The sequence below is a fragment of the Manis pentadactyla genome, chromosome 12 (assembly GCF_030020395.1).
Source record: "Manis pentadactyla isolate mManPen7 chromosome 12, mManPen7.hap1, whole genome shotgun sequence".
Classification (NCBI taxonomy): domain Eukaryota; kingdom Metazoa; phylum Chordata; class Mammalia; order Pholidota; family Manidae; genus Manis; species Manis pentadactyla.
This window is the reverse complement of record NC_080030.1, coordinates 110,072,823-110,123,491: the sequence shown is the minus strand read 5'-3', so window position 1 is coordinate 110,123,491 and position 50,669 is coordinate 110,072,823. Positions and strand designations below refer to the sequence as shown.

Genomic DNA, 50,669 nt, shown 5'->3' with positions numbered 1-50,669 from the left:
CCATTTTTATCCCCTCCCCTTTCTCTGGAGAATGGAGGGGTGAGACTGAAAATCTCAAGCTTCTAAACATGGCTTGGGCTTTCTGCCTGTCAGACACCCAGAAGAACCCACCCAGAACCACCTACTTAGAACAAAAGATGCCTCTATTACTCAGGAAATCCCCAGAGCTTTAGGAGCCCAGTGTCAGGATTGAGGCACAGACCAACATATATTTTTTCTACTGTACTTCCATGTTCATGGTAGCACATCCCAGGGAGAGAGTTGGCAAGTTGTGTTTCCACTATCCCAGTTGAAGGAGGATTTAAAACAGAAACTAAATTGAGTTATACAAAAAATACAATGTATAACGTGTGACCACAAGATGTACAGACTGAGATTCCAACTACAAGGCCAATTTAGCTATAGTGACAAGTATCAGCTTCCACGGCTCTTTGAGTGTCTGACAGGCTGTATCTCTAACTGTCTGTTTGCAGCTCTGGGTGGGGAGTGAAGGCCCCTCCCCCAGGGTGATGGAAAGAGCCTTGTGCTCAGAGGAGAAGCCTGTCTTTTTTTAAATTACACATTAAATAATGTGAACATTAATAAAATACTAAGAATAGACTTAAGGTGCAAATGTTGTATACTGAAAATTATAAAACATTGATAATTTAAAAACTAAGAAAGATTTAATACATGTAAAGTCTACTCATGTTGATGGAAAGACTTAAATACTGTTAAGGTGGCAGTGACACAAATGCAACCTACAGAGTCAACGTGATTTCTTTGAAAATTCACAGGCTTTAATGTACCAGCTGATCCTGACACGTGGAATTTCAAGGGAACCCAAAGAGCCCTTGAAAACAATCTTGACAAAGAAAATCGAAGCTGAAGGCTCATGGCCCCCAATATCTAATCTTAGTACAAAGTAACAGTAAATAAAACACTGTGACACTGGCATAAATATACACAGCTGGCCCACGGACAGCAGGGGTGTGAACTGCCCAGGTCCACTTGAGGGGATTTTTTTCCACAAATATATAGAAAAAATGTTTAAAGGCTTAAGACGATTTGAAACATTTGCTTTTTTCTAGCTTACCTTACTGTTAGAATACAGCACAAAACATGTATAATGTACAAAATATGTGTTAATTGACTGTTTATATTATTGGTAACTCAGTCAAAATAGGCAATCAGATTTAGGATAATACTTAAGTTTGGGGGAGTGAGATATTTTATGTGGATTCTGACTCTGTGGGATGTCAGCTACACAAACCCCCGTGTTGTTCAAAGGTCAACTGTATGTATAGATCAACAAAACTGAATGGAAAGCCCAGAAGTGACCCCAACCATCTACAGTCAATTGCTTTCTAACAAGGGTGGACAACATTAAATTAGGAAAAGAATGGTCTTTTCAGCAAACAGTGCTGGGCAAATGGCTGTCCATGTATGGAGGGATGAAACTGAACCCTTAACTCATGTCACATACAAAAATTAACTCAAAACAAAGGGCTTACATAATAGGTAAAAGTATAGACTCTAGAAGAAAACATGAGGATAAACATTCATGACCTTGGATTTAGCCATGGCTTCTCAGATCTGACACCAAAGGACAAGCAACAGAAGAAAGCATAAATTAGAGTTCCCCAAAATTAAAAACTTTTCTGCATCAAAAGTCACCAACCAGAAAGTGAAAAACAGCCACAGAATGGAAGAAAATATCTGCACATTGCACATCTGACAAGAGCCTGTAACCCAGAAAACACCACAAACTTGTACAAGGCAACAAGACAACACCCAAATGTTTAGAGCGGATGAAAAATTCCAAGGAAGACATACAAACGTTCAACAAGCACATGAACACAGCATTACTTGCTATGGAAATGCAAATTAAACCACAGTGACCACCCCCTGCAAGCACACAGCAGTGGCCATACTCAGGAATATTCAAAATCACATGTTGCCAAGAATGTAGAATTGGAGCCCCTAACCCTTACTTGTGGAAATATAAAACATGCAGCTTGTTTACAACAGCTTGGTATTTCCTCATAATATATAATACAATTACCTAATTGTGGGTAAACACCCACTCCTAGATAAATACCCCAAAGAAATGAAAAAACTGTTCAAACAGAAACTGGCCCATGAGTTCTTGGCAGCACTGCTCACCACAGCAAAAAGGTGGAAACAACTCAAATGCCCTTCAAGGGGTGAATGGATGAACAAAACAGGGTTGATCCATAAACTGCATTATTCTGCCAAATATAGAAATAAAGAAAAATGGTCCAAGGCTGCTTTGAAAACGGTGTGTGGGTACCATTTGCAACAACATGGATGGAGCTGGAGGACATTATGCTCAGTGAAATAAGTCAGTCAGAGAAAGACAAATGCCAAATGATTTCCCTCATTTATGGAGTATAACAATGAAGCAAAACTGAAGGGACAAAATAGCAGCAGACTCGAAGACTCCAAGAATGAACTAGTGGTTACCAAAGGGGAGTGGTGTGGGAGGGTGGGTGGGGAGGGAGGGAGAATGGAATTGAGGTGTATTATGTCTAGTACACATGGTGTGGGGTGGGGGTCATGGGGAGAACAACATAGCACAGAGAAGGCACATAGTGGATCTGTGGCGTCTTACTACACTGATGGACAGTGACTGCATTGGGGTATGGGTGGGGACTTGATAATATGGGTAAATGTAGTAACCACATTGGTTTTTCATGCCTTCATAAGAGTGTATATCAATCATGCCTTAATAAAAATTAATTAATTAATTAATTAAAACAGTGGAGGGGGGGCATCCCCAGAAACTCAAGCACAGAATTAACATATGATTAGCAATTCCATTTCTGGGCATTTGCTCAAATGACATGAAAGCAGGAACTTAGATATTTGCACACCCATGTTCACAGCTGCATGACTCACAACAGCCGAAAGGTGGAGACGACCTGGGTGTCCAGAGACACATGAAAAAACTATGGTCTCTATATAGCAAAGTAAACAAGGAGTCCTAGAACATGCTACACAGATGGACCCTAAAACCATTATGCTCAGTGAAATGCACCCCTCAAAGAAGAACAAATATTATGTGATCCCACTTATGTGAGGTCCTGGAAAGCCCAACTGAGGTAAAGTCTTGGGAACATTTCCAGGAAAAGGAAACTGCCTCAGGATAGAAAGACGTGTGCACACAGCTGGGGCACATGGTGACAGCTGCGGTGGGTCTGTGCATTGGATTATCATGTGGAGACCCTAAGACTTCCCTCATTTGGGGTCAGGTGGTGGTTCCCTGGGAATGTGTCCCTGTTTAGGGTAGGCGCTCCAGCATTTTGTGTGAAGTGGCAACTGTGGTAAAGTGAGGCGCTGGGGAATTCAGTATAAGGAGAATTTGTACTGACACTGCAAGTTTTCTGTATGCTTGAAATTGCTGGAAATTAATTTACTTTGCAAAACAACCATGAGAAAAGCATCACACCGCATCAACAGGGGCCAAGCCCTCCCCATCCAGTTCACCCGAAGGGGGCGCTACTCACCTTACAGGTGTCCAGGAGTCATTAGAGGATCCCCTGTAGCCACTGGGCCTTAGGCATTGGGATGACCTGCTGTACAAACAGTGGGATTTTAGAATTCCAGTTTCCCACACCACTCCACCAAAGACCTTATTAGAACTAAAAATGAATTCAATAAACTTCTAAGATACGAAACCAACATAAAAAAATCGGTTGCTTGTATTCACTAATAACCAACCATCAGAGAGATTAAGAAAGCAATGCCCTTTAAAACTGCATCATAAAGTATAAAGTGTTGTGGGTAAAATTGCAGTATTTCCAGAATCTCTTGCCTGGCCTCAGTGCATCTCATCAGTAGGTGGTTTCCAAGGGGTGGAGAGTAGTCCATCTCTATATCAACAGGTAATTACAAGGGTGAGAGAGGGCATATCTGGACTGGAGAAGTTGGGTGGGGCCCCTTCTTCTGCAGCCAGGTTGTGAGAGACACTGGCGAGCAGTAGTGTATGGCTGCTAGTAAGTAATAAACTGGTTTCTCCCACTTTATTTCTCCCTTTGACTGATTTCGGTTCAAAGGTACTTTGCCCCAGAAATTTCCCCTGGAGTTACAAGTACCTAAGAAGAAACTTAACCAAGGACGCGGGAGGCCTGAGCTCTGAAAACTGTGGACGCTGTGGACGTGGACGGGAAGAGTTAGATTAAGACAAGTCTCCTCTGCCCACAGCAACGTGCAGAATCCGTGCCACCCCCACCGAAATTCCATCGCACTTCTCACAGAAGCAGACACCTTACAGGCTGGATGGAACCCCACAGGACCCCATCCCCACAACCATCCTTGGAAAGCAGAGCTGGGGCGTCGCGCCCAGACTTCCCACTACACTGCGGTGCTGCAGCAACTGAGACCCCGCGTGGCGCCGAGGCAGACGCGGGTGTGGAAACAGGCACCGGACACCCTCAGCCCCCCCAAAACCCGCTCTGCCTGAGGAGCCGACCACGAAGCCCTGGTCCCAGGCCGTGGGTAGGGGCCGCCCTTGGGGAGCCAGGCTGGGTCAGCGCCTCAATGCGCCTCAGGGGTCTCCCAGGCGGCCCCCTCCCCGGGGGCCCTTCCCAGGAAACCGCCAGGTGTGCTCGGTGCACAGCAAGAGCTGCGGCCCCCGTAAACAGGCCGCCTCAGCAGCCAAGTTCCCTGACCCCACTGCCGTCTCAGAGCCTCCTTAGGAAGGACGCCTGGAGCCGGAGGGTGTCCCGCAGGTGCGGCCAATCCACCCGCCGCACGGGGCCCGGGGCGCGTGGCGCGGAGACACAGGCTCCTGGGGACGCGCTGGGCGCCGCGCACCCGCCTCAGCCCCGCCGTGCCCCGGCCCGAACTCACCCGCGCCTCGAACTCGCCCCGAGCACCGCCCACCAAGCCTGCAGCCCGAAATCACCCGCGCCCGCCATGCCCCCAAACTCCGCGAAGAACCCGTTCCCCGCTGCAGGCCTTTCCTCCCCCGGCCCCTGTAGGGGAGCGCTTGGCAGGCAATGCACGAGAAGCCTCTCCTCACCTTTCTGTCCCGCGGCTCCGGAGGAAACCAAGCTGTCACTGCGGACGCGGCCGGCGGGGTCCCGGGGCCGCAGCGGAGCCCAAGGAATCCCGGCTCCCATTAGGAGAGCGGCAGTCCCGGGGCCTGATAGGAGCAGAGGCGCCACCTCGTGGTTAAACGGATGAACCACAAATCTTTGTTAATTCAAACTCCCAATGGGCAGGACTGTTCCGTGTCTTCTCCAATTCGTTGGAGACCGTACGGACTGAAATGAAGGTAGACACAGGCTTTACAGCTTACACCAAAACTCACTCAGAATTGTCCATAGACAAATTTTAGATGTAAAATTATAAACATTTTAGTTAAAAGCTAGAAAACCTACACAATCTTGCTGATGACTTTTAACAGTCAACAACAAAAGTTTATCCACAAAAGAAAAATAACTAATCACGTGGGCTTTATATAAATAGAATTGTCTACTCTAAAAGACCTTGTTCGGAGAACCCAAAGACAAGACAGAAACTGGGAGAAAATATTTACAAAATATGCATTTGATAAAGGATTTGTACTCAAGATATACAGAAATCCATAAAACAAAAAAGAACCATTAAAAAACATTTTACCATTAGAAAAAGATTCTCACCTTAGGATCCCAGAGGTTCACCTCCCATATTTAAACAACTGATTTGCAACACTATCCCAGCATAACCATCATGCAATTTTATGCAGCAGCACAATGACTAAAAACTTAGAGATGTCAGAATGTTCTCCGGTAGATGAATGGATACGCAAATTGTGGTACGCCCACGGGAAGGGGGGCAGACTATGCCTCTTTGGAATAGGATTATGTTCAGCTGATTAACTATTTTTAAAAGCAGAGGATAATTCTCTGGAAATTGAAAAGCTGCCCTGTTCTGAGGGGCATTTGCTTTTATGCAGGAAATCCACATGTGTAAGGGTGCCTCCCTCTGTACTAGGAATGGAAGGATGACCAAATCTCTAGAAACTTTTATCAGTGGAATTTGGCCTCGGTTCAAATTTGCATGACAACCATGCACTTGTGTTTATCCTATTTTGCCTTATAACCTCCCAGTAACCTAGCTTCCCTCCTTCCCTAACACCTTTCTGGTTTTTAGCTGAAGATAGCTTTTAAGGTGGTAACTTGGGTCATTTTGGGGAGCTACTTAGTGTTCCTGGGTATCTCCCATGCACACGGGAAGTATACATGTCATTACATTTCTGTCTGCTTTTCTCCTGTTGAGCATTCTTTATTGTGGGCAGGAGGAGCAGCTGTCTCAAGCAGGAACCAAGAAGGGCAGGGGGGATATTCTGCCTCCATTACACAAGGAATGGAAACTATTCAGCAACAGAAAGGAACTGCCAACCCGTGCAGAGACGTGGGTGAATCTGTGTGCATAATGCTAAGTGACAGGAGCCAACGTGAAGAGGCCACACACTGTGGGACCCCGTGTACATGACGCTCTGGACAAGGCACAGCTACGGAGGCGGTAAACGGGTCATGGTGGGGAGTCTGGAGGATCCCATGGGACCCTCCAGTGAGGGACACTGGCCACTATGTGTTTGTCTAAACCCATAGATCCTTAGAGCCCAACAATTAAATCATAATCTATTCAAATTAAGTCAGTCAGGATGTGAGAGTGTCCAAGAGTGGAATACAAAATTTAACAAAGAATCTAACTATTAGAAATGTCTGGGGGAAAGCTCACTGTTGGTGGTGAGACCTAAGGAAACTGGGAAATGAACAGAATCTGTTGACTAAAGGGAAAATGTACTGTACACAGATAGGAGACTGTGTTTTATCAGCTATTTCGATGCAGGTCCTTGCTGACAAGCCTGAAAACACTACATCAGTAATCTGGGATGAACAGTGGATTATGTAAGTGACACATAGTTGGAGCCAGGTTTCTCCCTGTTGGAGGCGGAAGTTGCAGGTAAGCAAGGGGAGAAGGTTACAAGATCTATGTGATCATGGATCAAGTTGGAGACCTGCAGCTTGGTGTGGATGTGGGAAGCTCCACACACAAATCTTTATAGCTAGGTGTGTGAACATTGTGAAAGACGGGCACTACTGGAGCCGTGTCAGAACGGAGGTGGAGCGGCAGCTGGCGAGAAGCCGCCTCACCCACCTTTGTCTGAACTGGGCCAAAACGTTTGGAATGCGCAAAACAGCCATTGTCTGAGTGGCCAGCAGGAGGACAGGTATCTGATGACAAGTGTGATGGATGTGGACTTCCACAAGATAGACTCAGTGTCCAGTATGTAACACAGAGTAGATCGGCTTGTTAAGACACCCATAGAAAGTTCTTTTCTCTTTTTAGTTCATCTAATTGCTCGCCTTCCTTTTTCTCATAGAACCCCTTGTTTTCACCCTACAACTGGGAACACGATTTGGGTACCTACCTGAATCTGCGCTCTCCAAACTGAAATTATGTGATCCCAACTAAACTCTAGGTTGCCTCTCTGCAGGTGTTTCGTTTCAGATTGGCAACACAGACTGTGACACACACACACACATTCCCCTGCGTGGTCCACTGAGCACATGCAGCTCCCACAGATACCCTAACCCGTACCCTGACCAGTTCCTGTTCCCTGACCCGCACCCTAACCCTACCACCCCTCCCAAACCCGCACCCTAACCCTGACCCCTAGAATTCCCTCCCCGCCGCCCTGGTAACGGTAGCTCCGCCGCCGCCCACAGTCCAGGAGCCCGGCGAAGAGCACGGGGCTGAGGGTGAGGGAGCCGCAGGAGGAAGGCAGGAGTTGTCCTGAGTCCAGGCGGTGTGGGCGGGGAGGCGGCACAGCGACAGGACGGGAAACCGCCCGCCAACTACAGGAGGGATCCCAGAAATGGGGGACAGGGAGCGAGCCGAGCCCCTCCCAGGGTGCCAGCAGGTAACGGAGCCCCGCGCGGCGCGGGGACGGGCCGGAAGGGAGCCCCCGGGGGGAGGCTGCAGGGCAGAAGGGACAGACACGCAGACAGCAACGGGCGGCTGACCCAGCTACGAGCTTCTGCGCCTCAGCACAGAGGCAGGACGCGCCAGGAGCAGAGCGAACCGTGTGCCTGTGAACACAGGAATCTACGAAGAGCCACCGGCAGACCTGCGCGGGGAGAGACGGACAGAGGCGGGGAATCACGGACAGAGGCGGAAATCGACGGAGACGGAGATTGGCGAGGAGAGGCGGGGGATGACGAAGACTGACGGAAAGAGACGGAGAGTGGCGAAAATAGACGGGGAATGACGGACAGGGGCGGAAATTGACGGAGAGAGACGGAGATTGACGGGGAGAGCCGGGGAATGACGAAGACTGACGGAAAGAGACGGAGAATGGCGGAGAGAGACGGGAAGTAACGGAAAAAGACGGAGAAGGGCTGGCGGCTCACTAGAGACCTGACGTGCAGGTTCGCGCCCGTCCATTCACAGGCCCGCAAGCGCATCTCGACCCCACAGGCGTGGCTCCAGGGACCTGATGCCTTCCCAGCCTGGGTGGGTTGGGGCCCCATGTCCTCGCCCCTCAAACTTCGCTCCCGATCCTGACATTAGGGTACCGTCATTCTCCAGAGCGAGCAAGGAGCAATTTCTGCTTATGGTGCTGACATTCAACCGTCTACCCTGCTGACCGTGTCTAGTGGCTCTGTTCGGCGGCATAAGCACTTTCGGCGTTTGGCACCCACCGCCAGCCCCTCACTCTCCATCCCCCAAACCCGACTCTGCAAGATGATGCCCCGCCCGGCCACGCCAAACCCTCCGTGTTCTGCAAGGCAGCCCCAGGTGCGCAGTCCCTGCAGCGGCTGCACGAACGGTGTGCACACGCTCTGCAGTGAGGACCAAGCAGAAAAGGAGCAGGCGGAGGTGGCCGGTGCCCCAGCCCGTGCCCCCAGCTCCAGGCCTAGATCGGCCTTTCCTTTCAGCTATGCACGGTTCCCGCTTCTCCAGGTGTCCATGGCCCCTCCAGCACATTCACGCCTTGCTTAAGCTACTCGAGAGCCATCTTTGCAGCTACACCACAATACCGGAGGGTGCGCCCCAGTGTGCTCTTCCCGGTACTCCAGGGAATGGCAACAAAGTGCTCGGAGCCTGGGTGCTCTAGTCCCAGCCTTGCTGCAGTCTGGCCTCCACCCATCACACACGGGCAAATATAGGGGGAGGATAATGGGGGGACTCAATGAGATGATCCTCTATAGGCCCAGGAACACCCGGGGGTCCCACAGGGAGCACAGAGGCACCCACACTTCTCCCTGCAAGCCCTTAGAAAGCCCCATCTTGCCAATGCCCCCAGTTCACGCTTTAGTGAGGCACTGATTTCCTACGTTTGTGATACTTTGCTACACCAACTCCTGGATGCTAATGAAAGCTATCTCTGTCACTCCTGTTGGGGAGGAATTTGGTTTGCAGATGCAGTGAAGTCAAGAGTACGAGGTGAGGAAGGAATTCATTAAAACCTGAGTATCATGGAATGACAGCTGCCTTGCAGCAGCAGAGAGTAAGGAAGAACGGAGACATAAAGGGGAGCTCATTGAACTGCTGCTCAGCATATGGAACATCCCCTAACTCCTGAAGCCTGTGCCACCTGACATCCAGTGTCTGCTTGGATCTGCACGAACCCAAAAATTCATGACTTTGTTTTGAAAGTGTCCTGGAAAACTGGATTTCCAGAGCAATGAATATTGGAGTCCATAGTAGTGTGTACCTCAGAGGCCCCAAGACTGCACATGCATCCTGGTGATCCCGTTGTGGGGGAGTCTTGCAGCTGCTGGCCAGAGCCTGTTTCCATTTTTCTGCTGGTGTCTACACTGCACTTCCCAGCCCATCCCCACCAGCAGGGTGGGCACCATGTCTCTAGGTTTCTTATGAGGAAGTGGGTGGGCTTGATGAGGGCCTCTGCCAGCTCAGGTCTTAGGATGAAGGATGCAGTTCCCACATGGTCACGCTGGCAGCCCTATACCCCCTGCTGGCCGGAACCCTCCAGCCTGGAGGAAGAAGGAAAAACAAGATGGACACAGCGGGACTCTGAGACCCACCTGCCCCAGGCGCTTGTGTGGAGGGAGTGGTCCTTGACCTCTCAGCCCCTCATGTGCTGGCACGCTCTGTTGCAGTAGCTGCCTTTGGCCCTAAAACGAAAGGTGCTTTGCAAGCCTGTCTCCAACTGTAACAGAAAATAAGGCTTGATTTAACCCACAGTTCTGAAACCAGAGATGACTGAATCACACTGAAAAGATGACTCTCAGCTCATCATTCAGATAATGTTGCTTAAAAGCAGTGGCTTATAGTTCATAATGCATGAGCAAAACCAAAAGTTTCTGTGATGACTGCCCTTGTACTGTTCACTATGTAACTTATTCATTATGTAAGAATTTGTTCTCCATGTAAGAACTTGTTTGTTATGCCTCAGAAGATTGGAGACTGACGAAAATTAGGCTTGGGGTGGATTAATGATTGTGCATTGAGCATTGACTCCCCTATACAGAATTTTATTGTTGTTAACAACCATTTGATTAATAAATATGAGAGATGCCCTCACAAAAAAAAAAAAGAGAAAAAAAAAAAAAAAGTACAGACTTCCAATGGTAAAATAAATAAGTAACCGGGATGTAATGTATAGCATAAGGAATATAGTCAAGATATTGTAACAGCTTGGTAGGGTGATAGCTGGAACCTAGAATTGTCATGTACATAAATGTTTTATCACTGTGTTGTACACCTGAAACTAATGTAATGTAATACTGTGCGTCAACTACCCTTCAATAAAAAATAATCTACAAAAAAAAAAAAAAAAAGCAGTGGCACCTTTAGGAGGACCACAGGGAGTCCAGCTCCCCAATTCCTGCCTTCTGCTCTGAGAAGTTTCCTTGACAACCTTAACAGGCCTGCTCCCTTTCCTTGACAACCATCTTCCTCAATTGTCTAAGCTTTCCGGCTTCAAACACTCCTGCTTCAGCCTTGCTGAGCCTAAAGTGACAGTGCTGTCATTTTGTCCAGCGACTGATTCTTCTACATCTGTAATTGGTGCCATAATGCTATTAATGGCAAGATTCCAGAAGATGCTTTCTGAGGTAACTACTCTGGACTCAGTGCTGGGTCCCTTTTGCTGAGAGAAAGGGTGGCCTAAGTGCTTTCATGAGCCTCAAGGTAGAAAGTCACTTTTTGACTGAGCCCAGCCTTGATCCCTCCCATCAAAGGCGCTGCCAGGGTCCTCATTCTGCCCCCACCCCCATCCCACACAGTTGCTGGCAGTGCCAGTCAATATAGGGCCCTGGTCATCTCCTAAAATAAAGGGTGATTTTCTGGGCCCAAAAATGATATTCCCCCAGAACATGTGAATGGGACCTTATTTGGGAAAAGGGTGTTTGCAGATGGGATTAACTGCAAAATCTGATATGAGGTCATCCTGGATGAGGGTGGCCAGTAATCTAGTGACTGGTACCCTTATAGGAGTCAGAAGAGGAGAGAGCCAGACACAGAGGAGAAGCCATGTGGACACAGAGGCAGAGACGAGAGGGATGTGGCCACAGTCACAGGGCCACCTGGAGTCCCCCAGAAGCTGGAAGAAGCCAGAAGGAGCCTCCCCTGGAGCCTGAGGAGGGAGCATGGCCCTGCCCACACCTCGAGTTTGGACGTGTGGTCTCCAGAACCGAAAGAAGATAAATCCCTGCTGTTAGAAGCCATCTGGTTTACATAATATGTTATTGCAGACATGAAAACATAGCCAGGGAAACAGCATGCCCTCCTCTGTGCTCTGAAGCAGCATAAAGGTAACATAAAATGCTGAGACTTGGGGACTGTGAATGGACAATGCATAAGATCTGTCGGTACCCTATTGTTGCCCTTCTAAAAGGCTATCATTATGTCAAAATAAACATCAACAAAAATTCTCAGCAAACATTGTATGTTCATGCTTGATAAGGCATTCTTACCTAACTAATGGTGTCGATTCCTTTGGGATGAATGTGATGAACTTGGTGCAGTCATCCCTGTCTTTATCTCAGGTGATCAAAAGGACATTTAAGCAAAAGTTAACAACAGCAACACTAGACAAAGGAGGTCACAGCGTACTGAGAAGCTCTGCACAGTGGAAAGAAGCCACTCAGTGGAAAGGAGACCCGCAGGAGATGCGGGGATCCCAGGCAGCCTACCTGTAATGTGGACAAAGGACCAGAAGAGACATTTCTCCAATGAGAAGCACAGTTGGCCAACAGACGTATGAAAAGGTGCTGACACCTGTCATCATGACAGAAAAGCAAACCAAAACCACAGTGACATGCCATCTTCCTCCCAGAAGGACAAGCACTACCAAAAACCAAAAGACAAATGTAGGTGGAGAAACTGGAGGCCGTGTGCACTGCTGGCAGGAATGTAAAATGGTGCAGCTGCTGTGGAAGACAGTACGGCGATTCCTCAAAACACTGAACATACAATTACCATCATCACCCAGCAATGAGACTTCTGGGTACATGTCCGAAAGAACTGGAAGCGGTATCTCAGAGACATCTGCACAGCCATGTTCACTGCAGCATTATTCACAGTGGTGGCCAAGCGCTGGAAGCAACACAAGTGTCTGCTGGCAAATGGGCAAAGGAAACATGGTCCAAACACACAGTGGAACACTGTTCAGCCTTAAAGAAAGAAATCCCATCACATGTCACAACATGAGGACATGATGCTGAGTTTAACAAGCCGGACACAGAGGGACAAGTCCTGTATGATTCCATTCATAGGGGATACCTGCCATCATCAAAATCACGGAAACAAAAGCAGGGGCCAGTTGCCAGGGTCTGGGGAGGGGAGTGGGGAGCCGTTCCATAGGGACAGAGTTCGGCTCTACTAGATGACAATGTTCTGGAGATCAGTTCCCCAACAGTGGGATACAGTCAGTGGTCCTAAAATGTGCTTAAATACTGTTGGGAGGGTACATTTTGTGTTCTATACTTTTTACTACAATTAAAAATACTCTTTCTTTATGGCCAAGTTCACACTGTACTTTTTCTTCCTAGTAAATGTGCAAACAAACCTTACTGTAACGTGGCTTTACTGTCTGGGGCAGAAGCTCTAAGGCTTTCAGAGGAAAGGGCTGTGGATTTTGCTAAACGCCAGCACCTGGAGTGCGGAGAGCAGGACACGTGGAAGGTGTACCCGGAGAGAGTGTCTTTGCCAGGAGCCCACTGTCATGTGTGATCCAGCCCCAAATCAAGGCAAATGCAGGAGCGGGGCTTGGCTGAGTTGGAGGGGACCCGACCTGGAAGAGATGCTAAAAACCCCGAAATGAACCAGCTGCTTGACATGGGTGACCCCACGGCTCTGCACACCAGCGGGCCCCCACCAGGCTCTGATGAGCCTGCAATGGCCCCAACTTGCACAGAGGTGTACCAAGGGCCCAGAGCTCTTCCCACTGTTCACCGCACCAGAGCTGCTCCCCAAATCAAGGCCTCAGACCTGGGACAGAGGGACAACACAGGGATGTGGGGCTGCAGATGGGGACTGGAGTGGGAGACATGCCTCCCCAACCCCAGGTCAGGCAACCAGGGGGATTAAAACCTGACCAAAAGACAAAGCCGCACTCCCCAAATGAGCTGCTGAGGCACATGAGCCCCCCATGAAAACACGGCCCGTGAGCACAGGGCTCCAGGAGCAGAGGGGCCCCCATGAGAACAGAGGCCCATGGGCAGGACCCCCATGAGCACAGGACCACCATGGGCACAGGGGGAACGGAGGATGAAGGGAGGGAAGGGGGAGGGGAGGGCAGAGAGAGGGGAGGGAAAGGGGACTGGGTGGGGTGAAGGTGGGAGCTGATGGGCCTAAGTGGAGGGGGCAGAGAAGCAGGTGGCGGTTGGGCAGGAGTGGTTGACCTCGGCCGACCCCAGAACTCCTGCAGCCACAGTGAGACAAGGCCCCAGAGAGGTGTGGAGACCTCAACCCACTGGCAACCCCGAAGACCTGTCTGGTCTGGGGGGCTCAGCAGGCATTGGGGGCATAGTGACAGGGCTAGTTGCCCCATGGACATCCCAGGGAGCAGACTGGGAGGGGGCGGGAAACAGCCAGCCTGGCTCCTGGTGCCCTGGGTTGGTGCGCTCCTGCCCCGAGAACCACGCCCACCCACTGTGGGGCCACCACCAGGGCAGGTCCAGGGCCGCTCAGCACTAGGAGGGCCGGACACCTGAGGAAAGGCCTGGCCACAAGGGGTCCATCCTGCTCGGAGACATTCCTCCTAAAACATTCCTTGTATTTTCACGATTTAAAGCAATTTTGTAGTTTCTCCTTTTCACAGAAAACGAAGATTCTGAATGTGGTTTAATCATGAATAATTCATAAAATTAAATACATTCACTAAGAAATAAACTTACAAAATAAAAAAAGGAAAAGTAGATATTTATTGAGAGGGAAAGGAGAACCATCTCCCACATTAGAGCTCTGGTGTTGAATACTCAGTGTGATTTGATATATTTTAATTGCTGTTACTCTGTAACACCCTTACCTTTGAAAATTCTTTGGGTGTGCTTCCCTGTTCTACCTAAATTAGCTGATAAATCACACAAACCAATAACCAAGGGCCTTGGTTGTTGTAGGAGTGAAGCCTTTAAAAATGGTATCATTCTTCTGATATTGTTTTCGTGTGTGATACTTTTACTAAGATAAAAAGCCATTATGCGTGTGCCTTGCACACTTATGTAAAATATAGTTGACATTGCTGGTCTTATTCGCCCTTATTGAAAAGGAAAAAAGAGATTATTGTAGCTTCGGCTCACTTTGAGAGTATCTGTCCACTTTTTCTCAAAATACGTCCTCATACTGTGGCCAGCTCTGCCTGTATCAGAATCATCTTGATTAAATGCTTCACAGTTGTCAAAAACAAGCCTGATATCGACAGCAAAGGTTTCCAGGTTTGGATACCTGAAAGAAAACACATGATTTAGAGGTTCTTTTGTAGGGTGGCTTTGTTTTGTAAACAAATGAAATGATAATAAAAGGTAAAATAAAAAGTAAAACTGAAAAGGTAAGAGAAAAAAAGATAATTGCATTTAAGCAGAAATAAAACACCTTATCTCCTCTTACAAATGGAACATTTTAAAACTTCCATGTGTTCTGGACTATAAAGGATATAGACAGGTTAAATGGAAAAAACAGATTTCTCAGAAGATCAAGATATATTTCAACTAACTAGCATTTCTCCCCCCATCCAATTTCCGGTTTGACTTGAATCACAATTCCAGCCCAGAACTCATTCCACTTGACTAGTTTAACTTTTCTGACCAATTGTAGCACTTGTAGTACCCTATGAACCACATTCAAAACAACTAGTTTCATTAGAAATAATGTCAATGCCTCCTATGCACGATACACATTACAGCTGCCCTGGACCCTTCACGTACATCCCAGGACATGCCACTCTGTGTTAAATCTTCCCCATTTCCTCTTTCTCTTCTCTTTTCAACCGTGCTCTTTTCTCAAGCAATGGATTATGATGATCCCAACAACAAAACAGCACGTGTTATCCCTTCACAGAGAAACACTATGAGGATCTGCCCTTCCATTGGAAGCACTGTGGCGTCTGTGCTTTTTTGGTGCGATAAACCTGATTCTCTTTCTCTGTAAGAGCACAGAGAAGACAGATTGGTGAATGTACCTGCCTAAGCTTTTTGGTAAAAAAAGACTGCCTTGTTTCAAGCCAACTCAAGCCAAATCAATATATTTTGAAGGAGGGCTTTTGGATATCCAAATTTAAATTAATTCTAATATATGATGATAAGCTGAACACTAATTTACCTTTTAGAAATACCTATGAAGTACACACGGGAGCTCTGAGACCTGGTAAAAGTGGAACTATTTCTTTCATCAAATACCTTATATAGTCTTTTTCACTCTCTCAGGATATATGCAGTAATAAGAGAATTAAGTCAGTACTTATGTAACCTCACCCATTTTCCTATTCTTCTGGGAATTATTATTTTTATTCAGGTGACGACATTCACATAACATAAAATTGGCCATTTTAAGGTAGATAATTTAGTGGCACTTGGTATATTCCACACATTCTACTACCACCACCTCTATTTAGTTTCAAAACATTGTCATTACCCTAAAGTGAAACCTCATACCCAACCCATTAAACAGTTACTCTTCATTCCTCCCTATCCCAGTTCCCGGAAACAACTAATCTGCTTTTCTGTCTCTATGTATTTACCTATTCTGTGTATTTCATAAAAATAGAATCATACAATGTATGAGAATAGTTTTTATAAAATATTTTAATATTACTCAGAGAAATATTTCGCTCTTTAGACTCTTCCTTACTACAAGAAAAGGTTAATGATTACTGTCAGGGAGACTGGAATCCAGGAAAGAATTCTCGGTGAGATTCTAGGTGCGGTGAGTGCGGTGCTCACATCTCTGCCGTCCCTTCACAGGACAGGGCAGCTGACGGAACCCAGACTCATTAAACTAGGCACCTCCTCCCCTCTGTTCTATAAATTTCTGATTTAAATATTTGAAATATTGTTGTGAGTTTTGTTTCCAGCTCATTAGTTTGGGCTTAATCAAACAATTTGAAGTTAGAGGACCTTGAATCCACTGAATTTTGCCTCCGACACAGCTGGCGTCATGAACGGGATCATACAGAACTGCTCCCCTCCGCCTGCCTCCCTCTGCTATGTTCCTCCTCCATTCACCAGGACTCGTTCTCAAAAGGGAGCTCCAATTTTTGGTAATGTCTAAGCTCTGTTTTAATGTTTGAACCTGTGTGTTTTGGGGATTTTGAGGCTGAAGTTCATCCTCCACCCAGGGACTGGAGAATCGCAGAAGATAAAGTCAAGAGTTGATTTAAACACTGGTAAAGTCTTCCTGTGTAAGTCTGTCCTGGCCATGTGCTACCCACCTAAACATCTGAGCAAAAGAACTAGTTCCTATCTAGACACCAGCTTCTGCTGTTTGGTTCATATTAGAACCAATATTTTAACAGTCTTAAATGTTTTCTGAATTTTAATTTTTTAAAAAGTAAATAGAATCTTTTGAAAGACTGGCATTTCAGCCTACAAACAAATTAGTCATTTTGTCAACTTCTTAAATCCTTGGATATATATAAGAATGTTGGTCACTAATGAGTTAAGTTCTAATCAACACTTCTAAATTGAATATAAAATTATAGAACACGGTCATTTTCTCCCAAGGAATATCCAGGAGGGATCAATTAATACACTGTTAAATAATGCTTTTAAAAAACACAGTAAGAATGTAATCAAAATATATTTTATGGTTCTTTTTCATGTAAAGTTCCTTTTTTCTCCAGAATTACTGGTGAATTTGCCTGCAGTTATGGGCACAAGCTACATTAACCAAAAGCAGTATATAGGAATAAAGGGAGCAGGGAGAATGGAGTAGAGGGCCCATGCAGCTCCACGGCTCCTGGCCATTCTCACGTGGGTTTGTTCTGTAAACAAACAGCCTCATTCCTTCCTGTGGTTCCACAGGAGTCCAGTATCCAGAACCAACTAAAGCCCACTGACAGTGGTCACTCCCTGGCAGGAGTCTGAAGTCGTTTTAACAAAAATCATTAACTGTGACCAGGAAGCCACTTTACCCTTCGATAGGATCACAAAGACCATATGGTAGAGAGGAGCAAATAATTTTCTTCTACTTTTAACACAGGCCTTTTTTGTAATCTATGATTCATTGTAAAGCTTTCATTACTTAAAATTAACAATGATCCATCTTATAATAATCTGAAAATATTATGAAATCAATTTTTGTTAAATGCACATGAAATGGTATTGATATCCCAATGATGCACAATATAAGCTCCAGCTTACATGTCACTTAGTCACTTTGGGAGGCTTCCCTGATACTTTTCCTTAACTCCCAAGCTAGGTTTGGTGGCCTTCCAAAGTCAAAACAGCTTTATTACACTATTTCTAATTACTGATATAATTTTAATTGACTTGTCTTCCGTATCATACTACCTTAACCACACATATATATCCTGTCTCTAAAGGCAGGGCTTGTAATTGATGTATTCTTGGCTCACTATAAGAGTACTGAGCACATAACAAACATTCAATAAACACTGAATAGAAATGATGTACTTACTGTCCACTAATTAATTTCTCTCTAATTGTGGAAAAATCCATAGGCTTCTTAATAACTTTGGTATAACCAGGAACAAAGTTCAAGTTTACAGGAAGACGAAAAGGCCATGCATCCTCATGATTTTCTATTTCGGTAAGGATCATACTAGAGAAAATAATATTTGAAATCAATATCCATGCTTTAGAGTTACCTATCTTTAGTAAAAGTTTAGCTTTTATTCTCTTTCAAGTAAACACAATGCAAATTAATTCATAAAAAACGACGAAAGAATACATTTACTTATAGTACAGAGTTGACATTATGTAGGAAAATTCTTATTTACGCAAACTATCAAAAAGTCACCTTTAATATATAGTGGAAGGTTTCTAAACAGATACAGTGGGATGTTATGAACATATAGGACAGGGGAAGAGAAATAATACCTGCACAGGTCCTTACAGTCATCTCGTTTTGCTTTCTTAACACAAGTAAAACTTGGTTCTGATGAGTTACCAGAAGTGTTTTCCTCCCTTTTTCTTTTTCTCTGCTCTTTGCTGAGATGAGTTTCTATTTCATTAAGGTTCTTACTAGAGAAAATAATGTTTGAAATCAATATCCATGCTTTAGGGTTATCTATTTTTAGTAAAAGTTTAGCTTTCATTCTCTTCCAATGCAAATTAATTCATCAAAACACATGAAAGAATACATTTACTTAGAGTACAGAGTTGACATTACATAGGAAAATTCCTATTTCCACAAACGGTCCCAAAGTCACCTTTAGTATGGTGGAAGGTTTCTAAACAAATACAAGGGCATGTTATGAACATACAGGACAGGGGAACAGAAATAATACCCGCAAAGAGTCAGGTCCTTAGAGTGTTTCGTTGTCTTAACGGAACTAAAAGTTGGTAGTTTGGCCCAGTCACAAGTGTTTTCCCCTGTTTTTTTTTTTCTCAACGCTTCGCTGAGGCGAGTATGCATATCAGTGAGGATCATCCTAGAGAAAATAATGTTTCAAATCAACATCCATGCTTCAGAGTTATCCATCTTTAGTAAAAGTTTAGCTTTCATTCTCTTTCAAGTAAAGACAATGCAAATTAATTCATAAAGATGAAAGACTACATTTACTTATAGTACAGAGTTGACATTACATAGGAAAATTTCCACTCACAAAAACTGTCAAAAAGTCACCTGTAATATGGTGGAAGTTTTCTAAACAAATACAATGGGAGATGTTATGAACACATAGGACAGGGGAACAGAAATAATACCGGGAAAAAGTCATGTCCTGGTAGAGGTCCGGGTTCTCTATCAGTTCCTTAGAATAAGTAAAAGGTGGTAGTTCTTTCAAGTCACAAGTGTTTGCCTCCATTTTTCCTTTTATCAACTCTTCACAAAGGCGATTTACCATTTCAGCAAAGACGAAACTAGAGAAAATAATGTTTCAAATCAACATCCATGCTTCAGAGTTACCCATCTTTAGAAAAAGTTTAGCTTTCATTCTCTTTCATGTAAAGACAATGCAAATTAATTCATGGAAAGGATGAAAGAATACATTTACTTATAGTACAGAGTTGACATTACATAAGAAAATTCATATTTACACAAACGGTCAAAAAGTCACCTTTACTATGGTAGAAGGTTTCTAAGCAAATACAATGGGATGTTATGAACATACAGGACAGGGGAACAGAAATAATACCGGCAATTAGTCAGGTACAGAGACTCCTTTTGTTTCGGTTCCTTAACAGAGATACAACTGGGTTGTTTTGACAAGCGACCTGAATCATTTTCCTCTGTTGTTCCTTTTCTCTGCAATTTGCTTAGATGAGTTTCCATTTCATTAAGGTTCGTACTAGAGAAAATAATGTTTGAAATCAATATCCATGCTTTAGAGTTATCTATCTTTAGTAAAAGTTTAGCTTTCATTCTCTTCCAAGTAAAGACAATGCAAATTAATTCATCAAAACACATGAAAGAATACATTTACTTACAGTACAGAGTTGACATTACATAGGAAAATTCCTATTTATGCAAATGGTCAAAAAGCCACCTTTAGTATGGTGGAAAGTTTCTAAACAAATACAAGGGGATGTTATGAACATACAGGAAAAGGACACAGAAATAATACCCGCAAAGAGTCAGGTCCTTAGAGTGTTCTCGTTTCAGTGTCTTAACGGAACTAAAAGTTGGTAGTTTGGACAAGTCACATGTGTTTTTCTACGTTTTTCCTTTTCTCAACTCTTCGCTGAGGCGAGTTACCATGTCGGCAAGGATCATCCTAGAGAAAATAATGTTTCAAATCAACATCCATGCTTCACAGTTATCCATCTTTAGTAAAAGTTTAGCTTTCATTGTCTTTCAAGTAAAGACAATGCAAATCAATTCATAAAAAAGATGAAAGAATACATTTACTTATAGTACAGAGTTGACATTACATAGGAAAATTCCTATTTACACAAACGGTCAAAAAGTCACCTGTAGTATGGTGGAACCTTTCTAAACAAATACAATGGGATGTTATGAACATATAGGACAGGGGAACAGAAATAATACTGGCAAAAAGTCACGTACTCAGCCTCTACTCGTTTCGGTGTCTTAACGGAACCAAAAGTTGGTAGTTTGGACAAGTCACAAGTGTTTTTCTCCGCTTTTTCTTTTCTCAACTCTTCACTGAGGCGAGTTACCATGTCGGCAAGGATCATCCTAGAGAAAATAATGTTTCAAATCAACATCCATGCTTCACAGTTATCCATCTTTAGTAAAAGTTTAGCTTTCATTGTCTTTCAAGTAAAGACAATGCAAATCAATTCATAAAAAAGATGAAAGAATACATTTACTTATAGTACAGAGTTGACATTACATAGGAAAATTCCTATTTACACAAACGGTCAAAAAGTCACCTGCAGGTTCCCAGGAATGTGTTGTTTTAATTTGTCTGATTTTTCTCAAACTATTCAAATTCAGTTAGACAATATCCATCATATCATTGATAAGTTTTCACAAATGCCTAGGGTGCCTAACTGGTTTTTGGTTTCACTGGAGATGGCTGGTAATTGTAGGTCTGCTTTTGTTATGTAGCTGTATTCCTATTATGTTAATGTGTGTGCACAATTTAATTAGTTTAAAACCTATCATGCTTATGTTACTCTACAAGAAGATATGTCAAAGAAATAATCAATCTTCCCATGTTTTCTTCAGTCTGCTACTTCTATAGCTTCTCTTCTTCCTTCATAATTACAACCCCTAAGTAGAATTCGTGCCTCATATCGAAATTACCGAGTATCATAATTCTTCCAAGTGGTAAAGATACCTCAAGACAAATGCTGGGCATAGAAGCCACAGGGCATAAATCTGCAAAGAAGTAAAAAGCTAACCTTTTCAAACAATAAGGCTCCCCTCTCACTTACCAACTTTACATTTCCCTGTATGGCCCCGGAAGATGACTGGTGAGCCAGAGACGGGTAAGATTCCTCAAGGGAGGAACAACCTAAGACAGGCACAGTCGCAGGGGGGCCATCAGGTGAGAAATTGGGGATCAACAGAAGTGAGGCTCAGAACCTCATCCCATCTGTTTTGAGAGAAATCTTCTGCATCCGTGGATGTTTTGTTGCCCTTCTCTAGCTTGGATTAATACTTAGTCTATAGGCACACACCTGATCATCTACATTTGCCCTCTTACAGCACTAAACTATGTTTTCTACTTTTATCTTGCATCTACCTACCACTACAGCATTTTATTTAAAAAATATAATAATAATAATAATAAGGGAGAAATGTGGGATTCACATATAAATCAAGTATAAAAATCAAACGAATAATATTTGACCTGATTGTTTATAGTTCATGATGCGTGATCAAAACCGAAAGTGTCTGTGATGACTGCCCTTGCACTGTTCACCATGTAAGAACTTATTCACTATGTAAGAACTTGTTCATCATGCTTCAGAAGATTGGAGACTGCTGAGAATTAGGCTTGGGGTTGATTAATGATTGTGCATTGAGTCCCCTATACAGAATTTTATTGTTGTTAACAACCATTTGATCAATAAATATGAGAGATGCCCTCTTAAAAAGAAAAAAAAAGTCACCTGTAGTATGGTGGAACCTTTCTAAACAAATACAATGGGATGTTATGAACATATAGGACAGGAGAACAGAAATAATACCGGCAAAAAGTCACATACTCAGCCTCCTCTCTTTTCGGTGTCTTAACAGAACCAAAAGTTGGTAGTTTGGACAAGTCACAAGTGTTTTTCTCCATTTTTCCTTTTCTCAACTCTTCGCTGAGGCGAGTTACCATGTCAGCAAGGATCATCCTAAAGAAAATAATGTTTCAAATCAACATCCATGCTTCACAGGTATCCATCTTTAGTAAAAGTTTAGCTTTCATTGTCTTTCAAGTAAAGACAATGCAAATCAATTCATAAAAAAGATGAAAAATACATTTACTTATAGTACAGAGTTGACATTACATAGGAAAATTCCTATTTACACAAACGGTCAAAAAGTCACCTGTGGTATGGTGGAACCTTTCTAAACAAATACAACGGGATGTTATGAACATATAGGACAGGGGAACAGAAATAATACCGGCAAAAAGTCACGTACTCAGCCTCCTCTCTTTTCGGTGTCTTAACAGAACCACAAGTTGGTAGTTTGGACAAGTCGTAAGTGTTTTTCTCTGTTTTTCCTTTTCTCAACTCTTCGCTGAGGCGAGTTACCATGTCGGCAAGGATCATCCTAGAGAAAATAATGTTTCAAATCAACATCCATGCTTCACAGTTATCCATCTTTAGTAAAAGCTTAGCTTTCATTGTCTTTCAAGTAAAGACAATGCAAATCAATTCATAAAGATGATGAAAGAATACATTTACTTATAGTACAGAGTTGACATTACATTGGAAAATTCCTACTTACACAAACGGTCAAAAAGTCACCTGTGGTATGGTGGAACCTTTCTAAACAAATACAATGGGATGTTATGAACATATAGGACAGGGGAACAGAAATAATACCGGCAAAAAGTCACGTACTCAGCCTCCTCTCTTTTCGGTGTCTTAACAGAACCACAAGTTGGTAGTTTGGACAAGTCGTAAGTGTTTTTCTCTGTTTTTCCTTTTCTCAACTCTTCGCTGAGGCGAGTTACCATGTCGGCAAGGATCATCCTAGAGAAAATAATGTTTCAAATCAACATCCATGCTTCACAGTTATCCATCTTTAGTAAAAGTTTAGCTTTCATTGTCTTTCAAGTAAAGACAATGCAAATCAATTCATAAAAAAGATGAAAGAATACATTTACTTATAGTACAGAGTTGACATTACATAGGAAAATTCCTATTTACACAAACGGTCAAAAAGTCACCTGTAGAACGGTGGAACCTTTCTAAATAAATACAATGGGATTTTTTGAACATATAGGACAGGGGAACAGAAATAATACTGGCAAAAAGTCACGTAATCAGCCTCCTCTCATTTTGGTTCCTTAACAGAGGTACAACTGGGTTGTTTTGACAAGTGACCCAAATCGTTTTCCTCCGTTGTTCCTTTTCTCTGCTCTTTGCTTAGATGTGGTTCATATACCAATACCAATGAAACGGGATACTCCTATTTACTGATGTCTGCCACTTCATGCACTACTTAAAGCCATAAAAGCTGCACCATTGGCCATAAGGGCATCTAAAAGGCACAGTATGAAAATAAGATAAGCACTACCAGTAGCTTAGAGTTTGATCATCTCATTTTATTTCAGACTTCAAAAATCAAAGTTGTAACGTCTAATCAATTCTTTTTAGTATCCCCAAAGGGATATTTCTAATATCACTTCTAAAATTTACCTATAAAACACGAATCTATTTCATATTCTCTCATCAACCTAACTGAAAATTCCCATTGTATTCAATGGCAGTTTTGCATCAGGAAAGATGGGAGAATATGGGTCACAATTGTACCTAATTTGTACAGTTATCGAACTTTCATTTTAACATCAGTAACACAAATTTTCGGACAGCGGCCTTCAATAAGGCTTACACAATTCAGTTAAAAATCTTGGGGACAGATCATACTTATAGACAGACAAGGAGATGTATGCAATGCACTGTGCTGTAAAGCCATGCAGCAGTATGTAATATGACAGCAGCCAGTGCTACACTTTATGCATTGCTATGACAACCATATCACAACCAAATCACAATGCGGTGTTAGATGGACAAAAATAAACATACCCATACCATATCTAGTCTATGCCTCTCCACCTCCCAGTAGAAAGAGTTGGCATAACATTATGAAACAGAAATCACATAGTCATGAAACCAATTTTTAACCACCCAAAAGACACCAATACGAAAGCAAGGCAATAATTGTAAGATGAAGGGAAAACTTAAGGGGGAATCATAATGGAAATTTTTAAGAATATATTTTCAAGATGCTTCCCAAATTAAGATTTAAGAAAAATCATAAAATGTACATTTCAACAATTGTTTAACTTTATGTCTACAGACCTGATGCTTCAGAACAGCTTGTTGTCTTCTGATTTCTTTCTCCTAAAAAATAAAAAGCTTTTAATATATAATTTCAGGGAAGATTTAGAACATGTTACAAGTATTGCAAGTTCCTTTTCTGAGGTTCTATTGTTGTCCATTAGGTCGAACTATATAAAATTGTAAATATGTAATCATTTTTTACTTACAAAATAGGCAATTTCATGCGGTTCTACCTAACACATAAAAACTGTATGACAGTATCAAGGATCTTTATTCAGCAGGCATTTAAACTTAAAATTCAAGGACCTCATGCCACATTTCAATAGCACATTTACTGAACCGACTGACCTAGATTGTCAGAACATGTCAGATACAAATGGGACATGTATTTTTTATCATTTTAACAATAAAATATTTATTAAATAAATCTAATAAGTAGATTTGGCACAACCCTGAAATCTAACTAACTCGAACTCTCTCCACTCTGAATATAAATTGCCAAACAGTCTATAATTAACAGCATCTATATCATTTTATATACTGTAAGTGAATGAGAGTGATGACAGACAATGGGATCAGCCTGAGATTCTCACGCCTGCCTAGGACTCAGCGGACCACTCCAAAGGGTGGGGCTTGATGCAAGCTATTCTATGAAGGCTAATAATTTAAATATTTTTATAAAGGTAAAATCTGGGTGAAATTAATATTAAGGGAAGCCATGAAAAAGGGTAGAAATCTAAAGAACAAAGTAAGAAGGTCTATATAAAAAGGTGACAAACAGTTCCCTGGCTTTATAAACTACACAGCAAAACGCAGTCTGTAGGAAATTCTACAAATTACCCAGTTTATTCAACAAATAAATTTCAAGAAGTGAAAACACTGTGAGAAGATTAAAGGGGCCTTAAAGGATGTATCAAACATGCCCAATGTTTGGATCTTACCTAGATTTTGATTCAAATAGACAAACTGTTTAGGAAATTCTTAGAGTTAAGAATTTAAACAATGAAAATTTTGAACAATGTCTGATATTTGATATCAAGAAATTATCATTTTAAAGTATAATGGTATTGTGATACTTTTGTAGAAAACAAGAATTCTTATCTTTTAGATACATTTATAGATGAAGTACGATGTCTAAAATTTGCTTCAACAAATTATGGAAGAGGAGTAGATGGGAATATATGTAAAACAATATTGTTCATATGATAATTTCTAAAGCTGATGATAGGTACACATGATGTACATTATCTTGCCTACTTTTGTGATATTTCAGATTTCCCACTATAAGTCTCCTCGTGGAAACACATACACCAGCATAAAGCTAGTGTACTACAGGAATAAGCCTGCTTAGTGCATAGGTAATAATCAAGAGCTGGTTCTCCTCCATAAGGAAACCAAAACAAATACACTGTTACCTGTCCTTACTTAGAGTCCCAAGTAGTATGTCCGGACACAGAAAAGCATCCTTTCAAAATAACCTTTCTAAAACAATTTTTAAATTACCTTATACTTTTTTGAGAGAGAATTCCTTTGGTGTGAAGGTTAATAAGATTTTTTTAGTGTTCCTTTTTCCTTAAAAGAACCTTAAAGCAGGATTCAGCCTGAACCACTCTGGACACTTCTGCAACCAGAGCCAGCAGTCCTGACTGCCCTTTATGCTGTGGCACCAGGCTCGGAATGATGGCATATGATGACCTCACACAATGGGTGCCATGGACACAAGCACTGCTCTTGCTCCCATCACGGATGACAGTTACACCCCACAGTCCAAGCACCGTGCTCTGTCCGAGGCATTTTGAATGTATTGTTTACTTTAATCTTCGTAATCATTTGACCTAGTAAGGTGGGTTTCACTGTCCCTATATTACCATTGAGGGAACCACAGGCCCACTGAGGTTAAATCATTTCCTGAGGTACACTGGCAATAAGGAACAGCAATGTGTGATTTGAACCCAGGACTGTCTCTCTCTAAAACCTGGGGTCTTGGCCACTACATGTACTTCACTGTTATTGCAAAGACATTTTTATACTTGATACTGATCACAATATTCAGGATGAAAGCATAGTCAAGATGATGTTATGGAAAAAACCAATGCATATACTCAGTGTCTACATATCAAAAACATATCTATACTAAAACTTTTCAGTAATTCCCATTTTTAATATTAATCCTGAGGAGAGAATTTTGGCTTAGATTTCAAATGAAGTCAGTAGGAACAGCAGTTGTACTAACTGCATTTTTACACCCTAAAACACTAAGAAGGAATCCGGCAAAACAGTTTTATGTTCACCAGCATGGGGAGCTTTTGATTGAATTTCAAGGGTTCAATCAATTAAGCTTTTTTTAATCCAGTTATGATTTTTACATAGTTATATTTTATTCAGCTAGGAAAATATACCTGTGACAAAAAAGGAACAGATTATCTTGGTGTCCAAAATTCACCTGAAAAATGACATCATTTACATTTTTGCTTTAGGCATTTATAAATAAATACTTTCTAAGGGCGATTCATGTATCGGGCTTTTTCATAAAATGAGAAATGGATTGTTAGGAAAAGCTGAAGCTTGTATTAAAAGTTTAATTCACTGAACAGTCAAATCAATTGTGGGTGAGGAAAAAAAGAAGTATTTTTCCTCAATAAACTTTCCTTAGAAAAAGCAAATATAATTTATATCATTTGATTCCTATGCTTTTTTTCATTCAGAAATTATGCATAAAAAGGAGTTTATTCTTTTTTCATTTCCAAGACTAAGATAGTAAATGGTTCCTGAAAATAATCTTTCTTAAGATTTAAAAGAAACAGATAGAGAAAAAAGATGACTAAGAAGATAGAGATGGTGACAGATCAAGCCTTTTATACCATTATAATTCTCCTTTCTACAGCTACTAATTTAAATCTTTAGCAGTAACACATTCATTCCTATAAATACTATCGTGAGAGAGAAGGAAAAAAAGGTTTACAGACACACATACACCAGCATAAAGCTAGTGTACTACAGGAATAAGCCTGCTTAGTGCATAGGTAATAATCAAGAGCTGGTTGTCCTCCATAAGGAAACCAAAACAAATACACTGTTACCTGTCCTTACTTAGAGTCCCAAGTAGTATGTCCGGACACAGAAAAGCATCCTTTCAAAATAACCTTTCTAAAACAATTTTTAAATTACCTTATACTTCTATTTTGAGAGAGAATTCCTTTGGTGTGAAGGTTAAGAAAATTTTCTTAGTGTTCCTTTTTCCTTAAAAGAACCTTAAAGCAGGATTCAGCCTGAACCGCTCTGGGCACTTCTGCAACCAGAGCCAGCAGTCCTGACTGCCCTTTATGCTGTGGCACCAGGCTCGGAATGATGGCATATGATGACCTCACACAATGGGTGCCATGGACACAAGCACTGCTCTTGCTCCCATCACGGATGACAGTTACACCCCACAGTCCAAGCACCATGCTCTGTACGAGGCATTTTGAATGTATTGTTTACTTTAATCTTCGTAATCATTTGACCTAGTAAGGTGGGTTTCACTGTCCCTATATTACCATTGAGGGAACCACAGGCCCACTGAGGTTAAATCATTTCCTGAGGTGCACTGGCAATAAGGAACAGCAATATGTGATTTGAACCCAGGACTGTCTATCTCTAAAACCTGCAGTCTTAGCCACTACATGTACTTCACTGCTATTACAAAGACATTTTTATACTTGATACTGATCACGATATTCAGGATGAAAGCATAGTCAAGATGATGTTATGGCAGGGTTATGGAAAAAACCAATGCACATACTCAGTGTCTACATGTCAAAAAATATCTATACTAAATCTTCTCAGTAATTCCCATTTTAAATATTAATTCTGAGGAGAGAATTTTGGCTGAGATTTCAAATGAAGACAGTAGGAACAGCAGTTGTATTAACTGCATTTTTACACCATAAAACAATAAGGGGAGGGTGGATGGGAAGGGAGGGATAAGGGTGGGGAAAAAGGAAGGGGGCCTTACGATTAGCAGGTATAATGTGGGGGGGAGTGCACAGGGAGGGCTGTGCAACACAGAGAAGACATGTAGTGATTCTATAGCATCTTATTACGCTGATGGACAGTGATTATAATGGGGTTTGTGGGGGGGACTTGGTGAAGGGGGGAGTCTAGTAAACATAATGTTCTTCATGTAATTGTAGATTAATGATGTCAAAATGAATTTTTTAAATTATGAATAAAAAAATATATCATCAGTTCATAAAGATAACACAGCAAGAACCTAACCGGTCACCTTTGGAGTTAGCTACGGCATCAGTGCCTGCTTATTATCCTACCATTCCTATAGGTAGGGCATGTTCTTCTCTCTAGAATTACACAGACCTTCAACTAACAAATGCAGACAGAAGGACAGAAGTAGAACATCACCACTTTGCCACAATGGATACAGACAAAGGTGATTAATGACCACTAAAATCAGCAGCTGAAAAGCTCATAAGGAACAAAAAATGGAAGGACTAGACTTGACACCTGAGTCCAGGGATCAACATTAACATCGCAAAAGGCACACAGCACGTGCTCCCGATGTGATGCCAGCAGAAGTGCACAGCACCACCTATGAAATACTCTGCCCAAATCACGGAACTTGAAACTAATCAAGCCTTAGGAGCCAACTGCCCATTTAAGGAGAAAATAGGGATAGAGTACATGTTAAAATGACACCATGACGATCAAAACAAAATCCAGAACGTAGTAAATTCTATAGAACAAAATGACTCCGTTTTTTCAAAAGTGTAAGGAAAAGCTTAGTAGTAGTATCGTAGATTAAGAGCCTAAGAAAGGCCCAACATCCCTCTCAGTGGGGAGGCGCTCAGCCGCCGCCCCAGCCCGTGCCCCAGGCCTGCGGCGGTGGCGGCGGCCGCGGGGACAGCGTGCCCTCGGCTCCCGTGGGGGGTGGGGGTGGGAGCTGACACCTGGGGGCCGCCAGGGAGCGCTGGCTGGACAGCCGCGCGGGGCGTGAAGAGCCCGTGGAGGGGGCTCTGTCAGGCCGGTGACCACCTGGGGGTCCGGCTCCTGGGGCGGGCCGAGGCGCTGGCAGCCGTGTCCCAGCACGCGTGCCCCGGGGGTGTGCCTGGCACGCCCCCAGGACCACGGAGGGGTTCTGCCACCGACTTGGCCGGAGGGCGGCTGGCTCGCGTCGAGCTAGCCGGGCCCGTGGGCCGGCCTGAGCAGCGGGCCCGGGGAGGCGGAGTCGCCGGGGGGCGCGCACATCCCGCGTCTGTCCCCGCAGCTGCCCTCGACGCGGTGGTGCCTCCCTGCGCGGCTGCACGGCCGGCCGTGGGAATGCGGACTCTGCCCCCGGGGATCAGCGGGCCTCGCGGGACGCGAGGTTCAACCCGCCCCCGGCGCGGCACTCCCAGCATCCTCGCTCCGCCCAGGCCGGGCCGGCTGCGTGAACTCGGGCGTCCTGCGTTTTCACTGGATGCTTCAAACTAGGCGGTGATGCAGACACCGGGCTGGGCTTGTGGGGAGGGCTCACACCCCGGCCGCTCCCGCGCCGCCCGTCCCCGGGTTGCGGCTCCCCAGCCGGAAGACTGCAACTTTGCAGAATCATCAGAAGCATCTTCCATATACAAAACGCAGTCGGAGAACCCACTGACCCGGCACGAATGACAGGCCTGTGCTGAGAGGCAGCAGTGAAAGGCTATGATCTTCTCTGGAGACAGAGAAGACAGTATAGCACAGAGAAGAGAAGTAGTGACTCTACAGCATCTTACTACACTGATGGACAGTGACTGTAATGGGGTATGTGGTGGGGACGTGATAATGGGGGGAATCTAGTAAGCACACTGTTGCTCATGTGATTGTATATTAATGATACCAAAATAAAAAAAATAAAGTATTTGATGAAAGAATAAATGAATGAAAAAAAAGACAGAGAACACTTGCTGTACAAGAGATTCCGGTAATCAGAGAGCTTCACTGGAGAATTCTACCAAACTCTTAAAGAATTAATGTCAATCTTTCTCAAAATCTTCCAAAACATTGGAGAGTACAGAACACTTCCAAGCTCACTCTATGAGGCCACCATTACCCTGATATCAATCCAGATTAGGATGCCATGAAAAAACACAACTGCAGACCAATATTCTTATTGAAAATAGATGCAAGATTCTTACTATGCTGATGCACAGTACCTGTAATGGGGTATGTGTTGTGGACTTGACAATAAGGGGGAATGTAGTAACCACACTGTTGCTCATGTGAAACATTCATAAGATTATGTATCAATGACACCTTAATAAAAAAATAAAATAAAATAAAATAGATGAGCATTTTCTAAAAGTATTAGTAAACCAAATTCAAGGTCACATTAAAGGGATTTCCCACATGACCAGCTGACACTTATCCCAAGGAGGCAAGTGGTTCAATATGCAAATCATATGAGATTAGAAGTAAATGAAAAAAATCTTATCATCTCAGTAGAGTCAGAATAAGCATGCTACAACATACAATATACTTTTACCATAAAAACCCACAAGAAACAGAGCAGAGAAGGAACAACCTCAGCATGATAATGTCCATATACAACAAACCTGTAGTTAACACTATACTCAGCAGTGAAGCATTGAAAGCTTCCCCTCTAAGGCCAAGAAGACAAGGACTCTTGAGCCTGCACATTATGATGTTGGAGAACTTTGGACTCTAACCCAACTGAGGTCATGAAAATGACAGAAAGTCTATGGACCAGAATGCAGACATATTGTTCTCATAGTTGATGCACTTGCTGATATTTAAAGCTGGTCTGCAGGTAAGAATTATCAACAATTTTGATTTCCTAATGTGGGTCATGTCTATTTCTGTGATAAATTGTGCCTCTAATTGGAAAAATACAGTGGACAATTTTCTATGATGGAGCAAATGTAGTGGTGCACTGACCACTGGAAAATCTGAATGAAGGAATATCAGGGATATTGCAGGTTTTCTGTAAGTCTGAAATTATCTGAAAACACTCTTCTAAATGACTGTGTTCATACTATGCCATTAAGCCAATCTGACCGCAAAATATGTTACGGATGAAGAGCTTGATTTACCCCCGATGAACCAAGTTGTAAAGCTAAAAGCTGGTCAACCCTGTAAGAAACTGAACATTTAGAAGGCAGTACATGAGTAATGTATTAATGTTACTGTACCTCCAGTGTGATGGATAATTTGTGGAGCCTGGGGAAACACTGAGAACTTTAAACCCCTTTTTCTATCATGATGCCTTTCCTCAACTGGCTACTATGAAAACTCTCTAACCCTTGCCACAGGGCACAGGACAGGGACAAGGGCATTCCCTCTTCCACCACTCCTCCTATTAAGGCCCATGGCGCCCCTGAACCACTACACCCTGTCCTCTCCACGAGGCTGGCGGAGGACGGAAGCTGGGGTCTCAGCTGTCATTTTGCTTCTTGTGTGGTGCTGCTCTGAGTCTGTCCCTACAGGTATGACCCAGCAACATGAAGAGAGGGGACTAGAGAGAGAGAATTACCACTCTGGCTCTCTTGAGGTGGGATTCTCTTATGACAAATTACCAGGTAAGCGGCAGGAAGGAACGACATGACCTTGCGGGGAATTTACGGTGCAGAGGTATGTGGGCTATGTGATGAAGAGACTATCCCCTTTGTGCTGCCGTAGGGAACTACATGTAATTGGTGCACTTTGACACAGGTTAACATGACTCAAAAGTTAATATATGGAATATCAAAGGAGAATATATACTACGCTGAATCCAAATCTTGATACAAAATCATCATTAAATTGTATGCAAATTAGCACAGTGGAATGATATTTTGACTGGAAATAAATTTTAGGTGTCTCCTGACAATTTTAAGACTCTCCTGAAAACTCTGAAAACTAACAATTTAATCAAGCATCATAATTATTAGTTCACTCATTTTTAAATAAACAATGAGAGTATATAAATTTGGAAGTATGTTGCATGAATGTAAAACTTTAATAAGGCACATGGATATACTTTATGAATTTGAAAATTAAAAACAGTAAATTGAAAATATTTTTGGCTTTAGTACAAATATGTAAACTTGAAATATTACATTGTGAGATATAATACATACACTCTTTAAATATTTAAGAGAATTTCAATTATTCCAATGTCATAGGAAATTAACCATTATGAGAATTCATAGAAGCATTGGTAAAAAGCATCTGATTTCCACAGTCAGATACTGTCCACAATTCAAGCAGACAATCCCCTGAATGTACACCTACTTCCCCTGTGTGTGAATCTGTGTAGGGCTTCCTCCATGAAAAAAATTCAGAAGAAATAAAACGTACAGCATGCTATAGGTTTTATAGACATAGACACCCTTGTAAAATAAAGATTCTATGCAGTAGTTATGAGAGACTGAAACAAAACCCGTGTTAATAGTCCAGAAAATTTTAGACTCCTTAAGTAATTAAGAAAATTTCCTCAGGAGTTGTAACACATAAAATACACAGTGCTAAACTCAGAAGCACGCTGGCACAGACTCTCAAATTAAATGCAATTGATCATGATGAGATGATCATATGAATCATAAGCAAAAGGTTAAAAAACAGCTCTAGTGAAAAACCAGGACAATATGTAATTCCTCATGCTTATTAGAATGCCTGTCGTGTAGCTTACCAATAAAGAATATTAGGTGAAAGTATATTAGAGGAATATAAAGCTAAAGCAAGGTTTATGTACATTTTTTTCTGAAGCTCAGAATAGACCAAAAAAGTAAAGGAATGAGCATGCTAAAGAGAAACTTGAATTTTCCATTATTACAAGAAGGAAGCACATAAAAAAGGAAGATTAGAAACATCTCATTGTCATCTCAGAAACCAAGATACACAAAAGTAAAGTACCTTCAGATTTTCTACTTGGAACCTGAGAAAATCTGTTTTCCATAAATGCGTCTCATTTAGAAAAAGCAGCCAATGTTTTGGCTCTTAAGCGTTACGGTGATTTCAGTCCTAAAGATGTTTTGTAACTGCACAGGCATTCCCTGTCTGATAAAGGCCCTCAGACATCTCATTGATACAGAAGACTAGGTCCATCAATTATGACCCACAGTATGGGAATCAGAATGTGTAAATTAAGATTTTAAAAAATGGGAGTTTGCAAACCAAGGTAAAGCAAACTAAAATGGCCCAGGACTCTGATTTCCCCCTCAAGGCCACAGACAGACTATTGACTCGTGTATCCTTGACTTGTTTTGCAGGAATTTAGGCCCCACCAGACATGCCACCTCCTGACAATGAGCACATGGACTCCAGCCTCAGTGGAGTCAGAAGGCTGACAGCTAACACTCCTGAAACAGTCCCCTGTCACCTCACCATGGACCCATCAGAACAATGCCACAAGCTCATCGCACATCCTGCAACCCTTTCCCATAACCTTTAAAAGCCCTTGCTTATAAGCCAATAGTGAGTGCAGGGCTTTAAGCTTTAGCTATCCGTTCTCCTTGCTTGGGGAACACCCACCTTCTTTCACCACATCCCAGTGTCAGGGTTTGGTTTCACTGCTCATGTCAGTGTTTGGCTTTGCTGTATGTTGGCTTAGTGGAAACAGGTTTGTTTCACTTGGTAATAAATTCACCTTAAATGGTTTTAAGCAGCATGCAGTAGGTGGCATGAAGAGAAAAGACATCATCATATTTTGATCTTCTAAACCTGATTCATGAAACTTGCTCACTCTAATCGTGTATCAAAACAGTTAGATGTTCCCTTGGTTCATTTATGTATGTTTTAACAAATATATTCATTCACACAGAGGTCTAGTAAAGAACATATTAGTGGATGAAGATAATTTTTAAAAATTATGTTCAACACTAATTCAGGAGAAATCATCAAGCACAATGATAATCCCGTTTGAAAATGACAAGCTACAGGGGATATAAACATACTGATGTTAGCTTTTTGAAAGCTAGGAACATAAAAGTGTACTAAATTCTGGTTTGGCATCAATAAAATAGAACTCAAATTAATATTCTGAATTTTAATGTACTTAAACTTCCACTTTTCAGTGGATCTCAATTACTTTAATGTTGGAAAAGTAACAATACAGGTGAGTGAAGGGACTTACTAGGGTGTGACTTTTTTCTCTTTGCCTCAGGTTGCAGGGAAGACTGGCTGGTCCCATTTCTTGATATGAATTTTATGACTGTGAATATGATGCTGAATTGGGACTTCTCTACAGAAACAATCCTGAATCAAAATGATACAGAATAATATAAAGTTAAATCATTAGAAACCCTCAGTGAATGAGGAACATTGCACATTAATTATTACAGGGTCAGATCTTTAAAGATGATTCACAGAAGAGCACAAAGCTCTAAGAGCTGGCTCATTCCTCACTTGATATGCATCCATAAAGCATTTTAAATTCACAAAATATTATTCTTTCTGGGCACACACTATGCCCCAGACCCTGGAGCTATTATATAATCTAATTCTGGTCTTTCATAACAGTGTTATTGTATAGATAACACCAGCCCTATTTACCTTTCTAAGAAATTTTTACACAACACACGTAAAAAAAAAAGTTACAATACTATATGAGAATTTAATAAAGAAAGCATTTAGGAATATGATAGAAAATGGCAGGTTCTGTACTCACTCCTTGCAGAAACATCCAGAAGAAATCATGGCAAAGCCCCCTCTGCAGGTGTCAGGACCCCACACGGGAAGCATTTTCCTCCTGGTGGACTGGGCTCCAAGTCATCCCAAAGTTGCAGCCCAGACTCCTGGGTCCTGCAGATACAAACGCTCAAGTCTTCACTCTAGCAAAGGTACCAGAGTGCACAGGAGGAGCACACGTGCTCAATGCGTGCCACAAAAGGCAGGTTCAGGCATCCCATAGCTCAAACATAGTCACTACTGATGGTTGGGCCCCTTCTGAGAAGTCCTGGTAAAGGGCTCAAATTCAATATATGGATTATTCAGTGAAAATACATGGTTAAGTTCAAACAGAAATGGAGCCTGTTGTTCTGTGCCCAGATGGGATTTTACACATATACCATAAACTTAAGTTCAAAGTGAACATAAAAGTTTCTGATTTTCAGTCAACCATTAACATATGATTGGAATATGTAAGAAACAGTATCATTTATATCCACCAAAAATAAAAAATGCAAAAATACAAATGCTCAAATATAAATGCAACAAAATACTTGTAGATCTCTGGGGAAAAACATGTGAAACATTTCTGAGAGCAATGAAAGAAAAAACAAAACAACTGAGATATACAGTCCATGATCAAAATTCCATTACTAAGATGTCCATTTTCCTCAAATTGACTTAGAGACCCCAAGTAATCCCAACAATAACCTTACCACACTATATTGCAGGAATTGACAACTCAATTGAATACTTATTCATCTGTCAATGATAAAGAAAAAGTTGAACTCAAACATTAAAATTTCAAGCTTACTTGCACGGCTACAATAACTAAAGGAGCATAATATTTAAAATGAATACACACAGGGAGTCTCTTTTCCCCTCCTTGTGTGAGCCAGGAGCACTGTCCGTTCACTTTATCTCTAAATAAAAGCCTCTACCTTGCTCTCCTACCTTGAGTGTGTATGAAGCTCATTCTTCGGCTTCGTGAACAAGAACCCTGACATCAGAGTGACCCAAAACAACAAGTCTCCTAACCACAAAAGCACTGACACCTTCTCTGCCCTGATAGAAACCACTGAAGAAACAGAACTTGACAGCCCTTGATTGAGACTTCATGGTAATTGCCCAAAGCAGCAATTTCATCCTAATGGATCCAGAAGATGACTGAGAAATTAGATTTTATCTTGCTATTAAAAAATCATCAATCTACCAAACTTCAGGAAAAAAATAACAGAACACGTCTTTCTAGTTGCCCTGTTTGTTAACTGTGCTCCAACAACAAGGATCCTCCTGGCTGCAAGTGGGTAACAGACTTGCCAAGCATGTTACTCCAATTTCAGGAGGCAAGCGACTTACATATTAGATAGTTATAAAACTGCACTAGATTAAGTGAACAAACTGTATTTCCATTCTACAGTATTATCCTGATCTGTAAACCTGTCTTCATTACCCTGAATATTTTCAAACACCTAAAACTCAACCAGTTCTAATCATTTGCTTTACCAGTCAAAACTAAATGTGTGCTTGACACCCTCCATTTAAAAAACCCAGCTGCCTTGATGTTGATGTCTAGAAGAAAGACTTACCAGGTTTCCACAGGTCATTCACCCTTCTATTGGGCAGGTGTGTTTAGATGAAACTTCTGATGTAAATGTCAAGCCACACTATAAGTTGCACTTCTTTTCTCCTGATTAATAAAATAAATAAATAAATAAATACACACAAATAAATGAAATAGAATAGAGAGTTCACAAATGGATAAAACAAATTACAGAAACTTGAACCTGGCCAAAGAAATGAAAGCACTTTCATACAGAAAACAGGGCCTTTAGACTTCATTCTTCCATTTTCTTATTTAGAGTTCACCACCATCAACAAATGGAGACAAGGCAAAAGGACGGCCATGTGTAAATGAACACAGACAACTCAAGTCAGAAATGAAAGAGAAGTGACAACTGACACCATAAAACTCTTAGAAAAAAATATAGGCAAAAATCTCTTGGACATAAACATGAGCAAGTTCTGCATGAACATATCTCCCTGGGCAAAGGAAACAAAAGCAAAAATGAACAAGTGGGACTATATCAAGCTGAAAAGCTTCTGTACAGCAAAGGACACCATCAATAGAACAAAAAGGTACCCTACAGTATGGGAGAATATATTCATAAATGACAGATCCGATAAAGGGTTGACATCCAAAATATATAAAGAGCTCATGCACCTCAACAAACAAAAAGCAAATAATCCAATTAAAAAATGGGCAGAGGAGTTGAACAGACAGTTCTCTAAAGAAGAAATTCAGATGGCCAACAGACACATGAAAAGATGCTCCACATCACGAGTCATCAGAGAAATGCAATTTAAAACCACAATGAGAAATCACCTCACACCAGTAAGGATCACCACCATCCAAAAGACAAACAACAACAAATGTTGGCAAGGATGTGGAGAAAGGAGAACCCTCCTACACTGCTGGTGGGAATGTAAATTAGTTCAACCATTGTGGAAAGCAGTATGGAGGTTCCTCAAAAAGCTCAAAATAGATATACCATTTGACCCAGGAAGTCCACTTCTAGGAATTTGCCCTAATAATGCAGCACTCCAGTTTGAAAAAAGACAGATGCACCCCTGTTTATTGCAGCACTATTTACAATAGCCAAGAAATGGAAGCAACCTAAGTGTCCATCAGTAGATGAACGGATAAAGAAGATATGGTACATATACACAATGGAGTATCATTCAGCCATAAGAAGAAAACAAATCCTACCATTTGCAAAATCATGGATGGAGCTAGAGGGTATTATGTTCAGTGAAATAAGCAAGGTGGAAAAAGACAAGTATCAAATGATTTCACTCATATGTGGAGTATAAGAACAAAGAAAAACTTAAGGAACAAAACAGTAGCAGAATCACAGAACCCAAGAATGGACTAACAGTTACCAAAGGGAAAGGGACTGGGGAGGATGGGTGGGAAGGGAGGGATAAGGGTGGGGAAAAAGAAAGGGGGCATTATGATTAGCATGTATAATGTGGTGGGGGGCATGGGGAGGGCTGTGAAACACATAGAAAACAAGTAGTGATTCTACACCATCTTACTATGCTGATGACAGTGACTGTAATGGGGTGGAGGGGGGACTTGGTGAAGGGGGGTGCCTAGTAAACATAATGTTCTTCATGTTATTGTAGATTAATGACAACAAAATTTTTAAAAAAGTATAAAAGGGAGGCAGAAGAGGTCAGGGAGCTCTGTGACTTGAGGAGAACTTGTCCAGCCTTTTTTAGTGGTGTTGGGAAAGGGACATAAGCTAAGGAATGCAGGCAGGCTCTAGAAGCTGGAAAAGGTAAGAAAATGGATTTTCTCTTAAAGTTTCCAGAAAGGAGGACCGTCTGTTGACACCTTACTTTTTTTCTGAGTAAGACTTGTGTTGGACTTCTAACCTATAGAACTGTAAGATAATAAATTTGTGTTGATGTAAGTAAAAAAAAAAAACATTGCAATTAATTTGGGGTGCACCATAAAGTGTCTTTCATATTACTAATTAACTAACTGACCCAACCACTGTTAGTGAGCTTCTACTATGTGCCAGCAGAGCAACCACACAGATCCATTCCCAGCCTTCCAGAAGCTTGCAGGCAGGCAGGCAGGTGGACACCAAACACACAGTCCAATAACTAACTGTTAAGAGTTATGGCACATCATGACAAGAGCTGTGAAGGAAGTATGCTAGAAAAGCCTGCAGCAGCAGGTAAGATGGTAAGAGCCCTAGAACATTCTGAGTACCAACAGATTCCTGGGAAGTCCAGATTCCTAAGAAGAATGCTCTGGAGGCAGCCTCCTGAAGTGAGGTGTCAGTTATCACGCTTTTAAAGTTCAGTTATTGTCACTCTTGGTTTGTCTGAGGATATTGTTTCCACAAGTCTGGGAAGGCTAGGTATGGATTTTTATACTGGGGACCAGACAGGGTGATATTTGGCAACTTTCAGGGAGGTGATGTTCTTGGGGGCAGTGCTCTTTGCCTTAGATGTATGATGTGGGAGGTGGGAATGCAGGCCTGAGGGGCATTAGAGGTGCCTCCTTTCTCTTCCTGTTTTTCTTCCCTGGTGAGCGTTTATGCACTTTGCAAACTTGACCAGGAGTCAGTTAACAGGTACGAACTGCTCTACAGATCACAGTCTTAGTGCCCCAAGAGCCAACCAGAAGCCCTGTCCATTTCCTCCCTGTCCTTCCAGGCCCTGAGAGGAGGAGGTGTCTGCAGTATTTTGTTGGGATGGGGTGGGTGGAGACGTTGTCTCCTTCACATTGGACAGGAAGCCAGGGGTTCCCTACAGAACTCCTTCCGCCTGGCTTTGCCTTTACTAGGAGTGCACGGAGCTTATGCCAAAACCTGCTCATGTGCTCATCCCTGCCACCAGCCCTCCTGTAGCTTCCACATCCCCAGTTAGTGCGTGTTTCCTTCCTGGGGGCCTCAGCACAGCAGAGAGGCAGATGGAAGAAAGGTGAAAAATTATTGTAGGGAGGGTAAGGGACTTCTACAACAGCAACAATGTTTCAGTAATGTTGGCACAGCACTCAACCACTCACAAGTACATTCACACCTGCTATCTGTCTGGCTCTCAGAGGTGGGCGCTGATCCCCAGCCTTAGATTCTGCCTCCCATTTCTTTACAGACACATTCCCTATGAGATGTCCAGGCCTTTTCTAGACCACGGTCCCCGAGGAAGGCTGAACTCTTTCCGCATGTGAATTCCAATTTCTGCAAGCCCTCACCACTTCTGTGAAACTTCTATCAAACACACTTCTGAAAGAGTCGGAGCAGGCAGGGGCTGCAGAGAACATCTAGTCCAACTTAATCACTAGCCCAAAGAAGAAAAGAGACTGAGCGAAGGCCACACAGCCTGTCAGGAACCCAGCAGGGCTCAGACACCTGAGGGCAGACACGCACACGTACACTGCCCCCATGCTCCCAATGCCTTACATAACTGCACACTTTGCCCTCCTGGAGCTTCTCACAGGCACACAGTGGGTGCTCTAAGTCGGGGTGTTTGGGAGTATAACCTGTCAACCTTATTTTACCCTTACTGAGGGGAATGGGGTGGGAGGAGCTCGCCATTCTCAGGGATCCTGTAGGGGATACTTTCACAAAATAAAGACTCTAGTATGAAAAATGGTTTTTGCACACAGGAGGTGACTCAGTCCTGGGACTGAGGGACTGGCACACACGCGGGCTGCCCTTGCAGCAGGCACTTGTAAACACAGCACCTGGCCTTCCAAACCCTGATCAAGTGACCCCCTCTGAACGCTGCTCAGCCCCCAGCCCCCACCTACCCCTCTCCCCGTCCTCCTCCACCCCTCGGGACAGTTCTCCAAAGGTGGGCTGAGGTCTTGTCTGTATGCTAAAGAGTAAGTTAAGAATCTTCTTAACGACCTTGGTGTTAGTTAAAATGCAATCTTAAGGATGGGATCCTTCCTGCCTTTTACTGTATTGTTGGTAGCTGGGCTCACTTGCCATACTAATTGCCAGGTTATACATAACTTGATTAGGGGCTGGAGGAGGAAAAGCAGCATCTGGGCAAAGTTAAACATAAACGGGGCCTTTTAGCAGGCTAAAGTAAATTTCACAATAGCCTCATTTAATTGACACAATGAAGACAATGGGCTGTGCTGAGGTATTTTCTTATCTGGGGGATATCCGTTCAAACATTCCAGGTCAGGTTACTCCTGGCTTTTAGTTTTAACTAATCTTCACTGAAGAATGCTTATACTCCCACTTTAATATTCTACTTTAGAGAATTAATGTGACTCTGACTTTGCTTAATTAATACGGAGTTTTGGTAGGGGTATTTTTCCAGGTCCCTCACCCTACTCTGACTATAGCCACAGTCCCCGTCTCAGAATCTCTGTGGCTAGTCATAAATTACTCAGCTGTAGATTACAAACCGAAAAGACAGAAAGATGAATTGCTAAATACAAGAAAATGCACCGTCAGTCCCCAAATCAAAGTAAAGAAACTTCATTCACAAATTAAAAATACGGGAAGTACGTCATGAAAAAAATTTTAATTCTAAAGGCGCTGCCTCCGGGCAGCCTCTCGCCCGCCGCCCCGCCGCGGGTCACACTTGCACTTCAGCCCGCGCGGCCCTCGACCTCGAGGACCCCGCCGAGAAAATCCACACACGGCAAAACGCCCACCGGCCTCCCCGTCTGCGCGGCCCGGCCCGGCCCCTCCGCCTGCGGCCCAGGTCAGAGCGGCGGGAGCACGTCGGCGGCGCGGCCCCGGGCCGGGCGGACGCACGCCGCGAGGAGGAGAGCAGCCACTCTCACGACCCGGGCCCGGACGGAGGAGCAGGAGCTCCGGCGGGCCCCTCTCCCCCCGCCACGGCGAACTTCGCCGGCCGCTCGGACGTCCGCCCCGGGCGCACCCGCTCCTCTCCCTCCCTTCCCGGGCGGCCCCTCCGGCGGAGCGCGCCGACTCCCGGCCCCCGGCCGAGCCCCGCGCTGCCCGCCGAACCACTCGCACGGCCGCCCCCTCAGGCGGAGGCAGGGGTCCCCGCGCCCCGTCCGGGTCCGGCCGTGCCCCGCGGCCACGTACCTTCCGGCCCGCAGAGCCGTCGCTGTCGCCTTCACCCTGAAGCGGGGCCCGCTCCGGTCCCTCCACCGCAGATCCATGGGAGCGGCAGCCGCTTCTCGGCCGAGGTCTCTGAAGTCCGACCGGGCCAGCGGCTCCAAGTCCGGGTCGATCGCCGCCCTCCGCGGGAGAGCCGAGAAGGGGCGAGTGCGGAGCCAGGAGCCCAGCCGGCGCGGGGAGGCGATCCGAGGCTGGGGGCGAGGTCGGTGCCGCCCCCGCAGGCGCGCCGGGAGGAAGGTGCAGCCAAGCAGAGCGCGGGCCCATAACTTCGCGGGTCCATCCCCATCTGGTCTCCGCTGCCCGCTGCGCGGACGGGACGGCGGACGGAAGCTCTCAGCGCTGCAGAAGACGGTTCTCCCGGAGGTACTCTAGATGCTACTGACTTGAATAAGGCGGCGGCAGCGCCTGCAGCTACTACGCAGCCGCAGGACTTACGCAATCTGCGCCCAATGGCTGCCCGCCCCCGACTGACGGCCCTCGCGGCCAATGAGCATTTGGTGCCGCGGCGCAGGCCTCCAGGTGTGTCTTTCCCCTCCTGGTACCCTGGCCACCCCTCCCCTCCAGGACACACCGGGACCTGGGGACACTGTGCATCAGGCGCTCAGATGCCTCCTGCCAGGGGCTGCGTGTCCCTATTTGGGGTAGAGGCCAAGAGCATTTTGTGTGAAGTGTTGGGTATGGTAAAGTGGGACGCTGGGGAATTTAGTGTAAAGAGTATTTGTACTGACACTGCAAATTTTATGTATGCTTGAAATTACTGGAAAGTAAATTACTTTGCAAAACAACCATGTCAGTTCTGCATCAGAAAAGCAGAGCAGCCATCACACCGACTCACAGAGGCCAAGCCCACCCTGGTCCAGTTCACCCGAAGTGGGGCACTGCTCACCTTGCAGGAGTTCAGGTGTGACTAGGAGGCACCTGAGAGGTTTCCTCTGTAGCCACTGGGTCTTAGGTGTTGGGACGACCTGGAGTAGAAACTGGGATTTTTTAATTCCAGTTTCCACACCACTCCACCAAACACCTGTTAGAATTAAAAATGAATTCAATAAACTTGCAGCATAGCCAAAAGCCTATCCACAAAAAAAAAAATTAATAATGTGGGTTTTTTAGAATTAAAATTTCTACTCTGAAACACCTTGTTCAGAGAACCCAAACACAAGAAAACCTGGGAGAAAATATGTGCAAAATACATATTTGATAAAGGATTTGTACTCCAGACATACAAAAATCCATAAAACAAAAGGGAACCGACCTCAGAGCTATTGGCATGGGGGTTGGGGGTTCTCCTCTGGACCCCACTCCTGACACCAAGTAAGGTTAACCTTAAAATAAAGCTGTCTGTTATTTTAGCAGTAAAATGGTTTTTTTCAGAAGCACAGAAGTACAACCCAGGACATGCAGGCTATGGCAAAACCACAGTCATGTTCAGAGAACAGAGCAGAGGAGGCTCTCTTATAGAGGAAGGGAAATGTTCTAAGCAAAAAACCCTTGGAGGAAACTGTCATGGCTGCTCATTGACTGAGTTGTAACCATCTCTCAAGGGCTGAGCTGTTGTGGGGGAGGCAGAAAATCTTCCCTCTTCCTACTTGGTGATAAAATAGCCAAAATACTATGAGTTGTAAGGTGTCCTTCTCTTCCTTCCGGTGAGGTCTGCAATTGACCAGAAGGGGTGGGCCAGAGAGCCCTTCCTGCAAACCTCCCCTCTGCTTGTCAGTGAGGCTTCCCATTCTCAGTTTTCACAATGGACAAATTTTAAGTGAAAAGCTGTAAAAATTCTACAGGAAAATAAGAAAATCTATAAACTACCTTGGGTTTGGTGATGAGTTTTAACATAAACACCAGAAGCCTAGCCACAAAAGAAAAATATTAATGTGGACTTTATAAAATTAAATTTTTCTACTCCATAAACAACTACCTTGTTCAGAGAACCAAACACAAACTGGGAGAAAATATTTGGAAAACACGTATCTAATAAAGGATTTGTACTGAAAATATATAAAGACCTTTAATACAATTAAAAATGGCTAAAGATCTAAACAGACACCTCCTGCAAGATATACTGATAGTAAATAAACATATAAACATATGCTCAACATCACATATACTATGGAAATTACAAATTAAAACAATGACATAACACTGCACGTATTAGAACTGCTAAAATCCAAACACATGATAACAACAATTGCTGGGGGCTGAAGAATAACAAGAACCTTCCTTCACTGCTGGTGGAATGCATGTACAGCCACTTTGGGAAACAGCCTGGCTGGGTCTTTCAAAGCGAGTCTCACCTTTGGACCCAACAATCAATCGCATGTCCAGCATTTAGCAAACTGCTTTGAAAAGCTGTATCTAAACAAAATTCAGGATGCAATTATGCACAGCAGCTCTAGTCACAATGGCTAAAAATTTTAAGAAATCAGGATGAATAGATAAGCAGATTGGAGTACATCCAGGTGGAGGAGAGCAGAATATGCCCCAAATTATGCCTCTTTGGCATAAGGATTATCAGGCTGATTAATTTTAATAAACAGCAGACACAGGAGAATCTCTGAAAACTAAGTCGAAGTTTCCCTTTTGTGGAGGAATATCCCATTTATAAGGGGTGTCCAAGTTTGTAAGGGTACCTCCCTGTCTGTACCAGGAGTGGAAGGGTGACTGAGTCTCTGAGAACTCTTATCAGTGGAGTTTGACCTGGACTTCAACCTGCATGACCACCATGTGCTTGTACTTTGCCTGATAACCTCCCTTAACTGGCTTCCCTACTCCCCTATAATCTTTCTTGTTTTTAGCTGATGATGGCATGCAAGGTGCTGGCTTGGGCAATGTCAGGAAGTCACTCAGTTTCCTGGGCATCTCATGGGAACTGTACACGTTATGTTTCTGTCTGGTTTTCTCCTGTTAATCTCTTTTATTATGGGGTGTGGGGGGGAATGTCTCAGCCAAGAACCTAGAAGCACAAAGGAAAAATTGTTTTCACTCCCCTACACATGCATTTGAATACTATTCAACAACAGAAAGGAAGAAGCCATCAACCCATGAGGAGATGAATGGATAAATCCTGCCTGTATTGCTAAGTGAAAGAATCTAATCTGAGGAGACTACATACTGAAGAGTCCTACTTATATGACATTGTGGGAAATGCAAAATGACAGAGATAGTAAATGAATCGTGGTGGGGGCTTGGAGAATTACTTTAGCGCTGGATACTTGCCACTACACAGGTGTCTAAACCCACAGATTTTCACAACGATTAAATCATAGTCTATTCAAATTAAGTTATTTAGGATGTGGGAGTGTCACAGGATGGAATGCAAAACTTGACAAAGAATCTAACTGTATTAGAAATGTATGAAAAAAGCTCACTGTGGTGGAGTGCGAGGTGCTGACCTAAGTAGCCTTGGAAATGAATGGAGGCTGTAAGCTAAAGGCAGAACTTACTGTACATCAACAATGTGCTCTATTTTATAAAGCTATTTCCCTTGGTGGGGGTCATAGATAACAATCCTGAAACTGAAACAGTATAAGGAAGAGCAAGAGGGACTTTATTTTAAGCTAAACCCCCATCCTGAGTCTTAAAAGTTAAGGGGGTAAAGTTCGCAGAATGTCTTTAAAAAACAAAGAATTTGTGACCAGCCAGTTAACCAATCACCTGGTCAACAGTCAATTGATCACATCTTGAGCGAGAACAAATATTCGCAGAATAGATGACCCATCCCCATCCCTGTTTTGGTACAAAGAATTATTACCTTGGGGAAGAGAGGAACAAGAAATTACAAAATTCTTTTGTGTCAACTTATCTTATACAAACATCAAAGAAGGGGGTCCCTGACCACGTCCTGAGCCAACACCTGCCGACCATGAAGTGGTGCCACTAGGACCCGAAATCTGGAGATGACATCACAGGATGATTTATCAATACCATTACTCCCAAACCCTTAAGTCTCTCCCAAAATCCATGTATGTCTAACACGATAGTTCCTTGAAGAGCCAGCGCTCCCTCTGGCTGACTCGCTCGCACACAAGCCTTTCCTTTCAGTGAAGCGCTCTGCCCACACGGTACCCTGCTGGGAACCTTGTTCTGTGACATAGGATCCCAAGAACCTGGCAGAGGTCTGCCGACAAAACCACTACATCTGCGACCTGGAGCAAAGCAGTGGACTGAATCAGAGACCAGGTCTCTCCCTGTTGGAGGGGGAGCTGCAGAAAAGCAAGAGCAGAAGGTCACGGTATCCACGTGACAGTGTGTCGGGTCAGAGACATCAGGACAGACTCACCTGCAGCTGAATGTGGATTCAGACAGTTTCACACAGAGATACTTATGATTAGGTGTGTGTACATGGTGAGACATGGACATGGCTGGATCCGAGACAGAGTGCAGCTGGAGTGGCCGTGGAGAGAAGCCGCCTCGTTTGCCTCGGTCTGAACTGAATCAGAACCTTTGGACTGGGCAAGACGTGTTTACCTGGGCAATTGTTTAAATTGGTTGTTAGAGAAGTCAGCAGGAGAGTGGACACTGGATCAAAAGTCTGATGAGTGTGAACTTTCCAAAGATGGAGTCAGTAGTCAGTGTATAACCCAGATTAGTTTAGCTTCTTAAACCACCCATAGAAAACTTTTTTTCTCTACTTGACTCATATACTTGCCCACCCTCCCCCCCAAAAAAACACACACTTCTTTTTCCTCATAAAATGCTTTTTTTCGACCTACAGATGGGAACGCTGTTTTGGTATCTGACTGAATCTGTGCTGCCAAATCCCAAATAAACTCCTTTGCCTCTCACTTGCAGGTCGACATCAGAACTTGGAACACACATGTATTTCCTCTTGTTGCCCACTGAGCACACTCAGCTCTCACACAAGGTTTTGATACTATTCTCTAGTAAAAGGATCCAGGGCTCTTTGACGAAATGGCTTAGACTGGGACTGAGACAGTAAATACAGGACCCAGAATTATACTAAAGTGTCACAAAGTAAAGAAGTACTGAAAAGTAAAGCCCCACCAAGCCTGAATACATCAGAGGAAACAGGAGCCAGTGGAAAGAGCTCGCCACAGCCAGAGCGGGTGCGGCCTGAGCGACCAGGCACCACTGCGCTGGGCTGTCCTCAGGTGCCCGCCCTAGGGACGGACAATAATTACATGTTTTTTTCCAAATAAATGGGATTGAAAAGACCTCTCCTATGCACTCTAATTCCAAAGACTCGATGTAGACATTCAGCAGCCCTCACAGAGGTAAAGCTGACTCCTGTCTCCTGAAGTGTGGGCTCTGCAGTCTTCCTCCTAACGAAGACAACAGAAAGGGCATGGGGAAAAGTAACTTCCCACAACCTCAGCCAGCGACCAAAGTTAACCTGTACATGGTAAGTTGCCTCGAAAGCATATTCCTTTGAGATAAAATGATGAGAAAGCACTTTGCCTCTGAGACCTGATTCCTCAAGACCCACAACATGTTTAATCCTGAGAAAAGTGCCAAGTGAATCCCAAAGAGGGGCATCCTACAACTGACCCATCCTCTTCAACACTGTCAACATCAGCAAAACGAGGAAAGTCTGAGAATCTGTCCAAGCCAAGAAGAGCCTAAAGAGACGGGAGGACCAAATGTCACGTGGTGCCCGCACGGACTCCTGGGGCGGCGATGGGCAGAGTGACAGGTGCACGAGTAAGATGCGGACTTCATTCATAACATCAGTATTTATTGATTCACTGTGACAGGTCTGTAGAAAACTGGAAAGAGGAGAAAATAAACATCAAATAAGAGAAACCTCCAAAGAAGAAATTCACATTGCCAACAGGCATATGAAAAGATGCTCCACATTGCTAATTATCAGGGAAATGCAAATTAAAACTACAATGAGAAATCACCTCATACCAGTTAGGATGGTCAGCATGGAAAAGACTAGGAACAATAAATGCTGGCAAAGCTGCGGAGACAGGGGAACCCTCCTACACTGCTGGTGGGAATGTAAACTAGTTCAACCACTGTGGAAAGCAGTATGGAGGTTCCTCAAAAAACTGAAAATAGAAATACCATTTGACCTGGGAACTCCACTCCTAGGAATTTACCCAAAGAAAACAACTTATCAGATTCAAAAAGACATATGCACCTCTATGTTTATCGTAGCCCTATTTACAATAGCCAAGATATGGAAGCAACCTAAGTGTCCATCAGTAGATGAATGGATAAAGAAGATGTGGTACATATACAATGGAATATCATTCAGCCATAAGAAGAAAACAAATCCTAACACCATTTGCAACAACATGGATGGAACTAGAGGGTGTTATGTTCAGTGAAATAAGCCAGGTGGAGAAAGACAAGTATCCAATGATTTCACTCCTCTGTGGAGTATAAGAACAAAGGAAAAACTGAAGGGACAAAACAGCAGCAGAATCACAGAACCCAAGAATGGACTAACAGTTACCAAAGGGAAAGGGACCTGGGAGGATGGGTGGGAAGGGAGGGATAAGGGGGGAAAAGGGGCATTATGATCCGCACACATACTGTAGGAGGTGGGGGGCACAGGGAGGGCTGCTGTACAACATAGGGAAGACAAGTAGAGATTCTATAGCATCTTACTACACTGGTGGAGTATGTGGTGGGGACTTAATGATGGGGGGAGTCTAGTAACCATAATGTTGCTTATGTAATTGTAGGTTACTGATACCCAAAAAAAAAAAAAAAGTAAATGATCATCTCAAGCTAGGTATATCTTTTTGTAACCATAGTGAATACAATTTTTATCTCCCAATATCTCCCAGTATTAGATTAAAGTTAGTAAAATATTTCATATTTCCTGAAGAAATTTGCTCTCTTTATATAGAAAGTAATTTAGTTTCCTTATTAACTTAATTTCTTCAGAATTTGCCATTGTTTCATGCCAAGAACAAAGTTGTATATTTTAGAAGCTTGCTTTCCACCCTTTCCTATGTGTCTTCTGTCACTACGACCCCTGAGCTATGTACATCAAGGACTCAGAGTTTAAAGCTCAAAATTACAAGAGATGTTCCTTTCTCTCCAGCTAAGGATATTCTCTCCACCATTTGCCCTTCGGAAATGACTGAAGCTTTCGGCTTTGTTGTTGTTGTTGTTTTAATCTTCTTCCCTACATGTACTGCTTCAGGGCAACTCACCCAATGATGTAACCAAAAAACAAAATGTCCCCCATTGCCTGCAATAAAAAAAAAATTACAGCCACCCCTGAAAATTCCCTACACTCCCTTGAAGAGTAGCTATGGCTATTAGAGAACACAAGTCTCTTGGGAGGAGTGACCTAGCTGGCCTAGAAGGACAGCATTTCCGACTAACTCAGAACACCTTGGATCCATGTTTCACTTTTGTTTTTTTTTGTTTTGGTTTATCACTAAATTAGAAGTTGCCCAGGGCCGAAGTCTGCCAAATGACCAGCTACACATGCCCAAAAATAAAGAATTCACTATGTGATTATTTTCACTGTTGTGTTCCTGGAACCTAGCCTAGTATCAAGCACATAGAAGACGGTCAACAAATGCTTAGGGAGTGAATGAGCAAATGTCCAGATGGTTCTAAGGACCGAGGAAAAGGTGATCACCAAGTCTCTCTGCAGGGGGTCCTTTACAGGCCAAGGACCCTTTGGCAGTCTGTTGAAGCTGACACACCCCTTCTCAGAGTATTTTTAAATATATAGTATGACAGGGGAAACTAATCATATGGAATACAGACAGAGAAAACTAGTTATATTAAAATATATTGAGATCAAAAGTTTCTGTGATGACTGCCCTTGCACTGTTCACCATGTAACTTATTCACTATGTAAGAATTTGTTCTCCATGTAAGAACTTGTTCGTTATGCTTCAGAAGATTGGAGACTGACGAAAATTAGGCTTGGGGTGGATTAATGATTGTGCATTGAGCATTGACTCCCCTATACAGAATTTTATTGTTGTTAACAACCATTTGATCAATAAATATGAGAGATGCCCTCACAACAACAAAAATAATAATAATAATAAAATAAAATATATTGAGATCAAACATGCCTCTATGGCATAAACTGGGCTTGTCAAGTCACAGGCATCGCTGTATGGAGGCCAGGCTGGGCCAGTTCACTGGCAACACCCCCAAGTGACAACATCTGCAGGCTTTTTGTTCAGTATCTCAGACAGGAATCCTCCAAATTCCTGTCTAGGATGCCACCATTCTCAGAGGGAAGTGGCTGAAAGAGGCCAGAGAAGTTCCCAGCACAGTGAGTCAGTTTTCACATCACCCACTAGTTCCCATGTGGTGTCGTCACCCTTAGCCATGCCCACTGTCCCCCAAGTCACGGGCTTTCTGTTCAGCCTCTTCAGTCTGCACCAGGGTAAGAAGGGCACAGTTGTCCAAGTGAACAGGGAGACATGGGCTGTGGAGCCCACCTGTTTCTTACAAAGATTTCCAACCTGGGTCCTGTATCATCTGCACTCCTACTGTGAAGGATATTTGTGCCTCAGTCCCTGAGCCTTTCTGGGGGCCAAAGGTACAAATCAGCCCGCTTTCAGACTTCTCACTTCACTACTCTGGCTTAGGATTCAGCCTGACATACTCATTAATAGTGCCTCTGTTCACTGTCTCAAACATCCTGAATAGAGCCCAAAATTGAGGCATTTTTGGTATCTACTATAGTGCCTGGTACATAGTTCCTTGAGATGGTAACTTCTGCTGTTACTAATAATGATTTGAAGTGATGCTCCCACCAGATCTCAGTGGATTACTTGATGTGGTGAGCTGGACGTGAGCTTAGAACTGAAAAGTCCATTTATTTTTTACACTCTAGAATCCATTTAGGCTTTAAGCTTTGTTTTAGAAACAGAATTAACTCCCACCTAGTTTTTTTTAGGATCTCAACTCA

At 43.3% G+C, this 50,669-nt stretch overlaps 1 protein-coding gene across 1 annotated transcript; it reads right to left on the bottom strand.

Annotated features, from left to right (window-relative positions):
• Positions 1-14,371: 14,371 nt before the first annotated feature.
• LOC118920467 (uncharacterized) lies at positions 14,372-41,867 on the bottom strand. The gene is made up of 13 exons (XM_057489502.1): positions 41,771-41,867; positions 36,767-36,867; positions 35,179-35,312; positions 23,115-23,246; positions 22,690-22,821; positions 22,266-22,397; positions 20,653-20,784; positions 19,781-19,933; positions 19,350-19,505; positions 18,932-19,075; positions 18,522-18,665; positions 18,100-18,243; positions 14,372-14,910 (listed from the first exon to the last, which is right to left on the bottom strand). The coding sequence occupies exons 3-13, from the start codon at positions 35,250-35,252 to the stop codon at positions 14,724-14,726; spliced, it is 1,530 nt and encodes a 509-aa protein (XP_057345485.1). The 5' UTR covers positions 35,253-35,312; positions 36,767-36,867; positions 41,771-41,867; the 3' UTR covers positions 14,372-14,723.
• Between the last annotated feature and the right edge of the window lie 8,802 nt (positions 41,868-50,669).

What these genes read in the sequence shown, in the direction of transcription:
- LOC118920467 (XM_057489502.1), bottom strand. Translation starts at nt 35,252, where the DNA reads ATGCTTCCCGTGTGGGGTCCTGACACCTGCAGAGGGGGCTTTGCCATG. An exon ending in TCTGGATGTTTCTGCAAGGA is followed by an intron (nt 23,247 to 35,178) that starts GTGAGTACAGAA and finishes TATTTTCTCTAG; the next exon opens with GATGATCCTTGCCGACATGG. An exon ending in GAGAAATTAATTAGTGGACA is followed by an intron (nt 14,911 to 18,099) that starts GTAAGTACATCA and finishes GTTTTCTTTCAG; the next exon opens with GTATCCAAACCTGGAAACCT.